The sequence below is a fragment of the Myotis myotis genome, unplaced genomic scaffold (genome assembly GCF_014108235.1).
Source record: "Myotis myotis isolate mMyoMyo1 unplaced genomic scaffold, mMyoMyo1.p scaffold_m19_p_2, whole genome shotgun sequence".
In the NCBI taxonomy this organism is placed as follows: Eukaryota; Metazoa; Chordata; class Mammalia; order Chiroptera; family Vespertilionidae; genus Myotis; species Myotis myotis.
The window spans coordinates 150292513-150364601 of NW_023416324.1; the positions used below are offsets into that span (position 1 = coordinate 150292513).

Below are 72089 nucleotides of genomic sequence, written 5' to 3' on the forward strand. Positions count from 1 at the left end.
TTCTTCCTGCTACCAGAGCATAATATAAATATAGTAAATGTTCAGAGTTCAAATAATAAGTCTATAGGTAAACTGTGAGCTTCTTGTTCTAAAGTTCCTTGCAATTCCCAATGGTCCCTAAGAGTTCCAGCCTTCTAGAAAAAATATCTTCCTTTAATGTCTAAATAAAATAACTGAAGTGTGACCAGTGCAATTTAGATAAGTTCATCAACCTCCCCAGCATTTTGAAGATGCCTGATGGAGTACTTGCCTTCCCTTGCTGGCTTTTATCCTCTCTCATCCTGAACTTTGACTCCAAGACCAATTCTTGTCATCATTGGTTTCCCATCACCAGTTCTGCCAACTGCTGCCCTCTTTGTACTGATTTCCCCAGAATGTGGTGCATGCCTTCTTCCTCTGCTATCCCATCATAGAGAATTTATGACCATCCAACTCTCTCTTTGTAGCTAAGGACCAATCTATTTCTTCTTTTACCTGATTCCTCAACAGTCCCAATAACTCCTATCTCTGGAGCCCAGAGAGAACACTTTTTTAATGCTGATTATTTTAGTTCCCTTTGTTTTGGTATTCCCATGCATTCTACAACTTGGACCCTAACTTTCCTATCTAAACTTTGAGTGTATTTCCCTAAACATATAATTTTTTTTCCTTTCCTCCCTCTTCTCTTGCTTCCAGGTTGTAGAAAGGACTAACATGAGGTTCAAACAAGCACTTTTTGAAATTACTTTACTATATTTGTATTCTCAAAGTTTAGATGTGATGTCTCATGTCAAAGCTGGACATGTGATGTCCTTGGTATATGGTAACACTCAATAATAACCAACTCTTTCTTGAAGTAATAATCTAATGAACATTTTATGTGTTGTTCTACTTTTTCATCTTGTGATACTTATGAAGACTCCCATAAATTTCCTCTTGAACCACAAGACTCACTCCAAACAAACAAAAAAAACACACAACACATTAAAGTCCACTTTGTGAATGCTCTCATCAACAAGCAAACAAGTTTACACTCCAGCTGGCTTCTTAGAAACACATGATGGTCATTTAACTCAGAGAGTCTGTTTCCTCTTTTGTAAAATGAGGAAGTTGGCTTAGTTTATCCTTAGTTTCCTTCCAGTTTTAACACATTGCCTCTAAAAGTTGATGGGGGAGAAGATATGGGGTTAAACCCAGGAAGTAGAGAAGGCCAGCTAATTATATTTGTAACTCCAACCATCTGCTGCCATTAATATAACAGGCAGCTATTTGCCTTTTAGTGATTGGTGATCTTAACTCTCCAGCTTAAGAAATATGTGAGTACTAACCTTGGTTTAACCACTAAGCAATCCTCATATTTCCCCTTTCCCTGAAATGAGACTATTAATATCCACCCTTATCTCATTTGATAAACAAAATGTTTCTATTAAAAGTGACAGGAATAGTATAATTAAAGTTTGGGAACTGAAAAAAAATTTTTTTCCTTAATATAATTTAAAACATTTTTCCTTTCTTCTGTTATTGTTCCAAAACTACCCAAGAAGAACTTAAAAATTGGTAAATGGAGGGGTGGTTGTGCAGAAAATTTAAGGAAAAAAATACAGAATTTTTGTCTGAGGTTAACAAATTTTAGCTTGCTTTAAAATGTTAAAAGAATTAAGTTGAAGCACCATCTAGTGGCTCTTAATTGTGTTTTGTTTAAAGTTGTTCCCAATTTTTCTCAATTCAGGACTACAATTAATTTATTGAACATATATGCATATGTTTTCAGAAAAGAAAATATGCTTTTTTTTTTATCTTTATGCAGGGGTAGGAAGTTGAGAGGAAGTAGCTGCAGCTTTTTACTGTCCTCTAACCTAACATCACCTAGAAAATCATGACAGTGAGAATGCAATAAAGAGCATGAATTCAGAGAAATCGTTTTCAGGAGGAATGGAGTCCTTTCACTGGAAAAAGGATTAACACAATAAAGTCCCATAGATTTCAGTTCCTCTGTTTCTCCTACTCACATCCTCACATCCTTCCTGTGAGCACACAACAGTATATTTATCTTCCGAATCCTACCATGCAGACATGTGATTATTAGGTGATCTTTGCACACACCCCAGATCTCAAGCCTTTTCATACCACCACATCCCTTAAATTTACATAACAAGCAATTCTGCTATCATAGAGATGGCTCTCATATTTGTGATTTCTATCTTCTGAAATTATGTACTTCATTATTGCTAGAGGAAGAATAAAAATGCACATGAATAGAGCACAAGCTGCTGTTGCAATGTTGACAGCAAACCTTGAGATTGGCAAACTAGTTATTTGTATCAGTCAGAATTAAGTTAAACTGTTAAATTCACTAAAATTACAGTGGCATGAACAAGATAGTTTATTCACTTTCTCACAAAAGAAATTTACATGTAGGTGATTTAACATTTGAACTGTCAACTCCATGGTCATCAGAGTCCAGAATTCTTCCAGCTTGGTTTTCCACAATTTTAGTGGGTGGCTTCCATCCTCAATGTCCCCCTTGGCCCAAGTTGGCTGCTGGACCTTCAGTCATCACATCAATGTTGAAGTCCAGGTGATATGGAAGAAAAGCCAAAGAGGACTTCTTCTTTCTCTTTAAAGAGCTTTTTCAAAAATAATCAAATGATTTATGCTCACATCTCATTTGGGAAAAGTTTTTTGGGTGGTCACACTCAGCTGCAAGGGAAACTGAGAAATGTCTTTTAGCCAAGTATGTCCCCACACTAAATAAAATTGGAGTTATGTTATTAAGCAATGCATCAGAGACATATGTCACAACAATGCTGTGTAACAAACAACCGTAAAACCTCTGTGATAAGAATTGCTCAAATATTTGGGAAACCAGTCTAAGTCAGAGTTCACAGTGCTCAAATGTCAGATAGGCAGCTCTTGTGACCCTACTGAGCTCCTTCTCTTGCCCAGGAGGTGGCTAATTATTGGATTGTCTAGGCTGGCCTCAACAGTGAGAGGGTGGGAGGACCAGGGTAAAGTTAGGTCTGCTCTACATGTTTCTCATCCTCCGGAAGACTAGCTCAGACATGTTCTCATGGAATATCATGTAGAAATATGCAGGATCTCTGAGAGTTTGGATCAAGACTGGTACACTACCACTTATACCATATTTGAATGGCCAAACTACATTGCATGGGGAGGGGGGAGGGTATCACTCTTTTTATGGAAAGAACTCTAAAGTCACTGAAAAATTACATGAATTGAAGGAGAGGTGAAGATTTGGAGTCATGAATATAATCATCCACCACAAGGAAAAAGGGGAAGGTGAGCACTGAACCAGGCAACTAGCAATCTGTGCTACAGCATTTTTAGTCTGTTACAGAATTGTATTACTAGACATTTTTCTGTCCTATGCTCTGTTTTAAAAATGAGGAAATTATTATAAAAGGAAAAGAGAGAAAAGAGCTAATGCAAGTCATATATGACATTATTTACTAATTTAATTATTTCTTGACTCATGTTCAATTACTAATGGAGTATGTATTAATCTTAGCATTTGCCTATTCTTAGGCAGAAAATGGCTAAATGTACCCAAAACCTGACTATTTAATCCAAGACAGCTACACTACATTTTCCAACTTCCATAGAAGTTAGTGTGACCATAGGATAAGTCTCCAGCCAATGGAATGTGAGAGATGTGATTAGTACTCCAGGCCTTGTTCATGAAAACCTCCCCCATAAAATTTCTCTCTCTCCCTCCCTCACCTCCATTTATCACTGAATGGAAATACTCTGAGGCAGAGACATAGGATAAATGCTAACTTAGAGAACCACTCTTGCCCCCTGCCCTAGCCTCAACAACCTGCACTAGAATATGAAATGAGCAAGAATTAATGTTTTGTGGTATAAATACACTGAGATTTTTCAGCAATTACACTATCCTACTTATATATAGTATCCTCCAAATAGTATGCATTCATGTCTTCCCTTAAAGTTTTGCTAAAAAAATAAAATTAATATTCCAAACCACCTGCCAATTTACATAAGAAGTTTTTTATTTAAATAAAAGAACACTTTTGCATGGCCAGGGTGTGTCTCAGTGGTTGAGCATCGACCCAGGAATCAAAAGGTCACCAGTTCGATTCCCAGTCAAGACATATGCCTGGATTTGTGGGCTTAATCCTCTGTGGGGGTTGTGCAGGGGCAGGAGGCAGCTGATGGATGTTTCTCTCTCATCAATGTTTTTTTATCCCTCTCCCTTCATCTCTTTCCGAAAATCAATAAAAACATTTTTAAAAAAGAACATTTTTTACTAAAGGATTGCCATATGTATGAGTGAAGAGAGGGTTTCAGTTTACAGCGGTCCTAGAAGATGCTAGGGTTTCATTAAGGATTATTACTCTTAGAACCATTAACCCATGATAACCTGGAGTGAAGATAAAGGAGAGCTGAGAAAGAGACTTGAGACACTGGAACTCCGAGCAGTAAGGTGATACTCAGCTCTGCTTCCAATGACTCTAATAACTCCTTATTTGGGATCAACTTATAATTTTTTCAAATGCACATACTGCTGGAAATAATTCCTGTCTGTTTATTCAATGATCAGTCTAAACATGCAATACAACAGCCCCACTAACTGTCAGCAAGTAAGGGGGAGAGGGAATGGGAAGTCAGCTGTGAGCTGACTTGAAGACAGTGTGTGTAGCTGCTCCTGCCATTGCAACATTGATTAGCATCTCAAATGGGCCAAAGAAACAAGAAGTTAGGACAGTGATTTTCAACCCTTTTATCTCATGTCACACATAAACTAATTACTAAAATTCTGCAGCACACCAAAAAATATATTATATTTTTTGCAAGAAAAAATAGGTATAATTTTGATTCATTCACACCAGACTGCTATTGTTGTGTTGGTGATTGTCATTTTTTTATTTGACAGTCTAAGGGAAAAGAAGTCAGTGCCCCTGAGTAAATAGTCAAGTAGGCATGTTTTAAAAATTCTTACTGCACACTGGGAAATCGCTGCGCTAGGATGAAAGCACTGTCTAAAGAACCCAAGGGTTGCAGAAAACTGCACAGAATTGTTGTAGGCTTTTGCTGAGTCATCTTCCTCTTTAGGGTGAGAAGCAGGGTACTTTCTCATTTTCAAATAAAACTAACCAGAGCAAAGGTGAAAGTAGATGAGTCATCCTAGACATTTATAATGGCAGACAGCAAGGTTTTGCATATATATAGTTTGAAACAGGCCTTGAAAATTATTACATTGGTTCTCATAAACACAAAGGTATCAAAGAGTAACAGGAGCAGTTGAGCTAGATGTTGAACTTGAAGGCTGATTTCAACTGGCTGCATTTTTATGATATCTCATCAAATTTAAATTGACGTCCAGATTTTTTATTCTCGTGCTCTAGGAAAAAGAAACATAAGACATACAATTACTCAGGAATAAAGACAAGCCTTCCGAAGTATAGAAACTTGGAAGTAAACACTTAGGTCTCCCATGGAATTCTCAAAGGGTGGTCTAGGATAGGTCTCTCCTCGGAAAAAACTACAGTAAAGCAGAAGCTCTTATTCCAGCAATGCCCACCTTTGCCCTGGCTCTCAGTTGTTAAAAAAAGCTTTAATTCAGAGCAGGAGCTGAGAGAATAAACAAAATGTGCCAAAAAATGTACCAAGCTTTACCCAGGACATTGGAAACTCAAAGTTTCACAATGATGTCTTCTTTTTGTTTGTTTGGTTTTGTTTTTAATTTGTCTGTATTGTTGAAAGTATTACAGATGTCCCCTTTCCCCCACCCCACCCCCATTGATCCCTCCACCCTGGCCCTGCCCCTTTTCCATGCCTCCTCCACACTGTTCTCTATCTATGGGCTATGCATATATGCAGATAAGTTTATTGGATAATCTGTCTTCTTTCTAATGGGTGTATATTTTTCAGTCTTCAGTTCCTACCTGCAATCATTTATCCTCTGGAAGTAGATGATACCCACGATGATCAGGATAACCAAGAAAATAGAGGATTTCAGATAGAGTATGATCAGTAAGTGTGACACTGGAAATGCCAGGGTTCTCACACCTTTAAACAGAGGCAATACAGGCAGGGGTAAGGAGTCGTTTCAAGGATTCTTCTAATAAACAAATTAGAGTTGCTAGTTTAAAAGAACCCTTTAAAATATTTCTAAAAGTTCAGATTATCATAATCAAAACACTTTCTAGGTTAGAATTTGAATGTCATTAATGTATCCCTCTTTCATGATGGAGTTTAGGAATCATGTCTGTGTTTTACACATAGTTGCTTTAATTATTTCTGAATGAATAAGTGCAAGTAAGCATTTCTAATACTTCCCAATTTTACAATTTAAATAAAGGAAATGTACCCTAGCCAGTTTGGCTCAGTAGATAGAGTGTTGCCTGAGTACTGAAGGGTCAGGGATTCAATTCCAGTTAAGGGCACCTACCTCGGCTGCAGGCTTGATCCCTGGCCCTGGTTGGGTGCATGCAGGAGGCAACCATTTGATGTGTGTCTCTCACATTGATGTTTCTCTGTCTCTCCCCCTCCCTTCCACTCTCTCTAAAAACCAATGAAAAAATATCCTCGGGTGAGGATTAATTAAAAAAAAAGGATATATACTTTCTAATTTCTTGTGTAAATATTAGTCCTTTGGGGTATTATTCTTAATATTTTGGACACTATCTAATAATACTTTCCACACAGTGAGGTGATTTTTTCACTGAGTTGCTATAATTCTCCTTTTACTGCAGCATTTTATGTCTTCCTTTCATTTATTCATCTGTGAAATGCCCCCAGGAATTGTTGAAAAGATAAAATGGGACCAATTAGGACCATTATTCTGAAGTTTTTTCTCTTATGAAAATGAGAGCCAAAGAGAGTGTGAACTCTAAGTTCAAGTCTGGTTCTTGGCTCCAAGAGGTCAGGTCATCCATTAAATAACCTGCTCAAATACTAAACTAGAATGCTGTCAGACAATCTCCGAGGCACAGTAAAGGAAGAAGACGAAGACACATCACAGCCCTCAAAAAGCACACATCCAATTGGAAAAGTCAAATCCATACATATGAAAAGATAACTTATAAGAGAGCAAACAGTGCTAAGTGAGTATTATCCTAATATATAAAAAGTCAGGGGCCATCACAACCAAAACAACTGGACAGATGACCAAACACAGGCTGCGTGGGGAGACAAGGCTGGCAGAGAGGGAGTTGGGGGTGACCAGGCTGGCCAGGGGAGGGAGGGCAGTAAGGGGTGACCAGGCTGGTGGGGGGGCTGGCAGTTAGGAGTGACCAGGCCAGCAGTGGGGGGCAGTTAGGGGCTACCAGGCTAGCACACAGAGGCAGTGAGGGGTGATCAGGGCAGTGGGGGCAGGGGCAGTTATGGGCAACCAGACAGGCAGGCAGGTGAGCGATTAGGAGCCAGCGGCCCAGGTTTGTGAGAAGGATGTCCAACTGCCTGTTTAGGACTGATCCCCTGGATTGGGACTAAACCGGCAGTCAGACATCCCCCAAGGGGTCCCAGATTGGATAGGGTGCAGGCTGGGCTGAGGTACCCACCCCCACCATACACGAATTTTGTGCACTGGGCCTCTAGTAAATTATAAGTCATACTAGAGGCCTGGTGCACAAAAATTTGCACACTCGGGTGGGGGGGTCCCTCATCCTGGCCTGTGCCGCCTCAGGGGATGACCACCTGCTGGCTTAGGCCTGCTCCCCGGGGATTGGGCCTAAGCTGGCAATCAGACATCCCTCTGGCAGCCCGGCAGCCCTCAGAGGACGTCCACTTGCCAGCGGGGAGCAGGCCTAAGCTGCAGTCGGACATCCTTGGTGCTGCTGAGGAGGCAGAAGAGGCTCCCACCACCACCGCTGTACTGGCAGCCATCAGCCTGGCTTGTGACTGAGCAGAGCTCCCCCTGTGGGAGTGCACTGACCACCAGAGGGCAGTTCCTGCATTGAGCGTCTGCCCCCTGGTGGTCAGTGTGTGTCATAGTGACCAGTCATTCCCAGTCTTTCTGCTGTTAGAGTCAGTTTGCATATTACCCTTTTACTATATAGGATAGAGGCCTGGTGTACGGGTGGGGGTTTTCCCTGAAGGGTGTCCCTGATCAGGGTGGGGGTCCCGCTTGGGTGCCTGCCAGCCTGGGTGAGGGGCTGATGGCTGTTTTCAGGCTGGCCACACCCCCTTTAGGGTGGGGGTCCCCACTGGGGTGCCTGGCCAGCCTGGGTAAGGGGCTGAGGGCCATTTTCAGGCTGGCCGGAGACTGAAGCTCCCAGCCTCTCCTTTTCTTCTTTTTTTTTTATTCTGGGATTTATTTACCTTCTATAATTGAAACTTTGTTGCTGTCACTGGAACTGAGAGCTGGCTCCTGCTTGCTGTAGCTCTGAGGCCACGGCCTGCTGAAAGCACGTATCTGGGGTTTGTTTAGCTTCTATAATTGAAACTTTGTTGCTTACAGAGCTCAGAGCTGGGCCGCGGCAGGCAGGGAACCTTGGCTTCCTCCATCACTGGAGCAAGCAAGCCTCCTGCTTGCTTCAGCTGCGTGGCTGCCGGCCGCCATCTTTGTTGGTGGTTAATTTGCATATCTCACTGATTAGCCAATGGGAAGCGTAGCGAAGGTACGATCAATTACCCTTTTGTCTTTTATTAGATAGGATAAGGAATAAGAAAGCTTATGAACTCTAACTGGGAGGTCAGGATGAGGTAGGATTTGAACTGGGCCTCATTGGTAACAGGATTAATTAGGTTAAGAGAAAAAAGGACTTTTCAAGAAAAAGAAACCATTTAAGCAAAGATTTGAAAATGAGCAAACAACTAATATTTGGAGCATAGAGTGAGATATATAGAAATGAAATCTGTGATGATTTGAACCTAATTCTGCAGTCATTTGTATGTGTCAGGTACTGGCCCAGACTCTGAGGATATTGAAATGAAAGATGTGGTTCCTATTCTTAAGGAGCTTAGACTGTACTGGGAATCAGAGAAGTGGGAAGTCCATTACAGGACCATGGAAGTGCTCATGCAGAGGCTTGCAAGAGGTATTTGGTGAGTACAGAGTAGAACAAACTGTAGGGTGAGAGAAAATTACCCCAGATCTATATCAAACCAAGTCTTAAAACCTCAATAGGAATTGATCAAATGGAATGGAAGAGGAGAGTGTGGGAAAGAAAGTACATTATGGAGAAGTAGAAATTGCATGGAAAAGAGAAAAGAGGACTAAAAGAGCATACCAATTTTGTGGAACCCAACAAGGCCCACATGCATGAGGTGCAGGTTGGAAAACGGCAAGATATGAGGCTAAGAAGAGCAGCAGATAGAGATTGGCACCCCTGAGTTTAGCTTTCCATGAGGCAAAGGGAAGCCACTGGGGGCATTTAAGTAGGAGAGTAGCATGTTTTTCATTTTAGAAAGGTTACTCTGACAACAATGCAGGAGATAATTGGAGGAAGGTAAACTAGGAAGCAGAAGCCCTGTCACAGGACCTTGCAATAATCTGGGTGAGAGATAATTATGTTCTCAACTAAAGCAGTGGGGAGAAAAAGAAAGGTCCAGATTTCAGAAAGATTTTTAAGGTAACAAAACATAGTAACTGATTTTGAATATGGGAAATAAAGAGTGATTTATATAATACTAGAGGCCTGGTGCACAAAAATTTGTGCACTCGGGGGGAAGGCGGTGTCTCTCAGCCTGGCCCGTGCCCTCTCCCAGTCTGGGACCCCTCGGGAGATAACGACCTGCTGGCTTAGGCCTGCTCCCAGGTGGCAGAGGGCAGGCCCAATCCCTAGGTGCAGCCCCTGGTCGGGCTCAGAGCAGGGCTGATTGGGGAGTTGGGGCGCCGCCCCTGTCATGCACAGAGCAGGGTGGATTGGGAGGTTGTGATGCCATCCTCAGTCACGCTCAGGGTAGGGCTGATTGGGGGTTTGGGGCACCGCCCCCACTCAAGGCAGGGTCAACGGGCAGGTTGCGGTGCCACCTTCTGTCACGCACAGAGCAGGGCTGATCAGGGTGTTGGGGCGCCTTCCCCTGTCATGAACAGAGCAGGGCAGATAGGGAGGTTGTGGCCCTGCCCCCTGTCACACACAGAGCCACAGGGCGATCAGGGGGTTTGAGCACTGCCCCCTGTCATGCTGATCCCGGTGCTGGGAGGCATATTACCCTTTTACTATATAGGATAGAGGCCTGGTGCAAAGGTGGGGGCCGGCTGGTTTGCCCTGAAAGGTGTCCTGGATCAGGGTGGGGGTCCCCACTGGGTTGCCTGGCCAGTGTGGGTGAGGGGCTGAGGGCTGTTTTCAGGCTGGTGGGTGACGGAAGCTCCCAACCACTCCTTTTTTTCTTTTTTTTTATTCTGGGCCAGCTTTAGCTCTGAGGCTCCAGCTCTTAGGCCTCCGCTGCCGAAAGCAGGTTTCTGGCCTTTGTTTACCTTCTGTATTTGAAACAATGTTGCGATTCTGCGACTAAAGCAGGTTCCTGGGGTTTTGTTTAGCTTCTCTATTTGTAACATAGTTGCTCAGAGGCCAGCAGCAGCAGGCGGGGAACGTTGGAGTCCTCCGTCACTGAAGCAAGCAAGCCTCATGTTCGGTTCAAGCTGCCTGGCTGCCGGCTGCCATTTGGCTGGCAGTTAATTTGCATATCGCCCTGATTAGCCAATGGGAAGGGTAGCGGTAATACGCTAATTACCATGTTTCTCTTTTATTAGGTAGGATCTTTAATTTTCTGACTTGAGTCATGTATCAAGATATAAAATATAGGTGCGGAGTTTATAAAAGGCTAGAGGAAAAGAATACTATTTCATGAATATGCAAGTTGAGGTACCCTTGATGCATCCAACTGAAGCTGTCCCATTGAAAGTTGTTTTTGATGGTGGTATAGCTAAAGAGGGAAACCTGGGCTAAAAATACACATGTGAGAGTAAAGAGTTAGGCAGTGGTTGAAGCCATGTGTATGGATGAGATTGCTCAAGGAATAAGGGGAAAGGATAGAAGATGAAAGGGAAAATGATGGAACCCATAGAAATGTCTTCCTTTGTGGGAAGAGATGAAAAATAATGTATTTAAGAAAACTAAGAATTTGATTTAAGGTTAAAAAAAAAAAAAGAACCAACTGAAAATGGCAGGATGACAGATGAGCAGGACAAAGAGAACTTATGAAATACCATAAAGAAGCCAATTATTAACAAAGAATGATGACAATTTTATATAGTATTTAGCATCTGGGAGATCTTTGGTGCTTTATATCAGATCATTTTCTGTTCAGAAGATACAAGTAAATCAAAGAGTAGATGTAAGGTAACGTGGAAGAGACAATGAATATAGACTCCTCTTTTTAAAATCTTACAGGTGAGTAGAAGGCAAGAGCTAACTAAGAGTTTGAGGAAGTCATAGCATCTAGTTTTACCTTGGGAGAAAAACAAGCATTTTACATCATCAGCCTTATAGAAAGAATTTGTATAACATAAGATGAACAAAAGAGGGCAAAAATAATTAGTGAACCAAAGCCTTTAAGGTAATGGAAGGACTTATTCCAAAGGACTTAGAGAATAAATTGAATGTTTGGTCTACAGGAGGGAAAGTCAGGTGGGACTGGAGATAACTGCATAGGTCCAAGAAATAGACAACAAGAGCCTAGAATTCATGAAAGATTGATAATGGAAAATAGAGAATAGATGTGAAAATACTGATACATACTACAACATAGATGATTCTTGAAAACATTATGCTAAATGAAAGAAACCTGTCACAAAAGCCATGTAATAATAGTTCCACTTATATGAAATGTTCAAAATAGGGAAATATACAGAAGCAGACATTAGATTAGTGTTGCCTGAAGCTGGGAGAACAAGCTAAAGAGTACAAGTTTCCTTTTTGGAGGGATGAATATGCTCTGAAATTGATAGGGTGATGGTTGCACAACTCAATAAATACACCAAAAGCCATTGAATTGTACACTTGAAATGGATGAATTATATGTAAATTAGATCTCAATAAAGGTATTGAGAAATAAGCAAATAAATATAAGAGATGTTATGGGAAATAATTAATAGATTATGATTATATTTTAAACTCTACTATTATATTTTATTAAAAGGCCAAACATCATAAATTGACACAGCTGCTGCTTACTTGAATTACACAAGTAGCATGATTCAGTATGAAAATAAGAAACTGTCTACAAATCTCTGACAGTAATACATTTCAATATACAATGTGCATACAGGAGTCATACAAAACAACAAACTCTCATCCAAAACAAAAATATTATAATACCTTTAAAAATCCTATTTTTCTTTAAAATAATTCATGAAAAAAAATTATCAGGTCAGTACTAACATCTCAAATAATGAAGAATCAGGAAGCTACATTACAGCTATTTATATACAAAGAAACATCCTTTCACCAGTCATTTCCTTCTGATGACTCTGCTTGCTTCTCTATATTTCCCACTCCATCATTTCTTCAAATCATGCAAACTGAATTTGTTGAACACCAGAAATCTGTTGATATTATTTGTGTAAACCATAACATTCTGTTGTTGACTATCTGCAATCACTAAGCCAGCTGGTAACTAGTTAGTAAATGCCTCCCTCTATTGCAGCGGTTCTCAACCTGTGGGTCGCCAACCTGTGGGTCGCGACCCCTTTGGAGGTCAAACGACCCTTTTAGAGGGGTCGCCTAAGACCATCGGAAAACACATATATAATTACATATTGTTTTTGTGATTAATCATTATGCTTTAATTGTGTTCAATTTGTAACAATGAAAATACATCCTGGACATCAGATATTTACATTACAATTCATAACAGTAGCAAAATTACAGTTATGAAGTAGCAACAAAAATAATTTTATGGCTGGGGGTCACCACAACATGAGAAACTGTATTAAAGGGTCGCAGCATTAGGAAGGTTGAGAACCACTGCTCTATTGGCTCTTTACTTAGTTCATCTGTAGCTGTGACTGCTCTACCAATTCCTTTCTCTCCTTCCATTGCCTCTCTGATTTTCCAAAGGTATAAATTTCAGAGGTTCTGCATAACTGTTAAAGCCTAAGATAGACACGGCAAAAAGAATATCTTCTCCATTGATGGGCTTCCATTTCTCTTGATGGCATCCTTCAGTTGCTTCAGATGGAATAAAGCTGATGAACTTGTGTCCATTCTTGAACACATTTTTTGGCATCTTTTGCAATCTTTTCTGTTTGAGGTATGGCATTTTTTCATTATCCTTGGCACATTTGCAATTGGAAGATATATATCTTGTTCTCTGAAACTTTCTTTTGAACCATTTGTGATGTCCTCTATCATCATGAGGCTGTATAACATAATGACTTCCTCCAATATAGTCTGCAGAAATTTCTAGTTGAGAAGCATCTGTTGTATAACTATCATCAGCAATTGTCATGAAATACTGTCAGAACCGTGGCATCAATAGTGTTCAAGAACACCCATCTAATCACAGGTACACAAATGATCATACTAGAATACTATCAAAGACTATGCACTACCAAGAAGAAATGGATAAGTTCCTAGAAAAATATAACCTTCCTAGTCTGAATCATAAAGAATTGAAAGATCTAATATCATACTCAATGGTGAAAAACTAAAAGCTTTTCCTCTAAAATCAGAACAAGACAAAGATGCCCACTTTTATCTTTCTTATTCAACATAGTTCTGGAAGTTCTAGCCAGAGCAATTAGGCAAGGTAAAGAAATAAAAGGCATTCAAATTGGGAATGAATAAATAGAAGTGTCACTTTTTGCAGATGACATGATTCTGTATTGAGAAAACCCTAAGGCTTCTACCAAAAAACTATCAGAAACAATAAACAAATATAGGAAAGTTGCAGAATACAAAATCAATGTACAAAAATCCACTGCTTTCCTATATACTAACAATGAAAACTCAGAAAAAAATAGAAAAAAGAATTCCTTTTGCAATTGCAACAAAAATAATAAAATATCTAGGAATAAACTTAACAAAGGAAGTGAAGGATTTATATACTGAAAACTGCAATGCATTATTAAAAGAGATTGATAGACACAATGAAATGGAAAGATATTTTGTGTTCATAGGTTAGAAGAATCAACATAGTTAAATGGCCATATTACCTAAAGCAATATACAGATTTAATGCAATCTCCGATATCATTTTTTTAAATATAGGACAAAAAATCATCAATTTGTATGGAAATACAAAAGACCCCAAATAATCAAAGCAATCCTGAGAAAAAAGGAATGAAGCTGGATGTTTCATACTACCTGACTTCAAATTATACAATAATCAACATAACATAGTATTGGCAGAAAACAGACATACAGACCAATGGAACAAAATTGAGAACCCAGAAATAAAACCATATGTATATGGGCAAATAGTTTTTGACAAAGGAGCCAGAAACACACAATGGAGAGGGAAAAAAAAAGCCTCTTCAATAAATGGTGCTGGGAAAATTGGAATGAAACTAGATTACAGTTTGTCCCCATGTACAAAAAGTAATTTAAAATGGATCAAAAACTTAACTATAAAATCTGATACAATAAATTACATAGAAGAAAACGTAGGTACTAAACTTTTGGACCTTGGTTGTAGAGAACATGTTTATGAATTTGACTCCAAAGGCAAGGGAAGTAAAGGCAAAAATAAATTAATGAGATTGTATCAAACTAAAAAGTTTCTGCACAGCAAAAGAAACTGCCAACAAAACAAAAAGGCAACCTACTGAATGGGAGATGATATTTGTAAAGAAAACCTCCAATAAGAGGTTAATACCCTTAATATATAAAGAACTCATACAATTGAATAACAAACAAATAATTCAATTAAAACATGAGCAGAGAACCTGGACAGACACCTCTCTCAAGAAGACATGTAAATTGCCAACAAATATATGAAAAGATTTTCAATTTCACTAGCTATTAGGGAAATGCAAATCAAAGCACAATGAGATACCACCTCACACCTGTTAGAATGGCTCTTATAAATAAGACAGGTAATAAGTGTTGGAGAGGTTGTGGAGAAAAAAGGAACCCTCATTCACTGCTTGTGGAAATATAAACTAGTATAGTCATTATGGAAAACAGTATGGCAGTTCCTCAAAAAATATAAGACTAAGGAGAAGGAAAATGGCTGCCGACAGGAAGGCAGACTGCAAGATAGAGCGTGAGTGAGAGAAGGAAGGGAGAGTGTGTGGTCACACGGGGAGTGTTTGTTTATGAGTTGAGGGTCAGCTATACTCCAGGGGACTGTGGGGGATTGCCGGACGGGGTTCCCCTGACCAGGCAGCCTCCACTGCTGCTGGGAACCCTCCCAGAGCGACCAGCTTGCTCTGACATGGAGACCCTGTGTCTCCCATCTTGAAGGGGAGAGTGGATGTCAGAAGCCTGAAAATCCCAGGAATATACAACAACAACACCCAGCGAACTGCTGCGAACCCAGGAACACCAGTCCCGAAGGGGCACGAGCTCGCGCATTCGGGAGCTCTGCACCCCCTCAGGGAAAGGTCAGATTTTACCTGGGATAAGGTGAGGTCTGTGGTCTGGGCAGGAGACAGAAACGTGCACGGCAGTAGCTGGAGAATCCAGGGAAGTGTGCGCCCAGAAAAGTCCCTGGCCGCTGGGGCTGGCGTGATCCACGAATGTGGAAGGAGATCTGCAGGGCTGCTAACAGAAGAGAACTCTAAAAAGCAACCCATAGCTGAACTGGGCGCAAAAGGGCAGCCTAAAAATTTTAACAGTGTGCCGCTGCTTAGACCCAAGGGGAAAAAAGACTGCACAGACTTGAACCTGAACCGCAGCACTGGAGTTCGCGCACTTACTCTGGCTCCTTTTCTCTCTCTCTCTCTCTCTCTCTCTCTCTCTCTCTCTCTCTCTCTCTCTCTCTTCCCCCCCCCCCCTCTTTAAATCCTTAGTAATCACTAAGCCCAGTACATAGGCTCACCCAATTGGGGACACTCTAAAAAACTGCAGGGGAAAGTTGTTTTTATAGAATCTGGGGATCAGAGTGGGAATATCGATCAGAGAACCAGCTATGGGGCAGCCCATTCTCCCAAACCAGTATTAAGTGCCACAGGGAAAACAAAATCTAAACAGTAGCTAGAGACCCGGAGGTCAATCCAGAAACACTGCCACGCAGGAGATGAATCACAAATTGACTCTTATGTAAACACAAAAGAGCATAAGAAACAAAGTACTGCCTGCTTGAAAATCAGGACTGTGGCCTACAACACTGAGGAACAGTGGAACGCAGGAACTTCAGTACTGTCCTGACTAGGAAATAGATGTGCCAAACAGAACAGTAGAGGAAGGGAATGACCTTCACTCCTGCACATTTTTATTTTTAATTTTTTCATCTTTTACTTAAGAAGCTAAATTTTTTTTTGGTCACTTGATTTTACCTTTTTAATTATTACATTTTTATTTTTAATCAACATTAATACCACTACTATTTTACCTTTTTTTAAGTGTCATTTTATTTTCTCTTTATTTTATTTTGGGATTAGTGTTCTACATTCTATTTTCATCTTTCCTTTAGCATCATTTTACTCTATCTCAAATTTACCTTTATGCCAACACTCTCTTCTTCACTTTTCCCCTTTTGTTGTCCTATTTCTCTTACCCTATTCCTGTTTTAGATTTTCCCTATTCCTTCTTTTTAACCCCTAAAATTTCACCTTACTTATATATCTAATTTCCAATCCCCTGCTCTAAGTCCATACACACCTCTCTCTTCTGTTTCTTCACTATCCAAATTATTTTCTCTCTGTCATTTGTTGCTGTTTGCTTGATTGCTGATTATATTGGGGGTTTTTTATGTTTGTTTGTGAGATTGTTTCTCTTTTTCTTTTTGTTTTTCTGTTTGGTATTTGTTTATTTTTTGCTTCTGTTTTCCCTCGCCTCACTTGATATTTGTTGTTGTTCGTAGTTTGCATTCATCTCTAGGTACAGCGGGGCCTTGACTTATACGTGTCCCAACTAACGAGTTTTTTTGAGATATGAACCGTCTCTCAGCTGATTTTTTGCTTTGAGTTGCGAGCTAAAATTCGGGTTACGTATGAGCCAACTTCAGATACCCCACTGCTAGTTGACGCAGCAAACGTCACAGTGATTTGACATACAAGTAATTTGAGTTACGAGCTCCATCACAGAACGAATTAAACTCGTAAGTCAAGGCCCCACTGTATTTGTTGCTGGCATTTATTGGGATTAGTTGCTGTTCTATTGGAGTTTTCTCCCCATATAAATAGTTTATTCCCCTCTTTTATTTCATTCTCTTTCTTTTCTCTCTTACTTTTTTCCCTTTTCCCAATTTCATTTTTGCACTCCTTTTCTCTCTCTCTCTCTCTTTTTCTTTTTCTCTTCTTTCTTTCTTATCCCCTGATTCTCTTTTCTCTGGTGGTCACCTTTATTTGGGGTTATTAGTATCATGAATACATTTGTGTTTGGTGCCTTGTGCATTGTGCCTTGTTGTGTTGTATTTGTGCCTTTAAATAAACTCAGGAGAGAGAGAACTACACAACCAGACACCTGGAGAAGAGAGATTATTGGGAGACAAAGAAAGAGCCTGCATGTGAAAGAAAAGTAAGCATCACCAGAAAAGGAAGTAGAAGAAATGGAGGCAAGCAACCTGTCAGCGAAAGAACTCAGAGAAATGATCATAAGGTGGATGAAAAGAATGGAAGACAAATTCAACAATATGTGTAAGAACCAAAAGGAAATGAAGAAGAACCAAGAAGAAATGAAAAATGACATCACTGCTATAAAGTTCTCAATAGAAAGCATCAACACTAGACTAGAAGAAACAGAGGACTGCATCAGTGAGCTAAAAGACAAGGTAGGAAAAAATACCCAAGCAGAGCAGCTTCTAGAAAAAAGAATTAAAAAGCAGGAGGAGAGCCTAAGAGAACTTTGGGACAACAAAAAACGAAAAAAATCCACATAATAGGGGTGCCAGAGGAGAGGAAACTGAGCAAAGAATAGAAAACCTGTTTGAAGAAATAATGACAGAAAACTTCCCTGATATAGGGAAGAAAAAACTCACACAAATCTAAGAAGCTCACAGAGTCCCAAACAAAATGAACCCCAAAAGACCGACGCCAAGGCACATTATAATTAAATTGGCAAACACCAATGACAAAGTAAGAATCTTAAAAGTGGACAGAGAGAGACAGAAAGTTACCTACGAGGGATCCCCCATCAGACTAGCAACTGAATTCTCAACAGAAACACATCAGGCAAGAAGGGAATGGAATGAAATATACAAAGTCATGCAAAGCAAGGTTCTGAATCCAAGAATACTGTACCCAGCAAGGCTATCAATCAAAATTGAGGGTGAAATCAGGAGCTTCACAGACAAAAAAAAACTAAGGGAGTTTATTACCACCAAACCAGCAATGCAAGAAATGCTAAAGGGTCTACTGTAAAAAGACAAAATGGGAAACAAAGAAGGAACACAGGGGTAAAGAATAAAAATAACGACAAACAAGTACCTATCAATCATAACTTTAAGTGTGAATGGATTAAATTCCCCAATCAAAATACATAGGATAACTGAGTGGATAAGAAAACATGACCCACATATCTGCATTCTACAGGAAACCCACCTCACAAAAAGACGCACACAGACTCATGGTGAAGGGATGGAAAAAGGTTTTTCAAGTGAATGGAAATGAAAAAAAAAGCTGGGGTAGCAATGCTTATATCTGACAAATTAGATCTCAAAGTCAAGGACATAAAAAGAGATAAGGAAGGCCATTTCATAATACTAAAGGGAGCAATCCAACAAGAAGAAATAACTCTGGTAAACACATATGCACCCAATATAGGAGCACCCAAATACATTAAAAAACTTCTGGAGGATATCAAGGGAGAGATTGACAGCAATATAATCATAGTATGGGACGTTAATACCCCACTATCATCTTTGGAAAAATCCTCTAAACAAAAAATCAGCAAAGAAACATCAATCCTAAATGACTCACTAGATCAGATGGAATTAATTGACATCTTCAGAACATTTCACCCCATAGCCACAGAATATACATTCTTCTCAAGTCCACATGGGTCATTTTCAAAGATAGACCATATGTTGAGTCACAGGCAAAGTCTCTTCAAATTCAAGAAGATAGAAATCATATCAAGCATCTTCTTAGACCACAATGGCATAAAACTGGAAATCAACTACAATAAAAACAATCAAAAAAATCAAACACATGGAGACTAAATAGCATGCTATAAAACAATGATGGGCGTACCAAAGAGATCAAAGAAGAAATAAAAAACATGATGGCAACAAACGACAATGAAAACACAACAATCCAAAATCTATGGGACACAGCAAAAGCAGTCTTCAAGAGGGAAATTCATAGCTCTACAAGCCTACTGCAAAAACAAACAAACAAACAAACAAAAAAAAAACAACAAGAAACAATGGCAATAAATTACCTGACCCTACAACTCAAAGAGTTAGAAAAAGAGCAACAAGAAAAGCCCAGTGTAAGCAGAAGGAAGGAAATAATAAAGATCAGAGGAGATAAACGACGTAGATACCAAAACATACAATATAAAAGATCAACAAAACCAAGAGCTGGTTCTTTGAAAGAATAAACAAGATTGATGAACCTCTAGCCAGGCTCACCAAGAAGCAAAGAGAGAGGACCCAAATAAACAAAATCAGAAATGAAAGAGTAGAAATAACAACAGACCCACAGAAATACAAGGGATTGTTAAAAAATACTATGAACAACTCTGTTCCAACAAACTGGACAACCTGGGGGAAATGGACATATTCTAGAAAAATACAACCTTCAAAAACTAAGTCAGGAAGAATCCAAAAATCTCAATAGGTCAATAACTATGGAGGAAATTGAAGCAATAATCAAAAAGCTTCCAGCAAACAAAAGCCCAGGACCAGATGGCTTCACAGGGGAGTTTTACAAAATATTCAAGGAAGAACTAAAACCTATCCTCCTCACACTATTCCAAAAAAATCAAGAGGAAGGAACACTTCCAAGCTCTTTCTATGAAGCCAGCATCACCCTCATAACAAAACCAGACAAAGACAACACAATGAAAGAGAATTACAGGCCAATATCCCTCATGAACATAGATACCAAAATCCTCAACAAAATTCTAACAAATCAAATCCAGCAGTACATCAGAAAGATCATACAGCATGACCAAGTAGGATTTATCCCAGGGATGCAAGGATGGTACAATATCTGCAAATCAATAAACGTGATATATCACATAAACAAATTGAGAGATGAAAACCACATACTCATATCAATTGATGCAGAAAAAAAGCATTTGACAAAATCCAACACCCATTTTTTTTATAAAAACTCTCAGCAAGGTGGAAATAGAAGGATCATACCTCAACATAATAAAATCCATGTATGAAAAACCCACAGCCAACATCATACTCAATGGACAAAATCTAAAACCATTTCCCCTAAGAACAGGAACAAGACAGTGATGCCCAACCTCACCATGCCTGTTCAACATAGTACTGGAAGTATTAGCCATTGCAATTAGACAAGAAGAAGAAATAAAAAGGCATCCAAGTTGGAAAAGAAGAAGCAAAACTGTCCTTATTCACAGATGATCTGATATTGTACATAAAAAACCCTAAAGACTCCATCAAAAAACTATTAGACTTAATAAATGAATTTGGCAATGTAGTAGGATACAAAATTAACGCCAAGAAATCTATGGCATTTTTATACACCAATAGTGAACTTACAGAAAGAGAGACTAAAAAAGCAATTCCATTTACCATCACACCAAAAAAATTAAGATACCTAGGAATAAACTTAACTAAAGAGGTAAAAGACCTATATGCGCAAAACTACAGGACACTGAAAAAAGAGATAGAGGAAGGCATAAACAGATGGAAGAACATATCATGTTCACGGATTGCTAGAATCAACATCATTAAAATGTCCATACTACCCAAAGCAATCTATAGATTCAATGCACTCTCCATTAAAATACCAGCGGCATAATTCACAGATCTAGAAAAAACTCTCCAAAAATTCATCTGGAATAAAAAAAGACCCCGAGTAGCCACAGCTATCCTGAGAAAGAAGAACAAAGTAGGTGGGATCTCAATACCAGATTTCAAGCTGTATTACAAAGCCACTGCTCTCAAAACAGCCTGGTACTGGCACAAGAACAGACATATAGACCAATGCAATAGAATAGAGAACCCAGATATTGACCCAAACCACTATGCTCAATTAATATTTGACAAAGGAGTCATGAACATACAATGGAGTCAAGATAGTCTCTTCAATAATTGGTGTTGGGAAAATTGAACAGATACATGCAAAAAAAAAAAAATGAAACTAGACCACCAACTTACACCATACACAAAAATAAACTCAAAATGGATAAAGGACTTAAACATAAGATGGGAAACCATAAAAATACTAGAAGAATCCACAGGCAGAGAAATCTCAGACATATGCCAAAGCAATTTCTTCACTGATACTGCTTCTAGGGCAATGGAAACTAAAGAGAAAATAAACAAATGGGACTACATCAAAATAAAAAGCTTTTACACAGCAAAAGAAACCATCAACAAAACAACAAGAAAGCCCACTGTATGGGAGAACATATTTGCAAATGTTATCACTGATAAAGGCTTAATTTCCAACATTTACAGGGAACTCATACAACTTAGTAAAAGGAAGATAAATGATCTAATCAAAAAATGGGCAATGGACCTACATAGATACTTTTCGAAAGAAGACAGAAGGAAGGCCAAGAGACATGTGAAAACATACTCAAAGTCACTAATTATCTGAAAGATGCAAATCAAAACGACAATGAGGTACCATCTCACACCTGTCAGAGTGGCTATCATCAACAAATCAACAAACGACAAGTGCTGGTGAGGATGTGGAGAAAAGGGAACACTCGTGCACTACTGGTGGGAATGCAGACTGGTGTAGCCACTATGGAAGACAGTATGGAGTTTCCTCAAAAAGTTAAAAATGGAACTCCCATTTGACCCATGATCCACTTCAAGGAATATATCCCAAGAAACCAGAAACACCAATCAGAAAGGATATATGCATCCCTATGTTCACAGAAGAACAATTCACCATAGCTAAGATTTGGAAACAGCCTAAATGCCCATCAGCAGATGAATGGATTAGATAACTGTGGTACACAATGAAATACTATGCTGCTATAAAAAAGAAGGAATTCTTACCATTTGCAGCAGCATGGATGGGACTGGAGAGCATTATGCTAAGTGAAATAAGCCAGGCAATGAAAGAAAAATACCGCATGATCTCACTCATTTATGGAAAATAAAGAACATTATAACCTGATCAACGAAAAGATAGATACAGAGGCAGTAAAGCATCAAACAGACTGTCAAATTACAGCGGGAAGGCTGGGGAGTGTTGGGGAGGCGGGGAATGAGATCAACCGAAGGACTTGTATGCATGCATATAAGCACAACCAACGGACACAAGACACTGGGGGGTGGGGGAGATGAGGGCATGCGACAGGGGGTAGCGGAGGCTGGGGGAAGGTCAATGGGGAAAACAAAAAAGGAGATATATATATACTACTATGTGTAATACTTTAAACAATATATATATTAAGATTACCAGATTGCCCAGCAATCCCTCTTCTGGGTTTCTACCAGAAAACTTGAAAACATTTATTCACAAAGATATATGCACCCTGAGTTCATTGCAGTATTATTCACAGTGGCCAAGACATGGAGACAACCAGTGTCCTTCCATAGATAATTGAAGATGTGGTGCATATACTAGTATACAATGGAATACTACTCAGCCATAACGAAAGATGAAATACTGCCATACATGAATGGACCTTAAGAACACTATACTAAGTGAAATAAGTCAGTCAGAAAAAGCTAATAACCATGATTTTACTCATATGTAGGATATAAAACTTAAGCTCATAGACACAGTCAACAGTATGGTGGTTACTAGAAGGAAGGGGGTTGTAAAGGGTAAAGGAGGCAAAAAGGAAGATGATTTGACTTTGGGTGGTGGGTACACAATGCAAGATCATGTATCATAGAAATGTACACTTAAAACCTATATGATCTTATTAACCAATGTCACCTCAATAAATTTAAATAAATAAAATAAAATAACAAAAACAACATCCGTCTAAATCTGTGTTTAATCTTTGCTCAGTTTCAACTTCCAGTGCAGCTCTGGTTGGCTCCAGTCTCTAGTCAGCTATCTACTTGGACAGAAAATGGCCATGAAGGATCCAGTCTCGGTGAGAGCTCCACTTCCAGCTATAATAATTTATTTTTATTTTTATTTTTATTTTTTAATCCTCACCCGAGGACATTTTTCCATTGATCTTTCAGAAAGAGTAGAAGAGGGAGGGAAAGACAGAGAGAAACGTTGTGAAAGAAACACATTGATTGGTTGCCTCCTGCATGGGCACCGACAGGGCCGGGGAGGAGCCTGCAACTGAGGTACAGGCCCTTGACTAGAATTGAACCTGGGAACCTTCAGTCCACAGGCCAACATTCTATCAACTGAGCCAAACTGTCCAGGGCTCACCTATAATAATTTTTAATGAGAACTATAATAACAAGTATAATAGCTAATGTGTATTAATATAATAAATCAGCACTAACATTTATTAATATTAAATATTGTTCAAGGTCACACTGCTGATAAATGAGAAGCCATTTTATGCCAAAGGCTTTGCTCTGGAAAAATATGAGGATATGGACCTTATTTCATTTTTAATACCACTTTTAAACATATAAATAACATTAATACATACTTTGTGAATGCATTGATGAACTGGTTTCAGATGACAAAAGAGGGAGAAGGAAAACTTGTCTCTTACTAAATCAAGGTAACAAGGTTGTGACTGCTATAAGATGTTGTTCTTCAAGAACTGTGGTTCTGTGTTTTGACCTGATTAGTGGCTCTCTGAAGAAATGGCTCAGAAGTTTGCCCTGTTTCCCCTACCTTGGAAATATCTCAGGACTGAAAAAGTCTCCCTGATGGCATTTGTTAAAGCATTTTAAGACAAATATATAGCTACTTAGAGGAAGGCATACAAGATTGGGCAAGAAGCAGATACACCAAAAAAGCTTGGGAAGGAATAATCTGGATAAAGCTATAGATGGGAGACTAAGGACCTTGAAAAGCTGCCATGTACTAGTTTACTGGGGAACCTGATGGCCATCCACAAGCTCTCACCTCTGGCTGATATTCAGGCTCTGCACAAGCAGGAAGTGAGGGCTAATGCAGAGTTGTAAACTGCCTGGTAAATGTTGAAGGTCTAGCCTAACACACACACAAAGTCCATCTGCAAAAACTAGATTTTTAAAAAAAATCTATATGTTGAAGGGAATTACTGTCACATCACTACTTGACTGAAAAGCTAATAGAACAGAGACTTCAGAGGCCACACACAACAAAGACTAAAGATGTTTAAAAAAATTAGTTCAGAAAAGTCACTAACCAAACAAAAAGAACTATAACAAGCAGCAACAATAATCCGTGCAGAAAGAGAGAATCTTATTTCCAGAATTGTGATACTATAATGTTTAAAACCTTCAGTTTTCAACAAAAAATGTATGAGTCATACAAAAAAATCAAGAAAGTACAGCCAGAACCTCTCTCACATGTAGGGTCTCTGACTCTATCATGTACACTGTGTTTCCATAAATATGTATCTATCAAATATGGTTATTTTCTAAAAAGAAAAAAAAAAGTACAGCCAATGCGCACAAATAAGTAGAATCTGTTGCTAAAGAAACACTTTTTTCTTTTTACTATCAAAAGGATTTAAATAAACAATTTTAAATATGCTCAAAAAGCTAAAGAAAACTGTGCACAAAGCACTTGGGGAAACCAGGAGAATAATATCTCACCAGAGAATGTCAATAAAGAAATCTATACATATAAAACCCTAATATGCAAATAGACTGAACAGCAGAACAACTGGTCACTACAATGTGCACTGACCACCAGGAGACGCGCGTGGAACATGGCAGGTGTTGGCCACGGCAGGATGGTGGAGCCGGTGAGTGGGGGTGCCAGACTAAGGCGGGGCGCTGGTTGCTGTCATCAGGGAGAGCCTATGTGGGTTACTGAAAATTCTTTGTTCCCGCATGCCACGGTCCCGCCTGGTGCTTGTACCTGCTGCCAGCACTGGTCCCGCTTGCACCCACTGCTGGTGCCAGAGCCACTGCTTGCACCCACAACCATCAAAGATTATGAATGAAGCAAACACAAGGTAAAGAAAGATTGAACTCCTAAGTTGTAGATATTGTATACCAGAGAAATTACACTACTCAAGCCAATTTACTACTAGATAGAAGTGAACATTAAATTCTTTTTTATTTTAATTATTAAAGAATCTACCTCATTCTTTTAAAATATGGCTCCTTACAACAAATTCCTGCATTATTCTTCTAGCTATCCTGCTTACTTGGTGTAAGAGGAGATAACACAGAAGGTGGAGAGAACGTCCTTGAGAGGAATTCTCTACAAACTCCTTTTCCTTCTTACCACAACTCCTCTGAAAGAACGGAAAATCAAACACAAAACTAGAATTACTTACCTGGATTCAGCTCTATGGACCGACTCCAATTGCCAGTCTCATGGAAGACAGAGCAGGACACAATAGACACATTGCCATCTGCCCAGTGGCACGTGCTCTGGACAGTCACTGTGCCATTGCTCCAATATTCATACGCGGGGACGCAATCTCCCCCTGGGGTCCAGGAGATCCGGGCAGCCGGCCTCCCTGCAACTGCCTTGCACACCGCAGTTCTATTCTCGCTTTGAAACAGGGTCACCTCAGGGGCCACTGCAGAGATGAAGAAAGTGTTTTAGTCCTAACACATTAGACATGGAATTTAGCGAGATATTCCTTTAAGTCCAAAATCTGGTTTTCTGAAATACCACAATGCATAATGTTCCTTACCTAACACTTGGAGTTGATATTCATAAAAGAAATTCCCATCATGTGCTGCCACTATACACCTGTAATGCCCTTCATGAGTGATGGCCACTGGGTCAATCTGAAGGGCAGGAATCTGGTCGGGTCTGTTGAGCCAGGTCATTCTCTTGTCAGTGCAGTTTGTTTTTGAGATCCTATTTGTGTCTCTCCGTTGGGTTCTGATGCAGGGCGGCTTGTCTCCGAGGAATATTTCCCATGTTGTTATGATCACATTTGTCAACAGGATAGGAGAGCAAGAGAGCACAGCCTTTGTATCCACCAGTACAGGCAGGGAAATATCAACTGGACACACACACACACACACACACACACACACACACAGAATAAAAAAGAAAAACTTGGTAAGAAATTCACATGTTACATTTTCCACATCATATTACATAATGTTTTACTAGAACATTATTTTGCTGGTGGTCTTATTCCAAAAATATTAGACTTACATTGAAAAAAATTAAACATTACCAAAATACAAGGTGTCCCCCCCAAAAAAATGTATACATGATTTAACAGTTGACAACTCACTTTTCTCTCCTTTTCAGGTTTAATTGATTTGAAATAATGGGTGAAGCCAGACTATGTTTTGAACAAAGAAAATTTATCCTAAAGAGCCACTAGACTTTTTTTAATAGAGATACATAAAAGATAAAGTTTACAGTACAAAACCTGCAACAGTCGATGAATTGTGGGCACACAAATACCGAACTGAATTATTCTTTTTTTAAAATACTATCTAAATATTTGTGTATTATTATCCATCTCCTAACTCAATGACTGCCCATCAGCAGATGAGTGGATTAGAAAACTGTAGTACATCTACACAATGGAATACTACGCTGCTGTAAAAAAGAAGGAATTCTTACCATTTGCAACAGCATGGATGGAACTAGAGAGCATTATGCTAAGGGAAATAAGCCAGTCAGTGAAAGATAAATACCACATGATCTCACTCATTTGTGGAATATAACGAACTAAATGATTCTTTTTTAAAATATATATATATTTCATTGATTTTCCACAGAGAGGAAGGGAGAGAGACAGAGAGTCAGAAACATCGATGAGAGAGAAACATCGATCAGCTGCCTCCTGCACACTCCCCACTGGAGATGTGCCTGCAACCAAGGCACATGCCTCCAACCGGAATCGAACCTTGGACCCTTCAGTCCACAGGCCGATGCTCTATCCACTGAGCCAAACCAGCCACGGCTAAATGATTCTTTATGTTTGTGATTCCATTGCTTCGCATTATTAGCAGTGCCTAGACCAGAAAAGTCACCAGTTGAAAACAAGCATTGACAAAAAAAACTATTCCCTTCTGTAGATACTTCTAAATTCTGAAATTGAGCTGTATGTTAATAAACACTGATTATATAATCAGTCAAGGTGTGTATACATTTTTGGGATGCACTGTATATATAACATATTAAACCTAATCCAAAGATTAACTCATTTTCTCCTATACTAGTATTATGTATTATTAGTTAAACAGTATGAATTATATATGTGAACACATTTTTAAGTATTTTTAAATTAATTCAGGTGTTTTGATATCCATGGAAAAAAACAAGAAAACTCATTTCTCAACTAAAAGACAATGATAATGAATCTTTTGGTCAGAGATTATTATATTTATTATATATCTCATATTTCCTGGGGTAGAAAATGGAATAACTAATGATGTGGTTGTTTCCTTCTAAGGTTTGATGAGAGAGAATAAATCAGTAATAACAAATCTAAAAGCCCATCCCTAAGGGTGACACTTCAGGCAAAAATAAATATGGAAGGTAAATGGTATTAAAAATAATAAGATGGCATTCAGTTTGAGCAAGCTGGGAAAATTTTAAGTTTTTTACTTTTATGTGGAGAACCAGAAAGTCAGCAAAACTAACAGATTCTTCTTTCCTTCCTTCTCAGTTATACAGACTATCAAAGAGATCAACTATAAACTTGTCTCACAGATTTTGTTACCATATAATCACTCTAATAATGAGGATTCAATATAGAAGTTGACTCTTTTTCTCCATCTTTTGAAGTAAAAATTGATTCCTGCAACCTACAAGTATTTCCCAGCGTGGAATCTCACATTTTCCCCATAAATTGACATAATGTGTCCATGACTGGTAGGGGTTTGCTAGGTATACCTGTTACACCTCACCTGTAACAATGATGCCCGTAATTTCATCATTTTTAGCATGAACTGTACGGTAGGGCAAAATTTTTATGTGAGTGAAGCTTGCTTGTGCTAAACTCTGCATTAATCTCTCTCCTCTGTTGGTGTCACCTGCCTTTTCTGTGATGTACTCAAGCCTTTGAATTTCACAGCCAAATAAAGATCACTTAACTAGATGAGGAAGAGGGGGGATTTAAAGCAGATCTGAAAGGCAGTTAAATATTAAATTTAAAGAGACATTTATTTCAGTCCCAAATCTGATTATCTGAAATGCCACAATGTACAATGTTTCTTACCTAACACTTGGCTTGTTGGGAACCACTAGAGTTAGATGTCGGTAAGCTACATGTGCACAAGGGAAAGATGCTGAAGATAAAACCAGAAAGAAAAGAGACTGGTGAGGAGGCAAGTTTGAAGGCTTCTTAATTTCTCAGGAGTTTGAACTTTAGCTTGTAAACATTATAAGGCTTTAATGGTTTTTGCCTAATATTTATCCTCAAGATCTGATTCTATTTGTTTAAAGAAAGTACTAGGTAATCATATAAACATATGAATTTTAACAGGGCCAAGTACCCAAAGTATTAACTCAAATGGCGAGGAATCTAAGCATAGTAAGTATTCTATGTTCTTTCACCTTCCACCATGCTACAACTTTAAGTCAATCACCCTTCTCCTTTATAATGATAGTTCTTATGGAAATGCTATAATTTTATCTTTTCTCTATCATTCTTTTTTCTATAGTTTGCCCACGGCTGGTCTAGATACTACAAAGGCTCCTAATTCTATCTCTGTCTCAAAACTCTCCTGTCTTCAATTCATACCTTACATTGCAACTAGGCACATTATTCTATGCACAGATGTAATTCACTCAACTCTAACATCCTTCAGAGATCTCTCCCTGCTTGAAGAAAACATTTAAATGCCTTTGCTTTTCTTTGAAAGCCCTCTTTTCCAAAATTACTTATCTTTCAAATCCAATCACTCCCTACAGTGTCCCCCCACTTCATGTCTGTTGTACTAGTAACACTCCTTACTCTAGTGTTTCTCTTCAGAATGTGTAAATCTTTTGACTTTTTTATTTTAATACTCCTTTTCCTTTAAGACTCAGTTCCCCTGTGAAGATTTCTCTGACCCTAGGTGCTCACAGCTCCCTCCTCTAGACTTCAGGCACACTTGATATGACAGCTGTGCCCATTTCTGTGAACCCCCATAAAATTGAGCTCCCTGAGGGCTTTCTCATAGTCTTACGCATCTTGCTCATCTTTGTGTTCCCTGAAGAGCCTAGAACAGTGCCTGATAGAGCAAGATCCATAATTTTCAAATGGAATTTAACTGCTTTGGGGATGAAGGGGCAGGTTCATTCAGGATCCCTCACCCCACAGCATTCAGATCAGCATATTCTTCAGCTAGGCACAAGGCTGGCCCTCAGACCAGACCATCAACTAAAATGTTTATAAGAAAGTTCAATACTCCATCCCTTCAGAACAGGTCTCTAGGCGAATAAATACAAACACACACACAAAAATAACATATATTACCTTCTACAGGAGGTTCCAGTGAAGAGTTCCAGTTTCTAGATGAAGCTAGGAAAATATTCAGGTAAATGAAATCAATTTTAGGTACTTAAATGAAGGAAGCCATTGTTTCTCCACTAAAATTTATGTGCAACATGATAGAATATGAGTTAACCATAACTAACTTACATTAAAAGCCGTGCAAAACAGCCTTGGCTGGGTGGCTTAGTTGGTTGGAGTGTCATCCCATACACCAAAAGGTTGTGGGTCTGATTCCTGTTCAGGACACATACCTAGATTTTGGGTTAGTTCCCCCATACAGGCACATACAGGAAGCAACTGATTGATGTTTCTCTCTCCCTCTTCCTCTTCTCTCTCTAAAATCAACAGAAACATATCCTCAGGGGGGGATTTTAAAAATAAATACATAATCTTTTTAAAAAAGTATTGCAAAACAAATGAGTTGTTCCATCATTAAATGAAAAAAATATGTTAACATCTTAAAGTTACTTTCACAAGCTATTAATCAATGATTTTCCACTTATGAAACACCTTCTTTTGTACTTGACTACTATTTTTTGTATGAGGTAAACCTGCCTCCACCCCTTCCCTAGCACAATAGATTTGCCTATCAGGGGCACCCCAAGTGAGCAATCCTTTCTCCAGACACCACTCCTGATTAAAATTGTTTGGCCCAGTGGTGGGCACCTCACCTACCTGAACAAATTAGAGTACTTCCTCAAGAATTTTGGACCAGAACTAAGAAGAATGGTTCATTCTTCTTCCTTCCCCATTTTTTCTACTCTGGTGGTTAATTTTATGTCAACTTGGCTAGGCCATGGTTCACAGATATTGAGTCAAACATTACTCTAGATGTTTCTGTGAAGACACTTTTAGATGAGATTAACACTTAAGTCAGTAAACATTCAGTAAAGCAAATTAGTCTCCATAATGTGGGTAGGCCTCATCCAACCAGTTGAAGGACTTAAAAAAAGACTGACCTGGGAAAGGGAGTTTGGCCAGCAGACTGCCTTCAGACTTGAACTGAAACTCTTTCCTGGCCCACCCTGCAGATTTTGGACTTGCCAAGCTTCTATAATCAAATGAGTCAATTCCTTAAAATAAATCGTTCTTTCTCTCTCCCTCCACATGCACACACACATACACACACATACAATCCTGTTGTTCTGTTTCTCTGAGAAACCCTGACTAATATATCTACTTTGGCAAGAGGAAAATAGAAGCAGAGGAGGGCCAACCAGGAGAGAGAGAGAGAGAGAGAGTCTTTACCTAGCTAAAATTTCTAATTCCATAGTTCCAAGACCCCTATGCATATTTTCCTTTGGGTTTTATAGTTTCAGACAATCAAAGTAGTCCTAATCTAGTTCAACTTTGATTCTGTAAACCTTGTGTTTTGCAGCAAAGATTTTTTAAAGTATTTCTTATTATTTAAGGGCCTAAAAAAAAGTTCTTCCTGTGCGTTTAACCACTCAATAAGCATTTACCAGTCCTTTGCTTATAAAAATATACTCTTGCTTCCCATTCTAATTTTGTACCCAGATCTACCACATTTTAAAATAAACAAAGAAATTCGGTAAAGAGCTTAGAAATGAGCAGCAACAGGCCTCTGAAATAATTTGGCTTTTTCTAGTCAGCTGTAATTGGCTTGGGATGAAGGCAGCCTATTTTTGAGATTCTATTATATTTAGTTCATATTAGGCTCAAGAATCTGTTCCAGAAACAGATAAGAGGTCAGAGCTGACCTCAGAGGGCTTAACCAGATCAAGCTATGACTTAGATATTGCTAAAGCTCTAAAATCCATAGCACGAAATATAGCTTAGCCTTCCAGACCTCTCCCATCCTACCGCACCCAGCTTCCAATGGTTCTGGGGTCTGTCAGTTTCTTCCATTTTCAAATTCACCACCAACCAAGACTGTGTGTTTGTAATGGAAGAAAATTAGGATGTGGGTACTTTTGATGATGGTATAGTTGGAGTTGCTATTTGGAAGTATCAAGAGGAAATTTTAAAGTTTTATTAGGAATAAGGGGTATACGTAAGGTGGGGTAAGAGCCCTGGAAGAGAAAAATCAGGATCTGCAACATTTCCATAGAGGGCTATAACGTAAGCATCTGAGGCTTTGCGGTCCTTATGGTCTCTGTTGTAAGTATTCAACTCTGCTGTTGCCTCAAGAAAGCAGCCACATATAATGCTTAAACAAATAGGTGTGGCCTTGTTCCAATAAAGTTTTATTTACATTGTTTTGTTGGTAATAAATTTCTTTTTTATATATGTTTTTATTGATTTTTTTTAGAGAGAGAGAGAGAGAGAGAGAGAGAAAGAGAGGGGGATAGAGAGATAGAAACATCAATGAGAGAGAAACATTGATCAGCTGCCTCCTGCATGCCCCTTACTGGGCATCCAGCCAGCAACCCAGGCATGTGCTCTGACCAGGAATTAAACCAGTGACTTCCTGGTTCATGTTTCAATACTCAACCACTGAACCATACCAGATGAGCTAAATTCTTATTTTTTTAATTAAAAAATTTTAATGTTGACATAATTGCAAGTGTCCCCCTTTTCACCACACTTTGTGGCTGGCTGGATTTTGCCTATGGGCCATAGTTTGCTGACTCTTGATTTAAAATATGGTGTTTTGTTTGTTCTAACTTCTTGCATTTACCACAATTTAAAACAATAAACACCTATTGAACATTCTATTTTCTCCTGCTTACTTTGCCTTTTAAAAATAAACTAAATCTCTATTAACAAATTCTTCCTCAAATTAAATAAATTTCCTATTCTGTTTTTGCCATAACTAGCAACTTCCCCCCTCCCTTCCTGCCATCCTTCCCGTACCCTACGTGAAGTGTGCCAAGGATGGAGAGCACCAAGTAGGGTTCCCATGAAGAGAAAACTACAATGTGCCCTGCTCCATGCCCAGCTAGGGTAGCTGTCTGGCGAGCAAGAGATGGCAGCCCTGATAGACAAAGGTTACTGTAGTAGATGAGGGTTTTCTCTTGTGGCATTTGGACTCTACAGCCCTGAGAACTTCTGTCTATTTTAAAGGCATAGGCTCTTGTCAATAGAAAGTTCAAAAACTCTGCCTTAATTGATGTCTTTAAAGGGATATTTAAATTTTTTTCTTCTATCCTTTGGATTTTACTTCATATGCCCCATAGAAATTGTTATTTTAGTGAAAAAGCAAATATCCTTCATGCTCTAAACCAGTGGTTCTCAACCTTCCTAATGCCGTGACCCTTTAATACAGTTCCTCATGTTGTGGTGATCCCCAACCATAAAATTATTTTCGTTGCTACTTCATAACTGTAATTTTGCTACTGTTATGAATCGTAATGTAAATATCTGATATGCAAGATGTATTTTCATTGTTACAAATTGAACATAATTAAAGCATAGTGATTAATCACAAAACAATATGTAATTATATATGTGTTTTCTGATGGTCTTAGGCAACCCCTGTGAAAGGGTCATTCAACCCCCAAAGGGGTCGCGACCCACAGGTTGAGAACCGCTTCTCTAAACTATTAGGTTGTAGGCACTTCAATGGATTCTCATTTTAGCAAACTTGTCTTGGAATGTTGGAAATTTGGGCACATTAGTTCTTAGCAGATGTGCCTAATATGTGTCCGGAAACTAATAGGAGTCTGTTACAAGAGCCTGGTTTGCAATAAGTGGTGTCTTCATGATTGACTTGAATGAAGTCTTCAAACATTTTGAGTTTCAGTGATCTCCCAGGGGGATGGAATGTGGGCAAAACCTTCTGCTTAATAAAGGTTTTCCAGTGAGTGGAGACCCATAGAGAAATCTTCCTCTCAACCCAGATACCAAATCCTCCTACAATCAAGCAAAATCCACCTCCTTCCAAAGCATACCCTGAGAAGGAAAATCAATAAATTAGCCTTGTAACTTCTCATACCAGAGATAAAACTCACAAGTTAAAATGTACTCTTAAGTGTGCAAACATGATTGTTTTTAGAAGAGAAAAAAAATCATGCTTATTTCCACAAATATTCCTCTGATTATTTTTATAATGTTAGATATGCTTTTTACACTTCATTAGTTGTTAATATATGAGTTCTTTAGTTTTGTTGTCTCTATTGGCAGCTAGTTGCTATAGATACCAATTTCATATCAAGTATCATGACTTGATTGAAAATATAAAGTGTCCTTCTTGCTCAGTCTTGTTTGAAGTTTTGTCTACAGTACCAAAGTAGTACAACAAACATTCAAAGTTTCTGATTAGTGCTCCTGTTTTCTTTCTTTAATTTCTTCATATGAAATCAAATTTTCTTTCAAATTTATAAAGATTATAGTTTTATATTATTAACATCAGAAGTCTAATTAACTCTTTCACAATGTACATATACAGGGTGTCAAAAAAGTATATACACTGTAACAGTTGATAGCTCAATTTTGAAAATGAAATGTAGCTTAATAAATACTCCTTTTTAAATTAAATCTTTATTGTTGAAAATACTACATATGTCTCCCTTTCCCCCCTCATGTGCCCCTTCTAGCTAAACACTGTCTTTATAATTATTCAAAGTGTGTGTATACATTTTGTGGGGACACCCTAGGGGACACCCTATATATAGACTGAAACAAATGTTAATTGTGCTTTCTAAAAGATATTTATAGTAGAAAAGTAACTTAATTACTTATACTCATTTCTTTGGGCTGCCTTAACATAGGGTATCGCCAAAAAATGTATACACACTTTGAATAATTATAAAGGCAGTGTTTATTAAAATGCATTTCATTTTCAAAATTGAGCTATCAGCTGTTAAAGTGTATATATTTGGGGGGGGGGAGGGGTTATACCCTGTATATATAACTGCAAATTTGATCACTTAAAACAACAGAAATGTATTCTCTAATATTTCTGGAAGCCAGGAGTCTGACATCAAGGAATCCTTCCTTGCTTCTTTCAGGTTTTGGTCACTGCCAAAACTCCTTGGTGTTCCTGGGTTTATAGACATATTAATTCAGTTTCTATCTCACTTCACATGACTTTCTTCCCTGTGTCTTCTCTTTTAAGGACATGGGCCATGGACTTAAGGCCCACTCTAATTCAGGATGATCACATCTCAAGATCTTTTAGTTAATTTTTCAAAAATTCTTTTTCAAAATTGAGCTATCAGCTGATAAAGTGTGTATACTTTTTGTGGGGGACATCCTGTATATATAACTGCAAACATTCACAGGTTCCAGGGGGACAAATCTTTTGGGGGCCACCATTCAATCCACAACATTCATGCATTATCTGCACCCCTAAGATTTATAGTTTATATAGTTACCTTACTTATTTTATCCTGTAGTTGATTTTAAATATAGTTTATTCTGTAATTTTTCTAGATCACAATTGAGTATAATTTAAAAAGATATTTACTGAGTCCAAGAATGTATTGTGCAATCATTGGAATTATTTTTTCATGAAATTCTTAATGTAACATCACAAAAATAACTTTTTAAAATACAAAGAAAAAGTTAACTATAATGGCAAACAAAAGTTTGGGAGAGTGTACGGCTAGGTAAGGGGTACAGAAAATATATTACTAACATCTACTAAGACCTATTTTTAAAAGAATTTTAGAGTAATAACTTCTGTTTTAAAAATTGAATGAAAAATATTTTGAAAATTGTTTTACTCACTGAACACGTTCTCAAAATAGTATTAAATAAGCACAGAAATAATTTCAGAATGAAAAATGTACCAAAAATTTTACACATAAGCAGTTTTTCTTAAATCCTTAATGGAGGATATGTTTTTATTGAATATTTTAGAGAGAAAAGGAAGGAAAGAGAGAAAAACATCAATGTGAGAGAGAAATATCGATCAATCAATTGATCAATTGCCTCCTGTACAATCCCGACTGAGCACTGAACTGCAACAGAGATTTGAGCCCTAACCAGAATCAAACCTGAAACCTTTTGTGTATAGGATGATGCTCCAAGTAACTGAACCACCTGGCCAAGACAAAAAAGCAATATTTTGTTTAGACAATACAGTCTATAAATGCATATACAATAATTCAAACTCCAAAACTGTAAAACCTATTACAGTCATCAAGTACTCTCTTATTAGAATTATCATTAAAAAATGAGCATTACCCAAACTGCAATTGTTCTTACCCAGTTGCTGTATTGAGTTGCTTGATGCACTTACTCGCTCTGAAATGGGGTGAAGAGAGAAATATATATATTAGCATTTAATTTTCTAATTAAAACCACGTTTCTTCACATTCTTGAAGCCATCTTTGGATTGCAGTTGCCAATGAAAACACAAATTATGAAAGACAAACAAAAGTCTTAAAAAATGTACCCCAGTATGAACTTGTGACCAGATCTTTCTGCCTATTTGTTATACTCCCACTTTAGGCCCAAAATGCTTCTCACTATTTCCTGTCTTGATATTCAAATCAGAGTATTTCTTCTCCCAGGCTTATATGCATTTAGTCTATCTCTGGATAAAAGAGTTTTATTATCTACTACAGACTCTTTAGGAACCAGTGCCTAGTAAGAAAAAGTTTAGAAGGTCTTTGTTGATTACATACTGGCATGAAACAAAAAAGAATTTTCCTAAATATTGTTAAAGAAAATTATTGTTAATTTTCCTAAATATTGAAATCACATTATGTGAACAACTATCTATCAACTTCAAATTTAATAAGGCAAACTCAAATTGGGAATTGCTATAAACATATTTTGAGTTGCAACTAATTGCAAACTACTTGCTAGACATAGAAACACCATAGTAAATAATACCTCTTCTCCCCAAGAGCTCAAGATCCAGGCAAGGAAGCTGCTATTTTAAAAAGACAGAAACCATGCCATCTTGAATGAGACAGCTGCTCTGACTAGGAGCCCAGCCTCACCACCATCCAGACTGGCTTCAGACTCCACCCTCTACCCTACAACCACTCTGGCCAAAGACCTGCTACCTCAGCTACAGAACTATGAACACCGGGACTCCAGCCTCCCTGGTCATGGGCTCCTGTGGACCCTGGAGTGAGCTCCCCTCCCACTGGCCTGCCGCTTCAACCCTAGGCCCCACGTGGTGACTGAGCCCTCCATTGAGTCTCGTAGTGCATGACCCTCCTGCCAAGCCCTCTGCTTCAGCCACAGGCCTTGTGTGACTCAGTGTCTGGACCCTTTGGTGAGAGCAAAAATGGGGAGACAAAGAAACAACCCCTAAAGAAAAGAAAAGGCTGTCACCAGAAAAGGAACTAAAAGAAAGAGAGGCATGCAATATGTCAGAAAACAAACTTAGAGTAAGGGTCATACAATTCCTAAACCAGCAGGATGAGAAAATCAACAACTTATGTAAGAACCAAGAGGAAATAAAGAATGATATCTTAGCTAATAAAAGAGTAATATGCAAATTAACCATCACTCCGCAAAAAAGATGGCAGCACCCATAGCCACAAGATGGGGGCGCCCAGTCCCTCTCAACCCCGCCGGAGTCCCCCAATCCGGGGGAGGGGGCAGCCACTGAGAGCCAGCAGCATGAGCAGCCTGACTGAATGCTGCCCAGAGGCCCTCCTGACCCTTTATAAAAAAAAACAAAAACAAATTCACTGCCCACAGAGTGATCCCCACACACAAACCTGCAGCCTCAGGGTCTTAGCCTCGGAAGTGCCCACATCCCCACAGAGCGATCCCTTCCCAGCGGCAGCCTCAGGGTCTCAGCCTTGGAACCTTGTGCAGCCCCACAAAGTGATCCCCCACACACACACCCCTGCAGCCTCAGAAGTGACCCCCTCCCAGCAGCAACCTCGGGGTCTCAGCCTCAGAACCTTGCACACCCCCATGGAGTGATCCCCCCCACACACACACACCTGCAGCCTCAGGGTCTCAGCTTTGGAAGCTCCATGCCCCCATGGAGAAACCCCCTTCCAACAGCAGCCTCAGAACCTTGCACACCCCCACTGAGTGATCCCACACACATACTTGCAGCCTCAGGATCTCAGCCTCGGAAGCACCCACGCCCCCACAGAGTGATCCCCTCCCAGCAGCAGCCTCGGGGTCTCAGCCTTGGAGCCTTATGCATCCCCACAGAGTGATTCCCCCCCCACACACACACACACCTGCAGCCTCAGGGTCTCAGCCTCAGAAGCGCCCATGCCCCCAAGGAGCGATCCCCTCCCAGTGGCAGCCTTAGGGTTTCAGCCTTGGAACCTTGCACATCCCCATGAAGTGATCCTCCCCCCACACACCTGCAGCCTCAGGGTCTCAGTCTCAGAAATGTCAGCGGCCGCCCCTGGCGAGTGATCCTGCCCCACTGGCAACATCGGGGAGTCAGCCTCAGAATTTCCCTTGCCCCCAGCCGAGTGATTGGAATGTGTGTGTGTATGGGGGGGGGGAGGGGGAGGGTATCTGGGAAAATCTGCCCAGCAAACTTCTCCCATTGGGCAGAAACTTGTGACCGGGTTAGGGAGGTAAATGGGTTTTGTTTAAAATCTTTACAAACCGCAAAGGAAAACCCTGAGGGAGGGTTTCACATCAAAAGTAATTTGTAACTAATTTCTGAAGGTAAACTGCTACATTGCAGTTACATTACTGGAGAGTACCCAGTGTTCCGGAGGTCTCCGCAGCGGTGGTGCAGGCACTCCCCGCCCTAGTTCCTCAGCACCAAAGGCTGGGATTGAGCTCACCCAGGAAGGCCTTTTCCTCTACAGTTTTCACCAAGGCAGAGAGGTTTTGTAGAAATGAGTAAGAAGTGCCCACACACAAGTCCTAAAGATGCCAGGGCCGGCAGAAATAATAAACAAATGGGGAAAAGAGCAAAACCAGAAACACCACCAATCCCAACATAGATCATTTTTTTTCTTCAGATGACAGTGTGTTCCCATCTTCTTTGTCTTCTGGAAGCAAGACAGATTCAAGTACTGACAATTCTACCAAGGGAAAAGTTAAAGGAAAGAGAGGACAGAAAAGGAATAAAAGGAGAAAAGAAAGGACAAAAGATGAAACATCAAGAAAAATAAAGAGAAGGAAAAAAGGAGGAAACAACCACATTATATCATCTTTCCAAGGTCTCATGAAATTCCTATTTAAGGAATTTATTTTATGACACTTTTAGTTTGCGTTTACATTTTAACTGGTTTGTCAAAACCACAGCAGGTACAGTGTCCAATATGTTAAAGAAAAAACCCTATCTAATAAAGAGGGAATACGCAGGGGAGGGCAATTGGGGATGATCGGGCCGGCAGGGGAGCAGTTAGGCATTGATCAGGCTGGCAGGAGAATGGTTAGGGGGTGATCCGGCTGGCAGGCAGAAGTGGTTAGGGGCAATCAGACAGGCAGTCAGGTGAGTAGTTGGGAGCCGGCAGTTCCGAATTGTGAGAAGGATGTCCGACTGCCGGTTCAGGCCTAAACCAGCAGTCGGACATCCCCCAAGGGGTCACAGATTGGACAGGGTGCAGGTTGGGCTGAGGGAACCCCCAGAATTTCATGCACTGGGCCTCTAGTAGCTATGATAAAAAACGTAATAGAAGGTTTCAACAGTAGACTAGAAGAAGCAGAGGACTGAATTAGCAAATTAGAAGACATGGCAGAAAACACACCCAATCTGAACAGCGATTAGAGAAAAAAATTATAAAGCAAGAGGAGATACTAAGGGAGCTTTGGGACTACATGAAATAAAGCAACATACATATAATAAGGGTGCCAGAATGACAAAAAGAGAAGCAAGGATTAGAAAAATTATTTGAAGAAATAATGACAGAAAACTTCCCTGACTTGGGAAGAAAATAAGTCACACAAGCACAGACAGTCCCAAACAAGATGATTCCCAAAAGACCCACACCAAGACATGTCGTAATTACAATGGCAAACATTAATGAAAAAGAGAGAATTTTAAAGGCTGCTAGAGATAGATTGAGAATTACCTACAAGAGATCTCCCATTAGATTTATCAAATTATTTCTCAACAGACACACAGGCCAGAAGGGAATGGAATGAAGTATACAGTGATGCAAAGCAAGGGACTGAATCCAAGAATACTCTATCCAGCAAGGCAATCATTCAAAATTGTAAGATAAATCAGGAGCTTCACAGACAAAAAAGGGCTAAGAGAGTTTATCACTACCAAGCCAGCAATGCAAGAAATGCTAAAGGGACTGTTGTAAAAAAAAGAAATAGAAAGGAAAGAAGGAACACAGGCACAAAGAACAAAAATGGTTACAAAGAAATACCTATCAATAATAACCTTAAATGTAAATGGATTAAATACTTCAATCAAAAGTCATTGAGTGGGTGAATGTATAAGAAAACATGACACATATATATGCTGTCTACAAGAGACCCATTTCAGAAGAAGGGGCTCACACAGACTGAAAGTGAAGGGATGGAAAAATATCTTTCAGGCAAATGGAAATTTTAAATGCTGGGGTAACAATACTTATAATCTGACAAAATAGACCTTAAAGTGAAGGCCATAACAAGAGATAAGGAAGGCCACTTCATAACAAAACAAGAGGATATAACTCTGGTAAACATATGTGCACCCAATACAGGAGCTCCCAAGTACATAAAAAAACTTCTGGAAAATATCAAGGGAGAGATTGACAGCAATACAATCATATTAGGGGACATTAATGCCCCATTGATGCCACTGGATAAATCCTCTAGACAAAAAATCAATAAAGAAACACCAATCCTAAACAACTCATGAGATCAGATGGACTTAATTGACATCTTCAGAACATTTCACCCCAAAGATACAGAATATATATTCTTTTCAAGTGTACATGGGACATGTTCAAAGATAGACCACATATTGGGACACAGGCAAAATCTCTCCAAATTCAAGAAGACTGAAATTATATCAATCATTTTCTCAGATCACAATGGCATACTATTAGAAATAAACTACCATAAAAACAATAAAAAAGGTTCAAACACTGCCTTAACTGGTTTTACTCAGAGGATAGAGCATTGGCCTGCGGACTGAAGGGTCCCAGGTTCTATTCCGGTCAACAGCACATGCCTGGGTTGTGGGCTTGATCCCCAGTGTGAGGCATGAAGGAGGCAGCTGGTCAATGATTCTCTCTCATCATTGATGTTTCTATCTCTCTCTCCCTTACCCTTCCTCTCTTAAATCAATAAAAATAAGTATTTTTTTTAAAATAATGTGACATTTTAAAAAATATTCAAAAATTTGGAGGCTAAATAGCATTCTGTTAAACAATGAACGGGTTACCAAAGAGATCAAAGGAGAAATTTAAAACATCCTGGAAATGAATGACAATGAAAACACAACAATCCAAAAACTATGGGACACAGTGAAAGCAGTCCTGAGAGGGAAGTTCACAGCATTACAGGCCTACCAAAAAAAAAAAAAAAAAAAAAGAGAGAGAGAGAGAGAAAGAAAGAAAAAGAAAACCTGGTAATAAACCATCTAACTCTACAACTTAAGGAATTAGAAATAGATCAACAAGAAAAGCCCAGAGTGAGCAGAAGGAAGGAAATAATAAAGATTAGAGCAGAAATAAATGACATAGAGACCAAAAAAACAATACAAAAGATTAATGAAACCAAGAGCTGGTTCTTTGAAAAAATAAAGAAGATTGATGAACCTCTAGCCAGGCTCACCAGGAAGCAAAGAGAGAGGACCCAGCTAAACAAAATCAGAAATGAAAAAGGCAAAGTAACAACAGACCCAAAGGAAGTACAAAGGATTGTAAAAAAAAAAAATACTATGAACAATGTTATTCCAACAAACTAAACAACCTAGAGGAAATGGAAATATTCCTAGAAAAATACAACCATCCATAACTCAATCAGGAAGAATCAAAAAAATCTCAACAGCCAGATAACTAAGGAGAAAATTGAAGCAGTCATCAAAAAAACTTTCAGCAAACAAAAGCTGGGGGCCAGGCAGCTTCACAGGGGAGTTTTACCAAACACTCAAAGAAGAACTAAAACCTATCCTCCTCACACTATTCCAAAAAATTCAAGAGAAAGAAACACTTTCAAGCTGTTTGTATGAAGCCAGCATTATCCTAATACCCAAACCAGAAAAAAAGACAGTACAAAGAAAGAGAATTACAGGCCAATATCCCTCATGAACATAGATGCTAAAATCCTCAACAAATTCTAGCAAATCAGATTCAGCATTACATTAGAAAGATTATACACCATGACCAAGTAGGACTTATCCCAGGGATGCAAGGATGGTACAATATTCGCAAATCAATAAACGTGATACATCACCTAAACAAATTGAGAGATAAAAACCACATAGTCATATCCATTGATGCAGAGAAGCATTTGACACAATATGCCCTTTCCTAATTAAAAACCTCATTAATATGGGAATAACGGGATCATACCCTCTATAAAAACCCTGTCATACAGACCTACAGCCAACATCATACTCAATGAGCAAAAACTAAAACCATTTTCCCTAAGAATAGGAACAAGACAGGGATGCCCACTTTCACCACTCCTGTTTGACATAGTACTAGAAGTGCTAGCCATAGCAATCAGACAAGAAGAAATAAAAGGCATCCAAGTTGGAAAAGAAGAAGTAAAACTGTCAATATTTGCAGGTGACATGATACTATACTTAGAAAACTTTAAAGACTCCATCAAAAAACTTTTAGACTTAATAAATGAATTTGGCAATGTAGCAGTATACAAAATGAACACCCAGAAATCTATACACCAATATACACCAATAATGCCTTTTTTATACACCAATAATGAACTCACAGAAAGAAAAATTTAAAAAAAACAATCCCATTTACCATTGCACCAAAAAATTAAGGTACCTAGGAATCAACTTAACTAAGGATGTAAAAGAACTGTACTCGGAAAACTACAGGACATTGAAAAAAGAGATAGAGGAAGACCTAAACAAATGGAAGAATATACTGTGTTCATGGACTGCTAGAATCAACATCATTAAAATGTCCATACTACCCAAAGCAATCTATAGATTCAATGCAATCTCCATTAAAATACCAACGGCATATTTCACAGACCTAGAACAAACTCTCCAAAAATTCATATGTTATAAAAAAAGACCCTGAGTAGCTTCAGCAATCCTGAAAAAAAAGAACAAAGTAGGAGGGATAACAATACCAGATATCAAGCTATACTACAAAGCCACTATTCTCAAAACTGCCTGGTACTGGCATAAGAACAGACATATGGACCAATGGAAGAGAAGAGAGAACCCAGAAATCGCCCCAAGCTATTATGCTCAATTAATATTTGACAAAGGAGGCAAGAGCATACAATGAAGTCAAGACAGTCTCTTCAATAAATGGTGATGGGAAAATTGGACAGATGCATGCAAAAAAAATGAAACTAGACCACCAACTTACACCATACACAAAAATAAACTCAAAATGGCTAAAGGACTTAAACATAAGACAGGAAACCATAAAAATCTTAGAAGAAGCCTTAAGCAGCAAATTATCAGACATATGTCGTAGCAATATCTTTACTGATATAGCTCCTAGGTCAATGGAAACTAAGGAGAAAATAAATGGGACTACATCAAGATAAAATGCTTCTGCACTGCAAAAGTAACCATTAACAAAACAGCAAGAAAGCCCACTGGATGGGAGAACATATTTGCCAATGTTATCTCCAATAAGGGTTTAATCTCCAAAATTTATAGAAAACTCATACAACTTAACAAAAGGAAGATAAATAATCCAATCAAAAATGGGCAAAGGACCTAAACAGACACTTTTCAAAGGAGGACATAAGGAAGGCCAAGAGACATATGAAAACATGCTCAAAGTCACTAATCAACCAAGAGATGCAAATCAAAATGACAATAAAGCACCACCTCACACCTGTCAGAATGGCTATCATCAACAAACAACAAGTGCTGGAGAGAATGTGGAGAAAAAGGACCCCTCGTGCATTACTGGTGGGAATGCAGAATGGTGCAGCCACTGTGGAAAACAGTGTGGAGTTTCTTCAAAAAATTAAAAATGGAACTCCCATTTGACCCAGTAATCTCACTTCCAGGAATATATCCCAAGAAATCAGAAACACCAATCAGAAAGCACAACTATGCTCATAGCACCCCTATGTTCATAGCAGCACAACTTACATTAGCTAAAATTTGGAAACTGCCTAAGTGCCCATCGGCAGATGAGTAGATTAGAAACCAGTGGTACATCTAGAGGAACAAATTCTTTCTTTTTTAATCTTTATTGTTGAAGGTTTTACATATGCTTTCCTTTTTCCCTCATTAACATCTTCCAGCCCACTTCAGTCACCCCCTCCCCAGGCCCTCACCACCCCAATGTCTGTGTCCACATATATGCATACAAATTCATTGGTTAATCTCTTCCCACCCACCCTCCCCTGACTTCCCTCTGATGTCCAATAGTCTGCTCATGTTTCTATGTCTCTGGGGAGAAACAAATTCTTAAGGGTGTGATTTCTCAGGTGGTTCTAAGATTTCTGGAATTGGTTCTCTAATCTGGTTAGACTAAAAGGCACTTATGGCTCTATTTCTAGTGGTAAAGAGAATAGTGACAGTCCATGATATGATGCAGCATTACAGATATACAAAATACCACTATTGGATACTCCTAACCAAATACTTATAAAAGGTCTCAATGACCATGTATTTGACTTTAGGACATTCTAGTATACTGAGTCTAGCTGGTTTCTCCTAACTGCACTGGATAAATTGGGGTGGGGTGGGGTGGGGTGGGGTGGGGTGGGGAGGGGGTGGGGGAAGTAGATGAAGTCATAGCATCAGATTTCCAGCTTAAGCTCTGTATAAATGACCAAAAAGTTTCAATGTCTTCCCTGAAGAAATATCTCCTATAGCAGGAAGACTGGGATTTCTAAAAAATAAGATAAACCTTATTCTGTGAATGGCTAAATTACAACACAAATTCTCAAACTTGCAGACTATCTTCCGTTAAGAGGAATAAATGGGATCCTGAAAATTGGAATGGAGATATATGAACCGATTCCAGTGATGTTGGAGACTTCAAATCCCTAAATTCTGCTGAGTCTTCTTTGTCCATAGTAGCAGCCTTTCTAACCCTGTCTGAAGAGGTTAATCTTCCTTTGGCCTCAAAAAATGTAAATGGCCTTCCTTGAGGTAGTTGCCTTGAAAGACATTGCTGTTCTATTCAGGGCCTTCCCCACTCACTCCTTTCTGTTTATAGACCTACTAGTGGCCCAGTGCATGAAATTCATGCACAGAGGGGTGTCCCTCAGCCCATCCTGCACCCTCTCCAATCTGGGACCCCTCGGGGGATGTCCAACTGCCGTTTTAGGCCCGATCCCTGTGGTATCAGGCCTAAAACGGCAGTCGGACATCCCTCTCGCAATCCTAACCACTGGCTCCTAACTGCTCACCTGCCTGCCTGTCTGATTGCCGCTAACTGCTCTGCCTGTCAGCCTGCTCACCCCCGCCAGCCTGATTGCACCCCCCGCCAGCCTTGCCAGCCTGCTTGCCCCCTTCAACTGCCACCTTTGCCAGCCTGCTTGCCCCCCCCAACTGGCCCCCCCTGACTGCCTGCTTGCCCTAACTGCCCCTGCTGCTGGCCTGATCATCCCCAACTGCCCTCTCCTCCTGGTCTGATCACCCCAACCACCTTTGCCTCAGCCCCACCACCATGGCTTTGTCCAGAAGGTTGTCAGGAAGGTCTCCCAGTCTAATTAGCAAATTATCCTTTTATTAGTATAGAGGCCTGGTGCACGGGTGGGGGCTGGCTGGTCTGCCCTGAAGAGGGTCCCGGATCAGGGTGTCGGTCCCCACTGGGGGCAGGGCTGGCCTGGGTGAGGGGTTGAGGGCCGTTTGGGGGTGGTTTGCAGGCCAGCTAAGCCTCCGGCTTTGTCTGGAAGGATATCCGGAAGGTCTCTGGGAGGTCTCCCAGTCTAATTAGCATATTACTCTTTTATTAGTATAGATAACTAGACTCAAGTCCCAGCCAGGTTCTAAAAGGAGGTACAAAGTGTATCCCACAAGAAAGTGCACTACACACTATATAATTTTTCCAATTTATATACTTATAAATCTAAGAATAAGTGTGGGATTTGATATTAAATATGTGAGATAATGATGAAAGAAACATAAAATTAGGCTAAATGTATTTATATGAACCACTAAGCAGAGATTCTGGATTGAATGCAGTAGCTTGAGGGGTAAGAAAAGACTCAAATAGTTTATTCATTTGATGAGTTAAAATGTGGACCAAATGGTGGCCTATACTAAGTGAAAATTAATACCAGAACTGCCTTGGTATACTGTAGAGGGAGGTATCTAAAGACTAATGGATATTAAAATATTAAATTATAATTATCATGTAAGACCAGTTCATTCACCCTGGTAACCTTTCACCATGACTGTGAGAAATGTTTCTGAAGAAAACCTCAACATTATATAAGAGCTCTGTGGTTGCTCTTCTCAGAACGTCAGAAATCATAGTGAGAACTGCTGCCATTAACTAGGATCCTTAGGTGCAACTTGCTTGACTCTCCAGTGAATTTTACTGAATGAAAAAAGGCAATCCCAAAAGGTTACATATACTATGATCCCATTTATATAACATTCTTGAAATGACAAAATTACAGTAATGGAGAATAGATTAGTGGCTGTAGGGGGTGAGACGGAAGTATCTACAATAATAAAAGCATAATATGCAAATAGACCAAACGACCAAACAGCAGAATGACCATCCAGACAACCTTCTGGATGACCACGCTATGACACAAACTAGTGCCAGGCCAGCCGGGGGTGTGTGATATGATTGGTCAGGGGACTCCGCCATCACCCCATGATCGCCCTGCAGGGGGAGGCCCAGGCCAATGGCTGGTGTGGCGATCAATCAAGGGGGAAGGGAGGGATGGCAGTGGATGCAGGCAGCACCAGGCCAAGGCAGGTGCCGGCTGGGGAGCGGGGGCGGCTGCCAGCAGCTGGGGAAAGCCCAGGTGTCAGCAGCCGGAGGGAAGCCTCCATCCTGGGTGCCAAGCAGCCAAGGGAAGGAAGGCCTACCCTTGCATGAATTTCGTGTATCGGGCCTCTAGTGTGATAATAAATTTCTTCTGTATCTTTTCTTGTGGTGATGGATAACAAACATATGTGTATGAATAAAATTACATAGAACCAAATACACACCAACATACATACAGACAATACCTGGGGAATCTGAATAAGATTATTGGATTATAACTATGTCAAAATCTGGTTGTGATATTTTGCTATACTTCTGGAAAATGTTATCAAGGGAAAACTGTGGAAGGATACCTGTGATCTCTCTGCATCATTTCCTACAACTGCAATATATAATTATCTCATAATACCAGTAAAAAGTTAAGTTTTAAAAATGGGGTATTAATCCCATCATGAGTGTCCCACCCTTAAGACCTAATGACCTCCCAAAAGCTCCATCTCCAAATATCATTACATTGGGATTAGAATTGCAACCTATGAATTTAGGGGAAATACAAACTTTCAGTCATGGCAGTGAGTGAAGGCAAGTCAATTGCGATTTTGGAAAATTGTTATCTATTATCAAGTGTCTATACTCAAAACACTTTTCAGACTCAAAGCCACATAATCCTGAGCTAACATTACAAAGTTTTAAAATGTGGGATAAAATAAGCAACTACATAATGAGATAATGTGGTCTTTATTGGCTGCCTTCTCTTAGTCCTACAGAGAAAAATAAGATTCTGATATTCAGATATTGGAATTATTAAAGGTAAGTTATAAAATAAAATTTTGAAGATGTTTACAGAAATAAAAGAGAACATTTTAAAAAATACATGGTCTCAAAAAAAACAACAACAAAAAAACAACACAAAACCACATCTAGGCAGATTAGGAAAACATAATAACGTTCAATTTACCCATGGACTCTCTATTTCTCTTATTAATCCTCACCCGAGGATATTTTTCCATTGATTTTTAGAAACAGAGAGAGAGAAACATCAATGTGAGAGAGACACATTGATTGGTTCCCTCCCACACACACCCCAACCATGGTCATGGGTTGAGCCTGCAACCAAAGTACATGCCCTTGACCAGAATCAAACACAGGACCCCTTTAGTCTATGGGCCAAAACTCTATCCACTGAGCCAAAGCGGCCAGGGCCTCTATTTATCTTATAGTGGCAAATACAAATGCAAAGAACGAGAGAAAGAGAAGATTTCAGAATATAGATTGTTTACAACGCTCTATACATAAAACCCTTTGGGGTAATAAATTATGATAAAATAACATGTAAAAATGAAAATGAGTGGGAAGTTAACACAACTCTGAGTCTTTCCTATTAACTTGGGTAGCCACATACTTTAAAATAGCACTATATATTCAAATTATTTTTCCAAAGACTATATTTCCCCACATCCCTAAGAAATTTTCAGTTAAAATATAATTACAGAGAAACTAAAACTCTTAGATTTAAATTATTATCTAGGGTTCTGCTTTTGTATATGGCCAAGTAACTCTATAGGACCAATACTACTATAGATACCAACTGTAATTTCTAGACAAAATATGAATAACAGCTACCTGAATGTACTTGAGAGCAGTATATGACATGTATATAGCGAAGTGGATCAACAACTGGATAAAGGAAATAAAACTGAATGGATTTCTGATTTTTAAAACTTTTGACCTGAGGCCCAAGTCTGCACTTGGTTAAACTCTGATAGAAAACCTATGGACTTAAAGAACCAGACAAAATATAAGTCACTGGAAAGTAAAAAAAAAAAAAGTGTGCGGGAGGGAGCCCCAAATTTTGTTCATGAACTCTGGTTCATCCCTGACCTAAATATGTTTAGGACAGAATCCAAGTAGCTAAATTTAAGACTAAAAGAACTGGTCTGGAATTTTAGTTGCTATCCAATGCAATGAAGAGAAAGTTTGTAGTTTATGTTAATCCAAGTAACTGTTTGCCAAAAATAGTGAAATAATCAATTAATCAATACTCACTAGAGAAATATAACAGAGAATTAGAGCCTCTACTATATGTCATTCACAATGTTCAAAATTTTAAAAATCATAATCTCAAGAGGAAGACAATAAAGACTGCCCTTGAAATTCTCTAAATGTGAGAATCAACAAACAAATATCTTAAAGGTTTTAAATTATACTAAAGTAGCTAAAGAAATATGTGATAGTATTAAATGAAACATTAGGATATCACAGAAGATATATAAAACACTATTTTAAAAAAGAAATGTAAACTCTAGAAATAAAAAATTACAATATTGGAAATTAAAATTCACTGAATGAACTTAATTTATCAAAATGAAGATGAAAAATAGCTATTCAACTTGAAGATAAATATTAATAGTCTAATCATTAATGGAGAGAAAAGAATAAAAATAATCAGAGCCTCAGCAATAGGTGGGACATTAAAACAAAAGGTTAACACGTGGGTTAGGTTACCACAAAGAGAAGGAAGAGAAAACAGAGCAGAAAAAAAATTTGATAAAATAATGGCTAATTTTTTTTAATGTGGTAAAAGACATAAAGTTACAGATTCAAAAAGATCAAAGAAGAAACATCTAACTTTAAAAAACTCAAAAGAATTATAAGAGAGCTAGAGGCCCAGTACACAAAAATTTGTGCACTCGGGGGGGGGGGGGGCGGGGCCCCACAGCCCTGCCTATTCCCTCTTGCAGTCAGGGACCCCTCAGAGGATGTCCACCTGCTGGCTTAGGCCCTCTCCCTAGGGGATCGGGCCCAAGCTGGCAGTCAGACATCCCTCTGGCAGCCTGGCAGCCCTTGGGGGATGTCCACTTAGCAGCAGGGAGCAGACCTAAGCTGAAGTCAGACATCCTTAGTGCTGCTGGTAAATTCTAGCAAACATTTAAGAAAGAAATTATACCAGTTCTCTACAATGTCTTTCAGAAAATAGAAACAAAGAAAACTCATTCTATGAGTCCAGCATTATCCTAATATTAAAACTAAAGAAAGACATTACAATAGAAAAACACTACAGACCAATATCTCTCATGAACACAAATGCAAAAATCCTCAACAAAATATTAGCAAATCAAACCTACAGTGTATAAAGACCAAGTGGGTTTTATTCCAAGTATGAGTGGTTCAACATTCAAAAATCAGTTAATGCAATACAACACATCAGCAGGCTAAGGAAGAAAAATCACCTGATTACTAGTATATCAATAAATTCAGAAAAATCATTTAACAAAACCAACACCCATTCATGAGTAAAAAAAAAAAAATACCTCAGTAAACTAGGAATAGAGGAGTATTTCCTCAACTTCAAAAAGAATATCTACAAAGCAACAGCAACAACAAAACTACAATTAAAGCTATGCTTAATGGTAAGAAATTATAAGCTTACTCTAGAAAAACACAGGGATGTCCCTTCTTGCCATCTCTTTTCAACATAGTACTGCAAATCTTAGCTGATGCAATAATATAGAAAAGAAAGAAAGAAAGAAAGAAAGAAAGAAAGAAAGAAAGAAAGAAAGAAAGAAAGAAAGAAAGAAAGAGGTATATAGATTAGAAAAAAAGAAATAAAAATGTATTTGTTCACAGATTACATGATTATCTAAATACTCCCAAGAGAAATCCCAAAGGAATTGACAAAAAACCTCCTGGAACTAATAAACGTTAGAGCAAGGTTGCAGGATACAAGGTTACTATACAAAAGTTAATTGCTTTCTTATATAACACAATGAACAAGTGAAATTTGAAATTAAAAACACAATGCCATTTACATTAGCATCCCCAAAAATAATATACTTAGATATAAATCTAACAACCTGTGCCTAAGATCTATATGAAGAAAACTACAAAACTCTGATTAAATAAGTCAACGAACTAAATAAATGGAGAAATTTTCATGTTTAGGCATAGGAAGACTCAACACTGTTAAGTTGTCAGTTCTTTCCAAATTGATCTATGGATTCAGTGCAATCCCAGTAAGTTTTGTGGATACTGACAAAGTAATACTAAAACTTATATAAAGAAGCAAAAGACCCACAAAGTCAACACAATATTATAGAAAAACATACTTGGAGGACTGACATCACCTGACTAAAATTTACTTTAAAGCTAAAGTAATCAAGAATGAGTGGTGTTGAAGAAAGAATAAACAAATACATCAATGAAGCAAAATAGAGTCCAGAAATAGACCCACATAATAAACTCAACCAATCTCTGACTAACAAGCAAAGATAATACAATGAAGAAAAAATAGTCTTCAACAAATGGTGCTAGAACAACTGAATGTCCACATGTAAAAAAAAATTGAGTCTAGATACAGACCCTACACCCTTCATAAAAATGAATTTAAAATGAATCACAGACATAAGTGTAAATCACAATACTCTAAAACTCCTAGAAAATAACATATGAGAAAGTCTAGATGAACTTTTACATGACAATGACTTTTTAGATGCAACACCAAAGGCACAATCCAGGAAAAAAAGAATTGAGAAGGCAGACTTCATTAAATTTTAAAAGTTCTGTTCTGTAACTGTCAAGAAAATAAAAAGACAAGTCACAGATGGGGTGAAAATATTTGCAAAAGAAATATCTGATAAAGGATATCTAATCTAATAAAAAAGAAACATGCAAATTAACGGCACCTCCTCTATGCCCAAGCCACACCCGCCAGCCAAACAGAGCAACTATATGCAAATTAACCCAACCCACCAAGCTGGAGCAAGCAGGAGGCTTGGTTGCCCCGGCGATGGAGGAAGCCAAGCTTTCCGCCTGCCCTGGCTGGCTGTGGCCTCTGCTCAAGGCAACAAAGTTTCAATTATAGAAGATAAATAAATCCCAGATACCTGCTTCCAGCCAGGCTCCACTGGAAGCTTGGGTGGCTAGAGGCCATGGCCAGCCTGCAAACAGCCATCAGCCCCTCACCCAGGATGGCCACATCCTCATGGGGTGAGGGTCCCCACTGGGGGCCTTGCCAGCCTGCAAATAGCCATCAGCCCCTCACCCAGGCTGGCCAGGCAACCCATGGGGACCCCCACACTGAAGGGGCTGTGGCCAGGCTGCAAACAGCCATCAGCCCCTCACCCAGGCTGGCCAGGCACCCCAGCGGGGACCCCCACCCTGAAGGGGCTGTGGACAGCCTGCAAACAGCCACCAGCCCCTCACCCAGGCTGGCCACACCCTCATGGGGTTAGGGTCCCCACTGGGGGCCTTGACCAGCCAGCAAATAGCCATCAGCCCCTCACCCAGGCTGGCCAGGCACCCCAGCAGACCCCCCACACTGATCCAGGACACCCTTCAGGGCAAACCAGCTGGCCCCCACCTGTGCACCATGCCTCTATCCTAAAAGGGTAATATGCAAATTGACCCTAAAAGCAGAACAACTTTGAATGACTGGTCACTATGACACACACTGACCACCAGGGGACAGATACTCAATGCAGGAGCTGCCCCGTGGTGGTCAGTACACTCCCACAGGAGGAGCTCTGCTCAGCCACAAGCCAGGCTGATGGCTGCCAGTACAGCGGTCATAGTGGGAGCCTCTCCCGCCTCCTCAGCAGCACTAAGGATGTCCGACTGTAGCTTAGGCCTGCTCCCCGCTGGCAAGTGGACATCCCCCAAGGGCTTCTGGGCTGCCAGAGGGATGTCTGATTGCCAGCTTAGGCCCAGTCCCCTGGGGAGCCGGGCCTAAGCCTGCAGGTGGTCATCCTCTAGGGGTCCCAGACTGCGAGAGTGCACAAGCCAGGCTGAGGGACCCCCCCCCCCCGCCCCGAGTGCACAAATTTTTTGTGCACCAGGCCTCTAGTATGACTTATGCTTGTGTATGGTTTAAGAAGGTGGTCTAATTTCATTTTTTTGCATGTTCTTATGCAATTTTCCCAGCACCATTCATTGTATAAACTATCTTTACCCCATTGTATGCTCTTGCCTCCTTTGTCAAATATTAATTGTCCATAAAGGCATGGGTTTATTTCTGGGATCTCTATTCTGTTCCATTGACCTGTATCTCTGTTTTCATGTCAATACCATGTTGTTTTAATTACTATGCCTTTGTAGTAGTTTGATATCAGGTAGCATGATTCCTCCAACTTTGTTCTTCTTTTTCAAGATTGCTGTGGTTTTGGGGATCTTTTGTGGTTCCATATACATTTTTAGAATATTTGTTCTAGTTCTCTGAAATGCATTATTGGTATCTTAATATGAATTGTATTGAATCTATAGATGGTTTTGAATAGTATAGACATTTGAATGATGTTAATTCTTACTATCCATGAGCATGGTATGTTTCCACTTATTTATATCCTTTTCAATTTCTTTCTTCAGTGTCTTATAATTTTCTGAATACAAGTATTTTACATCCTTGGTTAAATTTATTCCAATCTGTTTGCTTGGGAGTTTTGGGATGCAATTATAAATTGGATTGTTTTTTAGTTTCCTTTTCTGATAGTTTATTATTGTGTATAAAAATACAATTGATTTCTGGATATTTATTTTGTTTCCTGCTACTTTACTGAATGGCCAAAATCCAGAACACTGATAATGCCAAATTTTAGCAAAGATGTAAACCAGCAGGAACTCTCATTGATTGCTGGTAGAAATGCAAAATGATAGATACAGTCACTTTGAAAGACTGTTTGGTGGTTTCTTACAAAACTAAACATATTCTTACATATGATTCAGCAATAGCACTCCTTGGTATTTACCCAAAGGGGGCAAAAATTTATGTCCACACAAAAACCTGTACATGAATGTTTATAGCAGCTTTATCCATAATTACCAACACTTGGATGCAGCCATGATCTATTCATTTAGTAAGTGAATGAATAAATTGTAGTAGATCCAGACAATGAATAGTAATGAGAGCTAAAAAGATAGGAGTTATCGGGTCATGAAAAGATGTAGAGGAAAGTTGAATATATATGAAGTAAAAGAAGCAGATCTAAAAAGGCTACATACTGTACAATTCCAACTATATGACATTGTAAAAAAAGAAAAACTATAGAAACACTTAAGATCATTAGCTACCATTGTACTAAACTTTAGTGGGAGGAAAAATTAAATGGGTGAAACACAGAGGATATTTAGGGAAGTGTGACAGCTCTGTATGATACTATAATGATGGATATATGTCACCAGTTAAACTATGGACTTTGATCAATAATGATGTTTCAATGTAGGTTTAGCAATTGTAATAAATGTAACACTCTGATAGAAGAGTATTTATAGTCTAAGACAGTTATGCATGTTTGGGGTTAGGAGGTGAATTGTCTTAAAATACGTACACATGAAAACACTTTTTAATAATTATTGAATACCTGAGGCAATCTTAGAGTGTTTTCCTTTAAACAGATAATGGAATCAATTACATTAATAGCTTTTAATTAAACTCTATTCAATTACACCTGTTTTGTTGCTTTCTGTTCCCTGCCAGAACCCTACCACATCTAAATATTTCTGTACAGAATCTGCTTTCGAGTCAATTTCAAATGTTCTTCCCTCCCAATATCTTTCAGCTTTCCTAGGCACTATATTACCTATTTATTTCTTCTAAGAATTGTTTTCTTTTTTAAATAGACATAATATGGAAATGTGGAAGCCAGTGGTTTTCAGATGTTGTGGAACTTCTTGGGGATCATTGCAAAAAAAGGTAAAAAGGGTTCAAAAGTTTGCTTCTAGCTGCCCAAACCTGCTCTAATTAGAGCAAATTCACTCATATGTTCTACCTGTTTATGTTTTTGGAAATGAATCCATTTATATAAAGAGTCTGATGAGAGCTTGAAATCATTTATTTGAATTAATTATTTATCATTTATCTATTGTTATGTTTCCTGACCCTCATTTTATGAAACAAATAGTACCCATAAATTTCTTGCCCCTATTTTAAAATTCAAAAACCCAGATAGAAATTTAGGGTTTTCTTCTTAGCCTGAGAGCTAGAAATATTAGAAATATTAAAAGAGAAATAAATAATTACACAGCAGTAAACAGTACGGTCCAAATGAAGAATTCAAGTGAGACAATGAAAATACAAACCAAACAACTGAGCGAAACACTACACTTGTTTAGTCCCAAAAGTTTAGTTTCACTTCATTCCATTGTCAACAACATTACTCTGGACTCGGCTAGTCAGCTAGTCAATGCACCATTTAGGTAAGGTGAATCACAAGGCATTTTGCTGGATAGTGCACAAATTTACACTTTTATTTGAACAAATCATTAAACACCTTATAAACATTTTATGAATGGATCAAGAGCATCCTCATCACTATTGAAAGACATCCTTATTTTTGACTGAAAATGTTACAGCATCAGACTTACCAGACCCCATGATAATGATGGAGATCAGTAATCTCAAAGTTGAAATCCTCCCCAGAGTATGCATTTGGATGATTTTCTTCTTTAATGCAAATTCACTGAAAATCAATCAATGGATTCAGTGAATCTCTCTCTTTTGATCACTTTTGTTTACTCTCAATTGAACAGGACTGGTTGTCACTTTTCTTCACCATTTTGCTATCTTTTTATCTTTATCTTTATCTTTATCTTTATCTTTATCTTTATCTTTATCTTTATCTTTATCTTTATCTTTATCTTTATCTTCATCTCCATTCTTCCTGCTTTTGGCTGATTAGCAACTGACAGGAAGTGTCAATGAGTTTTGTTTGGCCTTACCTTAGGGTAATGAGGAAGGAAGCATAGTGGCCAGGAGTATGACAGCTCAAATAAGGGAAATAATTGGCTTAGCTGCACAAAAAAAGGGAAATGACCATGCTCCAGTCAATGCCTCAAAATTGGGTGTAGACAGCATGATTATTTGGGGTATTTGAGTGGCCCAAATTGTCACCAGATGAGGACCACACCCAAAGAGGGTCTGTCTGAGGCCAGCCTGTAGTGTGTGGGTTCTTGACTTCATGCAGGACAGATTTCACAAGACCAGTCCAGGAGATTCTGAGAGTACATTTATTAAATCTGGGAACAGCAAAATAAAGGAAGGACTTAGGATAAAAGGTGCAACAGGAGAGAGCTAGGTGGTGCTCAGCTATGGCTGCCTAGAAATGTTATAGGAAAGAAGTGAGCCAAGGTGGGGCTGCTTTTAGCTCACTGGGAAGTCAGAGAACAATGGCACCTTGGAGGCAGGATTAGGGAGTAAGCCCGGGATGAGCTGCTGCTGCTCACTGCTCCCCTGGTTGTGAGTCTTGAAGAGACCCTTAGAGTTTAGGAGAAAGAAAGTAAAAAGTTCATGCCCAAGAACAGGCATGGGTGTGCTCTAGAGAGAACCTATGCTGGGTCTTTGTTTTGAGGGTTTTCATCTTTCTTCTGCAGGCAAAAGTCTGAGGGGAGGGTTTCCGCAGAATATTCATCAGCTTTCCATGTTCATTTTTAATATGCTGATGCACCAGAATGAGTGTATAGGGGAGTTTGGGATTATTATTTGGTCAGCTTCACTGCTTTACTTTTATATTGGATCTGTCTGACTCTAATTGGGTTTTTGTTATTTGTTCCCCTAATTTCATCCATCCTTGGGTTTGGCTGGCACAAATGGCACTAATTGGGTCTCTGTCCTCTATCTCCTTGATCACGGTGATTTAAGTTATTTAGTCTTTGGTTAGGGAGGAGAGGTATAAACCATTTTTTCTCAAGTGTCCTTGGTTAGGGATGATAAGGTCTTGTAATTCACTAGCTGTCTGCAAGGTGTTTAAATTATTTGGCCTTGTTCAGTTTCCCCATTCCACTTACCCCCATATTTTCTTAGCTTCTTACTATCTTGCCTCAAAATTGGGTGTAGACATAATTAAAAAAATAAAAACTAAATTAAAAATGACTCATTGATCTTCACATCAGTTTTGAGCTTGATTGTTCAGGGTATTTAAGTGGCCCAAATAGTAGAGGAGATTTTTAGGGAGTAGTGCAAAAGTTACCCTAAACCACATAGAAAGCATCTTATGAGAGTAAAATGGAGGATAGCAAATAGAAGTATAAGGAGTTCTTCTGGGTCAGTCCATACTAAAATCTCTCCTTAAATAGTTTTAGCTAAGAAAACAAATATGGAATTTCCAGGATCTCTTACAATAGCTGGTTGAGTTATAATAAAATATGTTCAAAGTGTGAATTATGGCCCAACTGGCATGACTCAGTGGTTGGGCATTGACTTAAGAACCAGAAGGTCACAGTTTGATTCCCTGTAGGGTCAATGCCCAGGTTGTGAGCTCAATCCCCAGTGGGAGGCATGCAGGAGGCAGCCAAACAATAATTCTCTCTCATCATTGATGTTTCTATCTTTCTCTCCCTTTTCCTTCCTCTCTGAAATCAATAAAAAATATATTTTTTAAAATGTGAGTTATGTTTTTTTTTTTCATGACAACCCAAGAGGTTCCCTAGATAATCAAGGGGTCTGGGTGAAGAGTGACATCATACAACACCATGGTATCTGACAGGGGACTGAAGGCTGTGCAGGCCACACCCTCCTGCAGGTTGAATAATCCAGAAGGCTCAGATTTGGCTCCATCTTGTATCAAGGAGGTCTCAGTAGCCATGACAAGCCTGTGAGATTCTGCTTTTATGATTCTAACCATAATGAACAGCTAGGTATGGAGGGTCACAGATTCAGTCTATGAGAACCTCTATTTCCAGGAAAACCTAGTATGCAATCAGTAATTTTTTCTCTAAAGGTAGATACACAAGGTCAAGATGGGCAATTTTTTGTATCTGAAGCTCATGGGCAATTTATGGCCATCATAGGTAATCCAGCGATTCCAGAAAGTATGAGAGGAGGTTGCTTAAAGCCTCCACAGTAAAGGAGTCTCTGAGAGCCTGTTAATTTTCACTTGGACAGATTTGAGAGCCTTTTCTTAGGGGTGAGTACCATTTAAAGTGGGCTCATTTGTAAGTACTAGCATCAGGTGGATTAAGTAAAATTGGTAAATGAGGAATATGCTGTCCCTAGAATTCCAAAAGGATTAAAAGATGTTGGACTTAAATATCCTCAATGAGTCTGTTAAACAAAACTTCTTAGGGGAAGATGTCATCAATGTAATGTCATACTTGTGTTCCTGGAGAAAGGTGGATACAGTTAAAAATTTTGCCTGCAAAGACTGTGTGGTGGCAAGGCCTGCTGAGGTGCCTCATGGGTAGCCTAGTAAAGGTATATTGTATTCCTTTTTAAATGAAGGCAACTGCAGCCGGAGAGGCTGTTAAAGTTGGCACTGAATAGAACTTATTAGATGGAGTGGCTAATTTTAATATTGGATTGGAGATGGGAGCTTTAATGGGGGTTGACCATAGCATTAAGGTTGCAATAATACACCATGAGGCACCATTCATTCTTTTTAAGTTTAATGATAGAAAAAATTGAGCTGTCAAATGAAGAAGCAGTGGGGATAATCATGATAGTCACCCATTTATTAATTTGATCTTATATAATGTCTCAACCTCTGAAGGACCTTTGTTAACTTACATTGGGACATATTAACTGTTTTCACTGAGTGTTTGTGGAGTCCTATTTTGTCAAGCCAATTTGTAGATGCCATGGACTTAATTTAATTATAATTAATTACTTATTGTATCAGACTGTTTATGTCCACTATCTTAGCCTGTTCAGGCTGTTATAACAAAGTACCACAGATGAGGGGACTTATAAACAAAAGAAATTTATTTCTCATGTTTTGAAGGCGGAGAAGTCCAAGATCAAGTCACCAGCATATTTGGTGCTCGGTGAGGGCCTGCTTTCTGGTTCACAGACAGAGCCTTTTCATTGTGTCCTCACATGGTGGAAGGAACAAGCTAGCTCTCTGGGGTCTTTTTTAAAAGGTCACTAATCTTATTCATGAGGGCTCTACCCTCATGACCAAATCACCTCCCAAATGTCCCACTTCCAAATCCTATTACATTGTGGGGATAGGTTTCAACATATTAATTGGGGAGGTACAGATATTCAGTCTATAGCCAGCCAGAAGGCTGGGCCCTAGAGAGTGTGGCTCAAGTGGCTTATCACTCCCATTGGCCTAAGGTGACCTCCACCTGACTAGAATCTAGCCCATGGAGTTTAGCCAGTTAGAACTGTTCCTTTTTAATATTTCGACACTGAGGAAATTTGTGTAAGGAGAGGTGTGGGAACCAGCAGTAAGCAACAAGGTTAAAGCACAAGCTCACCAACAAGCTCCTTCCCAAGCTGCTCTCCTGGTGGCTTAGAACCAATTAGTAAGCCAAGAGCAGGCCCCCAATAAGCTATGCAAGAGTCAGGGGTCACAGCCATGCCACCATGCTCACAGTGCCAAATGCTTCATAAGATTCAAAGATTTCTTTGATGGCAGGACACAGCACAGTGACACTCAAATAGATGAAAGGCAGAACTCTCTATAAATCATAACTCCAAGAGAGAAGGTTGCACCAGGAACAAGGTAACAGCAAGTGGGAACTGTAGGGGGACAGTTTATATAGAACAAGTGGAGTGGAGTTTGCTAGATTTGGTGGATTCTTTGTTTGTGTTGGCAAATTTGAAAAAATTCACAGGTTCTAGGGCAAAGGGGCTGTTATGATTTGTCTGGGGAAATTAAGGTGGTGGCCTAGAATGTGAGAGCCCAAATAAGGAAGTGCTTGGGGCGTGGACTTAATCAGGCACTTAAGAATAGGAACTGACTGACCTCTAGCCAAGGCCTCAGAACTAAATCAAGACAGCATTAAAAAAAAAATTTTAATTTAAAAAATTAAAAACAAACAAAAAACACCTGTATCACACAACCTTCAAGAGAGAACCAACCCTGCTGGCTCTGTGATCTTGGAAATGTAGCCTCCAGCACTGTGAGACAGTAATTTTTGTTGTTTCAGCCACTTAGTTTGTGGTACTTCATTAAGACAGTCATAGAAAATGAACACACTTCCAAACTAGTAGTGCCACTTTTCATTCCTACCATTGCAGAAGACCAGTTACAACACATCCTCACCATATCTCCCGTGACAGTTTGCCACATCTCAACCTCAACTCTGATTAGCCTCATTTCCAGTGGTCAACAACTGTTGTGACAAGGGACTAACATTCTGGACACCACCATTCCAGAGCATAATTTGTTTGGATTTTTTTATTTGTTTGTTTGTTTTTAAATATATTTGTATTGATTTCAGAGAGGAAGAGAGAGATAGAAACATCAATGATAAAAGAGAATCATTATCTGCTGCCTCCTCTAAGTCCCACACTGGGTATCAATCCCAAAACCTGGGCATGTGCCCCAACTGGAATTTGAACCTTGTCCTCCTGGTTCATAGGTCAACATTCAACCACTGAGCCATGCCGGCTAGGCCAGAGCATTACTTTTTTTTATGGTCAGTACTAGAGGCCGGTGCACGAAATTTGTGCACGAGGCGGGGAGGTGTCCCTCAGCCCAGCCTGCACCCTCTCCAATCTGGGCTCCCCTCAAGGCATGTCCAACTGCCCATTTAGGCAGTCGGACATCCCTCTCACAATCCAGGATTGCTGGCTCCCAACTGCTCACCTGCCTCCCTGCCTGATCACCCCTAACCACACCCCTGCCAGCCTGAATGACACCTAACTGCTCCCCTGCTGGCCTGGTCACCCCTAACTGCCCTCTTCTGCCAGCCTGGTCACCCCTAACTGCCCTCTCCTGCAGGCCTGGTCACCCTGAACTGCTGTCCCCTGCTGGCCTGGTCACCCCTAACTTCCCTCCCTTGCCAGCCTGATCGCCCCTAACTACCCTACCTTGCTGGCCCAATTGCCCCCAACTGTCCTCCCCTGCAGGCCTGGTCCTCCCAACTTCCCTCCCCTGCAAGTCTGGTCACCCCCAACTGCCCTCCCCTGCTGGCCATCTTGTGTTCACATGGGGGCAGCCATCTATGACCACATGGGGGTGGCCATCTTGTGTGTTGGAGTGATGGTCAATTTGCATATTACCTCTTTATTATATAGGATGATGTTCTAAAATTTTCAATAAAATTATTATTCAAAGAAAAAAATATCTTTAATCTTTTCTCAGAACTGGAGAATGTTGCCAGAAGGTATTCTATTTTTGGCAATATTTTTCAATATATATGGTATAAATACAACCTATAATGTGACAATTAAAATGTACATAAATTTTTAATTCTTCTCAAATTATTTACTTAATTTTCCAATAGGACTTAAATGAGTTTCTACATGACTTTAGTGATAACCTAGCTAAATTAAATAAATAAATTTTATTCTCTACTAGAGGCCCAGTGCATGAAATTTGTGCACTGGGGTGGGAGAGAGGGTCCCTCAGCCAGCCTTGCTCCCTCTTGCAGTCCAGAATCCCTCACTTCTTACCACATGCCTGCTCACTGCTCCTTACCTCTTAGCTCATTGCTCCTTAGTGCTGCCACAGAGGCAGGAGAGACTCCCACCACCGTCGCTGCACTTGCCAGCCATGAGCCTGGCTTCTGGCTGAGTGGAACTCCCCCTGTGAGAGCGCACTGACCACCAGGGAACAGTTCCTGCATTGAACGTTTGCCCCCTGGTGGTCATGCACATCATAGCAACCAGTCGTTTCGCTGGTCATTCTGCAATTCAGTCAATTTGCATATTAGGCTTTTATTATATAGGATTTGTGTGCGTTCTTTATATGTTAAAGATACTAAGCATTTATCAAATATTTGCTGCAAATACATTTTCCCCAGTTTGACTTTTAAAATCTAGACTCATTAGCGATTTTCCCTGTAGCCACATGGATTCCTTTAGATGCCCGTTTTCTTCCTCATTGGAATTCTGTTATTTGTATTGCTATAATTTCTTTTTTTAAGAGTCTCTAGTCCTTGTTGAGTTATGTTTTCTTCTAGAGTTTGCAGCCATGGGGCCATAATGGCTTCACTTCTAACTTTATGTTTTTAAATATGTTTTCATTTATTTGAGAGAGAGAGAGAGAGAGAGAGAGAGAGAGAGAGAGAGAAGAAGAAGAAGAAGAAGAAGAAGAAGAAGAAGAAGAAGAAGAGGGAGGAGGAGGAGGAGGAGGAGGAGGAGAGGAGAGGAGAGGAGAGGAGAGGAGAGGAGAGGAGAGGAGAGGAGAGGAGAGGAGAGGAGAGGAGAGGAAGAAAGAGAGAAAGAGAGAAACATTGAGCCCACAATCGGGGCATGTGCCCTGACAGGGAACCTAACCAGCAACCTATTGGTATACAGGACAGACATCCAGGCCGGGGCCTCAGGCTTTTTACTCTTTGTTGTTAATGCTTATAGGAGTCAATAGATCCTTCACAGGTGGTTTATTATGCTAATGAGCTCATAATTTCTGAAAGAGGCTGAAGATTCTCATTCAGGGTTTTCACAGGACAGTGGCACCTCACAGAACCCCTACTCCTAGGAGACTCACCTTTAAACAGTAATAATAGAACAGCTGACAGTGAAAGGCCACTTAAAACAGGCCCCAGCACTCTTCTAAGTGCTTCACCTGGTGACCTGGTTTGATCCACAACCCCAGGAGGCTGCACTATTATTCCCAGCTTTCAGATGAGAAAACAAAGGCTCAGAGTGGCTAAGTGTTTTACCCAAGTGCAGGTCAGAGCTGGGAGGCACACGGAGTGGGGGCTGCTGGGGAACAGATGTGCACACACGCAGGGATTCCCAGCATGAATGACAACTGAGGCAGGACAGGACAGTGCCCAGAAGAGAGGGAAGGCAGTGGGTATTGCCCTGGAGACCAAGGGAGCACATGCTGGGACCCAGCTGGGCTCCTTACCCTCAGGGGTTTCATATTGCAGAGCTGTCTTGCCAGAGAATCCGGAATCCAGAATCCAGGATCCAGAATCTGGAATCCGAGTTCTCCAAGGGGCCCCAGGACACAGAGAAGGCAATTTCCACACCTGCCTGCATTGCCAGATAAGCACTGGGCTTCCTAAGCCCAGTGAGGGCAGGGGAAGATAATCACAGTGATAACAGTGAGTGCTTAGTACCTGTCAAGCACTGGGCTGAGAGCCTACGTGCATAATCTTATGCACAGCCTGTAACATTCCACTGAGCCTGGTACTATTATCAAACCCATTTTATAGATGAAGAAACCAAGGCTCAGAGAGGCTACACAGCTCTAACTGGCAGAGTCTGTGTGACTCCAAAGTCTGTATATCATCACCACATCCCTCTGCTACCCCTGACCCTTGGGTGGGTGGCATTGCTAAGTCCAGCTTTTCTCTCCTTACTGCTCTGGAACACCTGATGATCAGGGGGGCTGAGCAGAGGAGGAGAGGCGGGGCTCGGAGGGACCCAGCAGGGGACCTGGCCATTATTTCTCTAGAGCCTGGCAATAAAGAATCAATATGGAAAAAGATTTGCTGTTTCCAGGCTGTTCTATTATATCTTCTTCCCACTAATGTAAACTGGTACGCCATGGGCGATTGGAGCCTGCAGACTGGGTGGGGAGGGTCTGAGAGGCCCGCCCCACTGCCGGTCGCCCTGTGTGTATGGGGCAACCAGTGGGGCAGGGGCCTTGGCCTGGCACTGCCTGTGTCCCCCACCACCCACCCCTGGTTCTCCATTCTGATGATTGGAGCCTGCCGGCAGGGGGAAAAGACCAAGAGGTGGTCAGTGCGCCTCATAGTGACTGGCCCAGTGGTCGTTCTGGTCGTTCCACCATTAGGGTCAATTTGCATATTACCCTTTTATTATATAGGATCATGTAAGTTTCCCTAAAGATTCTATTTTTTCCCTCTTACATCTACAAGTAACTAAAGTGCATTTATCAAAACAGAAATCATTTGACAAAATTAAACACCAGTTGTCTTAGTCTGATGGGACTACATGACTTAAACAACTGAAATTTATTTTGTCACAGCTCTGGGGGATGTAAGTCCAAGATCAAGGTCCCAGCAGGGTCCTGGTGAGGTCTCTTCCTGGTTGGCAGACACCTGACTTCTGTGTCTCAGATATCTTGCTTCTGTGTGTGTGCTAGGGGTGAGAGATATCTCTGGTGTCTCTTCCTCTTTCAATAAGATCAACAGTTTCATCAGACTGAAGTCCCACTCATATGACCTCATTTTACCTTAATTACCCATTAAAAGCCCTATCCCCTAATACCATTACATTAAGGATTAGGGTTTCAACATATGATTTGGGGGAGGGGGACAATTCAGTCCATGACATAAAATAAGAATAAAAGAAATTTCCTATTGATAAAGAGTATCTCCCCATTCTGGGAAAAAGTTAGAAGATGGCCCAAAAGTTTTTGAAATTTGATGATGCTGCCTGCCATCATCGATATGGTTCCTGGCAAGCCTATGCATGTTAAGAGCTTCTCTGACTGTCCTCCTCTGGGCCGTTTGTGATATGAGACAGACAGTTGTGTGTGGCAATCAAGGTGTATCAGCACCACTTGTTGACAAGACTAGTCTTACCTCCAGTGAATGATCTTGGCAGTTTTGTTGCAAATCAATGGGCAATAGGAATATGGTTTTATTTTTGGACTCTTAATTCTATTCCATTGGACTATATGTCTATCCTTTGGCCAGTACTAAACTGTTTTGATTACAATAGCTTTGTAGGACGTTATAAAATGGGGAGTGTAAGTTCACCAACTTTATTCTTCTTTCTAAATATTGCTTTGATTATTTGGAAACTTCATATGAATTTGAGGATTTTCCATTTATGCTAAAAAATAAAATAAAAGGCTATTGGAACTTTGATGGGGATTGCATTGAATATGTACATTTATTTGAGGAGCATTGCCATTTTAACAATATTAAGTATCAAATCCATGAACATGATATATCTTTGCATTTAGTTAGATCTTCCTTGATTTATTTCAGCAATGTTGTTTATTCCTCAATATTTTATTCTTTTGGACACTATTGTAAATGGGATTGTTTTTCTTAATTTAATTTTAGGTTGTTCATTGCTACTGTATATAAATATATCACATTTGAATGTTGATTTTGTGTTCTGCAATGTTGCTAAATTTGTTTATTGGCCCTAATTGGGCTTGAGGGGTTTCTTTGATGTTATATTTAGAGTATTCTATGTATAAGATTATATTACATGTGAAAAGAGATTGTTTTATTTCTTACTCGTCAATTTGGAAGCCTTTTATTTCTTGCTCTTTGCTTAATTGCTATAGCTAGAACTACTGGCGTAATGTAGAATTAGCAAAAAGTGGATATTTTTGTCTTATTCCTGATCTTAGGGGGAGAGCTTCCAGTTTTCACCACTGAGTATGACATTAGCTATGGGTTTTTTTTATAAGTTCTGTTTATCACACTGAAGAAGTTCTATCCCTAGGTTGTTGAATATTCTTATCATGAAAGATTGTTGTATTTTGTCAATGCTTTTTCTGCATCTTTGAGATGATTATGTGCTTTTTTCTTTATTCCATTAAAGTTGTTAATTACATTGATTTTTATATGTTGAATAAACCTTGCATTCCTGGGATGAATACCACTTGACCATGGCATATAATTCTTTTAATATAGTACAGTATTCAGTTTGCTATTATTTCATTGAGAATTTTTCTCTCTATATTCATAAGGGATATTGGTGTGTAGTTTTTTGTTGTTGTCTATGTCTGGCTTTTATATCAGGGTAATATTGACCTCATAGAATGAGTTGATAAGTATTTTTCCTCTCCCATTTATTGAAATAATTTGAAGAATAATTCTACTTTAAATATTTAGTAGGATTCACCAGTGAAACCATCTGCTCATGGACTCTTCTTTGTCGACAGTTTTATATTGGTTCCATCACTTTACTTGTAATAGGTTTGTTCAGATTTTCTATTTCTTCTTGAATCAGTTTTAGTAATTTCTGTATTTCCAATCATTTGTCAATTTAATCTAGGTTATCCAATTTGTTGTCATGAAATTGTTCATAGTGTCCTATGAATATAAGGTTGATAGCAATTCTCTACTTTTAGTAATTTGAGTTCTCTCTCTCTCTCTCTCTCTCTCTCTCTCTCTCTCTCTCTTTCTCTCCTCAACTGGCCAATTTTATTGATTTTTTCAAACAACCAAATTTTGATTTTATTAACTCTCTTGTTTTCTTATTTTTTTATTTTGTTTATCTCCACTCTAATCTTTATTATTTCTTTTTCTACTAGCTTTGATTTACATATTAGTTTCTTAAAGTCTACAGTTAGGTTATTGATTTGAGATTTTTCTTATTTCTAATTATAGGGATTTATAGCTATACATTTCCCTCTGAGCACTGCTTTCACAACATCTAATAAGTTTAGGTATGTTGTGTTTCCTATTTCATTTAATTCTATTTATTTTATATCTAGAGGCCCAGTGCATGAATTCGTGCATTGGTGAGGTCCCTCGGCCTGGCTAGCAATCAGGGCCGATCAGGGCAGTGGGAGGTTGTCTGGGGGGAAAGGCAGCAGGAGGTTGGCCAGCCAGGAGGAGGGGCCGTGGGAGGTTGGCTATGGGAGTTCACTGACCACCAGGGGGCAGCTCCTGTGTTGAGCGTCTGCCTTCTGGTGGTCAGTGCATATCATAGCAACTGGTTGACTGGTCATTCAGTCATTCAGTTGTTCAGTGGTCCAGTTGCTTAGGCTTTCATATATAGACTAGAGGCCTGGTGCACAAACATTTGTGCACTTGGGGGGGTCCCTCAGCCCAGCCTGTGCTCTCTCACAGTGTGGGACCCCTTGGGGGATGTCCACCTGCTGGCTTAGGCCCATTCCCCAGGGGGATCGAGCCTAAGCTGGCAGTCAGACATCCCTCTGGCAGCCCAGGAGCCCTTAGGGGATGTCCATTTGCCAGCGGGGAGCAAGCCTAAGATGCAGTCGGACATCCTTAGTGCTGCTGAGGAGGCAGGAGAGGTTCCCGCCACCACCGCCATGCTAGCAGCCATCAGCCTGGCTTGTGGCTGAGCAGAGCTCCCCCTGTGGGAGCGCACTGACCACCAGGCGGCAGCTCCTGCATTGAGCATCTGCCCCCTGGTGGTCAGTGTGTGTCATAGTGACCAGTCATTCTGCTGTTAGGGTCAATTTGCATATTACCCTTTTATTATATAGGATAGAGGCCTGGTGCAGGGGTGGGGGCTGGCTGGTTTGCCCTGAAGGGTGTTCCGGATCAGGGTGGGGGTCCCACAGGGGTGCCTAGCCAGCCTGCGTGAGGGGCTGATGGCTGTTTGCAGGCTGCCCACAGCCCCTTCAGGGTGGGGGAGTCCCACTGGGGTGCCTGGCTAGCCTGGATGAGGGACTGATGGCCATTTTCAGGTTTGCCATGCCTCCTGGTGACCCAAGCTCCCAGCCTCTCCTTTTGGGCTGGAAACAGGTATATGGGATTTATTTATCTTCTATAATTGAAACTTTGTAGCCTTGAGTGGAGCCTAAGGCTGGCCAGGGAAGGCAGGAAGCTTGGCTTCCTCCATTGCCGGGGACAAGCCAAACCTTCTGCTCGCTCCAGCTCCGTGGCCGCCGCCATCTTAGTTGGGTTAATTTGCATACTTGCTCCTGATTGGCTTGTGGGCATGGCTTGTGGGCGTGGCTTGAGCATAGTGGAGGGATGTTTAATTTACATGTTTCTCTTTTATTATATAGGATCTCCCTTGTGAATTTTTCTTTGGCCCACTAGTTGTTTAAAAAGAATGATATGGCCCTAGCCCAGCCGTGGGCAAACTACGGCCCGCGGGCTGGATCTGGCCCGTTTGAAATGAATAAAACTAAAAAAAAAAAAGACGGTACCCTTTTATGTAATGATGTTTACTTTGAATTTATATTAGTTCACACAAACACTCCATCCATGCTTTTGTTCCGGCCCTCCGGTCCAGTTTAAGAACCCATTGTGGCCCTCGAGTCAAAAAGTTTGCCCACCCTGCCCTAGCCAATTTGGCTCAGTGGATAGAGCATTGGCCTGCTGACTGAAGGGTCCTGGGTTTGATTCCGGTCTAGGGCATGTACCCAGGTTGCAGGCTTGATCCCCAGTGCGGGGCATGAAGGAGGCAGCCAATCAATGATTCTCTCTCATGATTGATGTTTCTGTCTCTCTCTCCCTCTCACTTCCTCTCTGAAATCAATAAAAAATAAAATAAAAACAAAAAAACCCATTTCACCTTAAAAAAAAAAAAAGAATGATATGTAATTTTTCCATATTTTAAATTTTCCAGTTTTCTTTCTGTTATTGATTTCTAGTTCTATTTCATGATGGTAAGAGAAGATATTTAGTATGATTTTAATGCTTTTAAATTTATTGAGATTGTTTTGTGGACTAAAACATGTACACTCAAGAAAATTGTATATTTTGCTGTTTGGGCATGAGGCGTTTTGTATATATATGTTAGGTTCTGTTAATTTATAATGTTAGTTAAGTTTTTTATTTCTTATTATCTGTCTAGTTGTTTCATTCTTTATTGAAAGTGATCTACTGAAGTCAACTATTATTATACAATTGCCTATTTCTCCTTTCAATTCTGTCAACTTGCATATATGTGTATAATAATAACATCCTGTATATGTTATATCGTTATGTTATATTCTACCTATTAACCCTTTTATCTATATATAGTATAATTCTTTATCCTTTGTAACAATTTTTACTTGAAGTTTACTTTTTCAGATATTAGTATAGCCACCATAGCTTTCTTTTGGTTATATTTACATAGGTATCTTTTTTCATCCTTTTACTTTCAACATATTTGAGTCTTGCCTCTAAAGTTAGTCTCTTATAAACAGCATATAGTTAGATGATGTTGGCTTTTTTCCTAATTCTGCTAATTCCTGCCTTTTTATTCATTTATATTTAATGTAATTACTGATAAAGAAGAACTTACTTCTTCCATTTTGGTATATGTTTTCTCTATGTCTTAAACATTTTTTGTACCTCACTTCCTCATAACTACCATATTTTATTAAATTGTATTTTTCTAATGTAATTTTGATTGCTTTCTCATTTTATTTTTGTATAGTTAAAGTTATTTTTGTGGTTATCCTGAAGATTATAAATAAATCCTTTATAATTATCTAGTTTGAACTAATACCCAGTTAGCTTCAATAGCAAACAAAATCTCTGCTCCCATAAAGCTTCATCCCTTCCACTTTATGTTACTGTTATCACAAATTATGTCTTTCTACATGTGTGCCCATTAACATAGATGTACAATTATTTTATGCATTTGTCTCTTAAATCATATAGGGGAAAAGTTGCAAACCAAGAATATAATCCTTGTTTTTATATTAACCTATGTAGTTGTCCTTCCTGGTGTTATTTATTTCTTCATTTGGCTACAAGTTACCATTTAATGTTCTCTTATTTCAGTCTGATGGATTCATTTTAACAAACCTGTAGAGTAGGTTTCCAGGGAATGAACTCCTTCACCTTTTGTTTAACTGAAAATGTCATGATTTCTTCTTTATTTTTGAAAGACAGTTTTGGCATATATAGTATTTTGGTTTACCTGTTTTTTCTTTCAGGGATTTAAATATATCATCATGCTGCCTTCTGGCCTCCATAGTTTCTAATGAATAATTGGCTGTTGAGCTTTTTGAGGTTAAGATGATGCTAACTTTGTATGTGATTTATCATTTCTCTCTTGCTGTTGTAAAGATTCCCTTTGACTTTGACTTTTGTTTAATTATAATACATCACAGTATGGATCTCTCTGAGTTTTTCTACTTGGAATTTATTGAGCTTCTTAGATGTGAGGATTTGAGAAGCTTTTGACCATTATTTCTTCAAATATTTTTTTCTATCTACTCGTCCCCACTTTTTTTCCTCTCTTTCTCCTCTTCTTTTTGGACATACATTATGCGTCTGTTGGTACACATGATTATGTCCCACAGGCTTCTTAGATATTTTTTATTTTCCTTCATTCTTTTTTTTTTCTGTTCCTCCAAATGAATAATCTCAATTGACCTATCTTCAATTCTGTTTCTGTTTTCTACATGTTCAAGCTATTGTTGAGCCTCTCTAGTGAATTTTTCATTTCAGTTATTTCATTTTATAGCTCCTGAATTTCTACTTGATTCCTTTTTATAATTTTACTGGGGGCCTAGTGCACAAATTCATGCACCTTGAAAGGAACTGTGGGTCGCTAGGCTGCGGTGGGCACAGGGGCGGGTCTTGGGCCATCCTCTGGGCCCCCCCCCCCGGCCCCTCTCACCATGGCCCCCAGCCCCCTGTCTTCTGGCAGCCCCACTCCTGCCACCATCGCTCCCACATGCTAACGGTGCTGGCCCCGCTTGCACCCACTGATGATATGGAGTGATTGGGGCTGGCCCCAGCAGCGGGTACAAGCAGGGCCGGCGCTGTCAGCAGGTGTGAGTGGCAGCTGCTGCCCCAATCATCCCACAGGAGCAGGAGGAGGTGGAGAAGCCCTCAGAGGCGATTGGGGCCGGCAGCCACCACTTGCACTCGCTGACAGCTCCAAGTGATCAGGACCAGTGCTGGGTGCTTGGCAGCAGGTGTGAGCGGCGGCTCCAGCACCAGCTGCAGGTGCAATCAGTGGCTCCAGCCCTGGCAGCAGGTATGAGTGCCAGGTGGGACCATGGCCTGTAGGAGCAAAGAATTTTCAGTAACCAACAAGGCTCTCCCTGATGACAGCAACCAGCTTCCACTCACCAGCTCCACCATCCCGCTGCAGCCAGTGCCTGCCATGTTCCATGCACACCCCGGTGGTCAGCATACATCATGGTGACCGGTTGTTTGGTTGTTCAGTTGTTCTGCCATTTGGTCTATTTGCAGTTTAGGGTTTTATATAGATAGATTTTTTTATTGACATTATCTGATGAGATATTATTCTCCTGGTTTCCCTAAGTTCTTTGTGCATAGTTTTCTGTAGCTTTTTGAGCATATTTAAAATGGTTTATTTAAAGCCTTTTGCTAATTAAAAAAAAAAAGTGTTTCTTTAACAATAGATTCTACTTATTGTGTGCATTGGCAGTATTTTTTTAAAATAACCATATTTAATACATATATATGTATGGGAATCCAGCATACATGATAGAGTTAGAGACCCTACATATGTGAGAAGTTCTGGCCATACTTTCTTGAATTTTTTGTATACCTCGTAAATTTTTTTGTTGAAAACTGAAGGTTTTAAACATTATAATATGACAATTCTGGAAATAAGATTCTCTCTTTCTGCACAGATTATTGTTGCTGCTTCTTATAGTTCTTTTTGTTTGATTAGTGACTTTTCTGAACTAATTTTTTTTAACATCTTTAGTCTTTGTTGTGTGTGGCCTCTGAAGTCTCTGTTCTATTGCCTTTTCAGTCAACTAGTGATATGACAGTAATACCCTTAAACATCTAGATTTTTTCTTTTAATCTAATTTTTGCAGATGTACTTTGTGTGTGTGTTAGGCTAGACCTTCAACATTTACCAGGCAGTTTACAACTCTGCATTAGCCCTCACTTCCTGCTTGTGCAGAGCCTGAATATCAGCCAGAGGTGAGAGCTTAGCAGTGATGGCGAGCCTTTTGAGCTCAGCATGTCAGCATTTTGAAAAACCCTAACTTAACTCTGGTGCCATGACACATATAGAAATGTTTTGATATTTGCAACCACAGTAAAACAAAGACATATTTTTGATATTTATTTTATATATTTAAATGCCATTTAACAAAGAAAACTCAACCAAAACAATGAGTTCATAGGTTGGCCATTACTGGCTTAGGGCCTTCTCTGAGCATGTGTCTAGCCCTGGGCATGTGGGTGGCCTTCAGGTTCCTCAGTAAACTATACATGGGAGCTTTTCAAGGTCCTTAGTCTCCCATGTATCTCTTTATCCAGACTCTTCCTTCCCAAGCTTTTCTGGTGTGTCTGCTGCTTTCCCAATCTTGTATGCCTTCCTCTAAGTAGCTACCACTATATATTTGTCTTAAAATGCTTTAACAAATGCCATCAGGGAGACTTTTTCAGTCCTGAGATATTTCCAAGGTAGGGGAAACAGGGCAAACCTCTGAGCCAGCAAGTCACAGCAGAATAGTGGGCTACTGTCCTTTAGCCACTGCTCAGCTGAGGAGTGTAAGGTAAAATGTCATACCACTCACTCTCTAGCTGAAATTTAGCAGCTTCTTACTTTGATAAGTATTCCCCTGGTCATTATAACTTTTTAATTAGATTACAGAATTATTAAAAATTTAATTCCAACAATTTTAGTGAGCTCAATAGTTGCTTTAGTTGGAGGAGAGTTTTGGAGTTCCCTACTATTCCATTTTTGGTGATGTCACTCAATATATTTGTTTTTTAGGTGGTCTCAGACCATTTTTATGCCAGTCTCTAACTTTATTCTCCTCAAAGGTTAGACATTTTTATTTGCACTGGAGATAACCTGTTTCCTATATGCCCAAATATGCTCATTTTCAAAGTTACTTTTGGAGATTTTGCAGCCTTTCATTGAACATGTCTTTAGCTGCTTCTGCTTGGACGTATCTGGTGTTCCAAGTACTCCCTCACCCTCCACAGCCAGCTTTTCTCACTATGCCTTCCCCAACCCCAGTTCTCAAAGCAGCCTTTCTCACCTTTCTCCTCCACACTTCTCTAAAGTACATATTTAATACTGAAATTATTACCCACATCCTGTTCAGGATGATTGTTATCTCAGACATTTCCACCACTAATACAAGCAT

The 72089-nt window shown here is 39.6% G+C and overlaps 1 protein-coding gene and 1 pseudogene across 1 annotated transcript; both read right to left on the reverse strand.

Annotated features, from left to right (window-relative positions):
- Positions 1–4874: 4874 nt before the first annotated feature.
- On the reverse strand, positions 4875–55115 carry LOC118676808 (cell surface glycoprotein CD200 receptor 2-like). The gene is made up of 7 exons (XM_036351297.1): positions 54892–55115; positions 35783–35821; positions 29651–29695; positions 25910–26227; positions 25544–25792; positions 5907–6030; positions 4875–5362 (listed from the first exon to the last, which is right to left on the reverse strand). Exons 1-7 carry the CDS (start codon positions 54953–54955, stop codon positions 5350–5352), a joined length of 852 nt encoding a protein of 283 aa, XP_036207190.1. The 5' UTR covers positions 54956–55115; the 3' UTR covers positions 4875–5349.
- On the reverse strand, positions 12422–13359 carry LOC118676809 (annotated as a pseudogene).
- Positions 55116–72089: the final 16974 nt, after the last annotated feature.

Coding starts and splice junctions, on each gene's coding strand:
- LOC118676808 (XM_036351297.1), bottom strand. CDS start 54,955: ATGCATACTCTGGGGAGGATTTCAACTTTGAGATTACTGATCTCCATC. Junction 26,228..29,650: donor ACTGGAACCTCCTGTAGAAG/GTAATATATGTT, acceptor GTGTGTGTCCAG/TTGATATTTCCCTGCCTGTA. Junction 25,793..25,909: donor ATATCAACTCCAAGTGTTAG/GTAAGGAACATT, acceptor TCATCTCTGCAG/TGGCCCCTGAGGTGACCCTG.